We start from the raw sequence: 72089 nt of genomic DNA on the forward strand, positions 1-72089 counted from the left end.
AAAATTTTGTCTGTGCCCTCCAAGACTGGAGTCTCTGTTTCCCTCAGTCCTCTGGAAGGCCTATAATCAAATCCCACTGGCCCCGAGCGCCAGATTCCCTGGGAATCCCCAGTCCTTTGGTCAGTTCCCCAGGCTAGGAAGCCTGATGTAGGGTTCAGAACCTTCACAATAGCACAAGAACTTCTTTGATATTATTGTTCTACAGTTTATGGGTCACCCACCCAGTGGGTATGGGATTTGATTTTATCGTGATTGCGCCCTTCCTACTGTCTCACTGCAGGTTCTTCTTTGTTGTTGGACGTGGGGTATTTTTTCTTTTTTCGTGGGTTCCAGCATCCTCCTGTTGATGATTGTTCAACAACTAGTTTCAATTTTGGTGCTGTCACAGGAGTCAATGAGTGCACATCCTTCTACTCTGCCATCTTGAACCAGAAGCCCCCTTTGCCTTTTTGATTATTGTCTTAGTCTGAGTTTTCTATAGGCAAATAGAAATCAAATGGGCTACCACCTCCTCAGAAACGTCTTTTTTCATCACTGTAGCTAAGGCAGCCCACAGTCCCTCTGTTTTCCACTCTTTATAGCACATAGTAGTCCTTGAAGTTATATATTAATTTGTTCATGTATTTGCCATGTGCCTGCCTTTATAATTTGATAAGCTCTTTGAAGGCAGAGATGCTTTTTTTTTTTTTTTCTGTTTACTGCTATATATCCAGCACAGAGGAGAATTCCTGGTGTATAAGTTGCTGCTCAATAAATATTTGTTTACTGTTTGAATAGACGTATAAAGCCATGATCACCCATTTTAAGGAAACACATTTCAAGAGATGCTTTGACTAGAACTTGGAGGTTCAAACACACCTACTGACAACTGTTTGTGTATGAAAACTATTTGACTAATTTGAGACAGGTCAGTCAAGAGATTTGTGCCAAAGTTTCTTTCCCTAGAAGGATCATGTGTGAAAATCAGCATTTCGAAGGTGTCTTGTGGTTGCCACACAAAGGGGGCTCCATGTTGGAAGAAGTTTCATTTCCATTAGCAATAGAGCCTCAAAGCTGACAAAGGAAAAAAGAGGAGAAGAGGTCTTTCTCACCAGCAGGTTACTTTCATTTGCCTTTTTCAGTCTTATCAAAGGAAAGTGTCATTGAATCCAATGTCTACCTTTAAAAAGTTGATGATGTTCTACATTAGACTGATAATTTGAGCCCTAGAAGAGAAAGAAGCTAGTTGACCATGGGTTAAACCTTTTCAAATAAAGAGAGGCATCAACAAAATATGGCATGAAAGGGCTCTCAGTCATCTTTATCAATTACTCTATTCCTCCAGGGTAGTTTGGGATTATGTTTTATCTGGCCCTTTCATTTCCAGTGTTTTTAATTTGCCTTTTAAACAACAGTAAATGTCAAACCAGGACACTGAAGCAATCTGTAAAAACAAATACTTTATCTTGCTGGAAATCAGTAATAATAAATCCATCTGGCTTATCCTTAGAAGTCTTAGCCTCTGGATCTGGTCAATCATCTGAAAATCCCACGACTCTCCTTTGGAAACTTTTTTTCTAGCAAGATTCTGACTCAAAAAAAGTATATTCTCATCTTTGCAATGATTTCTCCAGTAAGTTAAAAATGTACAATAAGAAAAAAGCCCTCTTTTAGTTATAGCCAATATATATTTTGTATCAATAATACTCATTTCTTAGTTGGTGGTCTCAAGAGATGCATTAATGAATAAATCAAGAGATGGATTCCAAAACTAGTTTTAGCTGTATATATTCACTGCATCTCTCAACAAATCTTGAAACAGACTTTAAATACACACACACAAACATATATATATATCTCAGAACTATTTGGCTCAGTTGAATTAAAATGAACTGAGCTGGATATGGTGAATTTTATGGTATGTAACTCATATTTCAGTAATGATGTTTTAAAAGATGAACTGAGCTAATTAATGTCACAGATGCAATTCAGAATAACAAATAACATTATAGAGGATGACTTCGGTGTGTGAGGTGGCAAGAATTCTAGCTCCAGTAATCTCTCATTCATTCACTGACTTACTCATTTTTTTTTCATTTAAATTAGTGCCTACCTTGTATCAGGCATTGTAGAATATTCTGAGGATATAAGATGAATAGAATACAGTGTCCCATATCATAGGCATATCATTTGTCATTTTTGTGCCACAGATTTCTCTATTTCTTCAGTAAATGGACTGGATACTGTGCTTTTCTCCTTGTATGAGTCCCATTGCTGATGGAGATAGTAACAACTAGGTCAAAGAAAAGAGGCATAGATTTGAGGACATACTGAATGCATAAAAAATTGCCTTGGCACTGCTGAGCTGTAAGTGCTTACTGTCAATAAAGTATATATTTTTTAAAATTCAGGACTTTTTGAATAAAAGGTTTATGCAATCAAATCAAAGTGGATTATTTCCTCAAATCAGGCTCTTGAGTAGTTTAAGCATATTTTTTTCTATTTTCTTAATGATCCACATTTTGTCACATTGTCTGAGCCAAATAAATTCTTTCTTGGCCCTCTCTGCTTTATCAACTCAATCTCCATTTAGAAAGACACCGTTTGGTCCAACATCAATTTGGAAATGCCTCAGGGATCATCTGGCTCAAGTCCACTGACTTTCCATTGACAAGAACTCATCTGGGCAAGAGGAGCCCTTCTGAGTAAGAAAAGGGAATTTAGTAACAGTAACTTCTCATAACCTTAAAACCCAGTTTGTTAGGGTTGGCCTCCTTTAACTTTATAGATAACAAGAATTTGATGAGCTTACCACCACTCTAAGGACATCAAGCAAATCATAAAAGGCAAATAATGGCCTTCTACTCAATTTCTTATGAAGTTATGACAAACCTAGACAGCATATTAAAAAGCAGAGACATTACTTTGCCAACAAAGGTCCGTCTAGTCAAAGCTATGGTTTTTCCAGTGGTCATGTATGGATGTGAGAGTTGGACTATAAAGAAAGTTGAGAACCAAAGAATTGATGCTTTTGAACTATGGTGTTGAAGACTCTTGGGAGTCCCTTGGACTGCAAGGAGATCCAACCAGTCCATCCTAAAGGAGATCAGTCCTGAACACTCATTGGAAGAACTGATGCTGAAGCTGAAACTCCAATCCTTTGGCCACCTGATGCAAAGAACTGACTCGTTTGAAAAGACCCTGATGCTGGGAAAGATTGAAGGCAGGAGGAGAAGGGGACGATAGAGGATGAGATGGTTGGATGGCATCACTGACTCAATGGATATGAGTTTGAGTAAGCTCCGGGAGTTGGTGATGGACAGGGAAGCCTGGCGTGCTGCAATTCATGGGGTTGCAAAGAGTCGGACATGACTGAGCAACTGAACTGAACTGAACTCAATTTCTTATTCAGTACACATGAATCAAACTAAACACAGCTTGTTTATGTCTTTCATAAGAGTATTGTGTCCAGTTTGGGGTTTACAACTTAAGAGGAACATGAAGTAGGTAAAAAGTGCCCCAAAGAACATGTTTAAAGCACTAGATAGTGATACTGGGAAAAACATTTAAAGACTTATCCTGGAGGGAAAAAGGCTAGAACTCTTTCAATAAGTGAAAATATGCACAAGAAACATACCTCTGGCTGCCTAATTCCCATCTGCATTCAGAAATTATGAAGGGCAAGTTCAAATTAAATGTATGACATTCCCGTTCATGTTTTAGGATGACTGTGATCTTTTGGTCTTCTTAGCCAGATTTCCTTGTGGCTCAGACAGTGAAGAATCTGTGTGCAATGCAGGAGACCCGGGTTCGATCCCTGGATTGGAAACATCCCCTGGAGAAGGGAAAGGCTACCCACTCTAGTATTCTTGCCTGGAGGATTCCATGGACAGAGGTGCCTGGCAGGCACCATAACATCGAAAAGAGTTGGACATGACTGAGCGACTTTCACTAGCCAGATTCAACATTCATGAAGTGCAAATGGGAAGTAGATGAGTTTTGACATTGGACAGGTATGGGTGTGAAGCACTAATTTATGAAATGGTAATAAGAATATTCACATCACAGTAATATTGTGTAGAAATTATCTGTGTAAAGTTCTTGACATGGAATAGGTGCTTTTAAAGCATTAAGCTCCCTTTCCTCCTTTCTTCCACACCTGACTCCCATACCCAGACACTCCCAGTCTTGGCTGTGTGGTCTAGATCAGGGTTCCTAACCTCTGGGATCTAATACCTGATTATCTGAGGTAGAGTTGATATAATAATAATAGAAATAAAGTGCACAATAAATGTCATGCACTTGAATCATCCCCAAACTACCCCTCTGTCCCCCAGTCTCTGGAAAAAAAATGTCTTCCACAAAACTGGTCCCTGGTGCCAAAACAGTTGGGGATGGCTGGTCTAGATCATGTGAATCAGGAGATTTGTGTGACATTATTTATCATGCATCTTCCATAGAAAATATGTTTTAAAAACCCAGTTCATATTGTGTGTTGGGATTAACTTACTGGCTCCATCATTGACTACTTAACTTGTGTAAATCCTGGCTCTGCCATTTACTAGGTAACTTAGGCAAGTTTTTAACCTGTTAGTGACTTGGTTTCCTCATTTGAACAATGAAGATAATAACTACCCAGGATTAGATAAGATAATCATGTAATACACTTGACAAAGTACTTGATGCATATTAAGGGTTGGATTTTATTACTATCACTGTTACATTATTAGGTATTTGATTTGTGATGGTACATAGACAAGCTTAGACAAGCCATACTATGTGCCTTATTTTGTAATCCATGCTAATAAATTTTATTAATAGGTAATAATTCTGTGTTTGTTATATATCAGTATGTTATTCACTCAGTCGTGTCTGACTCATTACAACCCCATGGACTGTAGCCTGCCAGGCTCCTCTATCCATGGGATTTTCCAGGCAAGAATACTGGAGTAGGTTGCCATTCCCTTCTCCAGGGGATCTTCCCAACCCAAGGGTCAGACCTGGGTTTCCTACATTGCAGGTAGATTCTTTATCCTCTGACCCACCAGCAAAGTGCATAGACATCTCATAGTTATTAAGTCCATGTATCAGAGAAAGTACTGAGTCTCTGAAGAACTAAATAATTTTACCCAAGATTGGTTGGTCTCCCTCCTCCCTCCCTCTGTCTGTGTCTGTCTGTCTCACACACACACGCCCCTAGGACTCAAACTTGATGATGTCCAACTCAAAGGCCATGCATTTAATGAAACAGCGATAGTTTTATAAGCAGATGCCTATATCATAATTGCTTTTTTTAGTTCTTCCACAACAAGTCAAATCAACAAAAACATCTTCCTCTGGTTCAGTTCAGTTCAGTTGCTCTGTCGTGTCGGACTCTTTGCAACCGCATGAACCGCAGCACGCCAGGCCTCCCTGTCCATCACCAACTCCCTGAATCTACCCAAACCCATGTCCATCGAGTCGGTGATGCCATCCAACCATCTCATCCTCTGTTGTCCCCTTCTCCTCCTGCCCTCAATCTTTCCCATCATCAGGGTCTTTTCAAATGAGTCAGCTCTTTGCATCAGGTGGCCAAAGTATTGGAGTTGCAGCTTCAGCATCAGTCCTTCCAATGAACACCAAGGACTGATCTCCTTTAGGATGGACTGGTTGGATCCCCTTGCAGTCCAAGGGACTCTCAAGAGTCTTCTCCAACACCACAGTTCAAAAGCATCAATTCTTCGGTGCTCAGCTTTCTTTACAGTCCAACTCTCACATCCAACACGACTACTGGAAAAACCATAGCCTTGACTAGACGGACCTTTGTTGGCAATGTCTCTGCTTTTGAATATGCTGTCTAGGTTGGTCATAACTTTCCTTCCAAGGAGTAAGCGTCTTTTAATTTCATAGCTGCAGTCACCATCTGCAGTGATTTTGGAGCCCAGAAAAATAAAGTCTGACACTGTTTCCACTGTTTCCCCATCTATTTCCCATGAAGTGATGGGACCGGATGCCATGATCTTAGTTTTCTGAATGTTGAGCTTTAAGCCAACTTTTTCACTCTCCTCCTTCACTTTCATCAAGAGGCTCTTTAGTTCTCACTTTCTGCCATAAGGGTGGTGTCATCTGGACATCTGAGGTTATTGATATTTCTTCTGGCAATCTTGATTCCAGCTTGTGCTTCCTCTGGTGCCTGAGGATAATTCCAATTTTCTGAGATGCACAGGGTAAGAGCCAGCACAGACCTGAAAAGTCAAAGATAATTAGAATGGGGCTGGGAGGTTGATTTATGATTATCGATTGAGCCCGTAGTCTTACGTGATATGAAATGTTCCAGCACTGGGAATACAAGGGGAAACCGATAAGTGATGGCTCTTACTGCATGAAACTTTTAATCTTGGCGATGTCAGAGCTTGAACATACATAATTGCACTAATAAATACCATATAACTAGCATTTAGACAAGTGCTATGATGAAGAAAAGGTCTGAGAGTAGAGCACATATAACATCTACCTAATTTAGCCCAGAAAGTAGAAGAAGTCAGGGAGAACTTCTCAGAAGAGTAACATTTGAACTGAGACCTGGAAGGTGAGAAGGGATTTATTTTGCTCCAGTTTAGTTGACTGGGCTAGTTAGTATCCAAACCTGAATTATACATTAGACCTATGATTCTCATTTCTAGGTTTCTCTCACTGCTCTATAAATCAACAAGTTCTGACAGTTTGTTTTTGCCAACTCCATGACACTGCTTTATAAGACCATTTCTATTTAAAAAGGGAGGAAATCCCTTAGATTTGGCTCCCTGATTCACAACCTGCTTATTATCTGAGTGTCTTATTTCCATTCCTATATTTTTAAAGACATGGTGGGAGTTCATTGGTATGTCTCTAATGTGTGTCATCACAAAGCAGTGAACTGTGAAAAATACCCTAGGAATTCCCAATAAATTGTACAGGAGGCAAATGAAGGGCATCCAGCTATGAACCTGAGCAGTTCTCTTTTTTCAACTACATCCCTGGAGGTTCTTTCTAGAACAAACCTTACCAGGATTTGGTTCTACATAACTTTTGAGGAGTTTGATCAGCTCCCACCCAAGGCATTTCTCTTGGGTTTGTTCTGTGAAGTTATTTGTATCTCAGGTATATGCTCAGCCACTTTAATGCAGAATGAATTAAACACCAAAAAAGGTACCCTAAAGCATCATAACCCTCCAGACCTTAGTGTCTTTTTCTGGCTTGAGCCTGTGATACACTTCTGTGTTTTGCTCAGCAGTTACATAACCAAGTCCCAAGGGCAGAAGTTTCCTGAGGGGCAGAGTGGACTCCATTCTGAAGGAGACCCATGTGGTGGACCCAGCTGCAGCTCAGCTGCTGCTATGACAATGATGTCACCAAGCTTAGCATCTAAGCAGGATGTGCCATGGATCCTTCTTCTCCTTTCTTTTAAAAATGAAACACTGAAAAGCATTCTTTAGCCATTCTCTTGCCCTGTTTTTAAAATCTTTGAGGTTGCTTTTTTGCTCAATGAATTCTTGGCTCTGGGTTTTATCAAGTTGTTAGAAAGAATAAAAACCAATGGAAATAGTGAGAGACTTTATTTTGGGGGGCTCCAAAATCACTGCAGATGGTGACTGCAGCCATGAAATTAAAAGATGCTTGCTCACTGGAAGAAAAGCTATGACCAACCTAGACAGTATATTTAAAAGCAGAGATATTACTTTGCAACAAAGATCCATCTAGTCAAAGCTATGGTTTTTCCAGTAGTCATGTATGTATTTGAGAGTTGGACTATAAAAAAGCTGAGCACCGAAGAATTGATGCTTTTGAATTGTGGTGTTGGAGAAGACTCTTGAGAGTCCCTTGGGCTGCAAGGACATCCAACCAGTCCATCCTAAAGGAAATCAGTCTTGAATATTAATTGGAAGGACTGATGTTGAAGCTGAAACTCCAATCCTTTGGCCACCTGATGTGAAGAATTGACTCATTTGAAAAGACCCTGATGCTGGGAAAGATTGAAGGAAGGAGGAGAAGGGACAACAAAGGATGAGGGGGTTGGATGGCACTTCCGACAATGGGCATGAGTTACAGCATGCTCCGGGAGTTGGTGATGGACAGGGAAGCCTGGCATGCTGCAGTCCATGGGGTCACAAAGAGTCGGACACAACTGAGTGGCTGAACTGAACTGATGCTTAAGTAGTATAACAGAGTTCTACAAACTGGCTGGTTTAAAACAACAGAAGTTTCTTCTCTCATGGTTAAGGAGGCCAGAAGTCTGAAAGCCAGGTGTCAAGAGGATAGCTTCCTTCTGGAGGCTCTAAGTAAGTAAGTGTTAGTTGCTCAGTCGTGCCCAACTCTTTGTGACCCCATGGACTGCAGCCCACCAGGCTCCTGTGTCCATGAGATTTTCCAGGCAAGGATACTGGAGTGGGTTGCCATTTCCTTCTCCAGGGGATCTTCCCAACCCAGGGATCGAACCCGGGTCTCCTGTACTGCAGGCAGATTCTTTACCGACTGAGCTACAAGGGAAGCCCTATGGGAGGATATATATCATGCCTTTTTCCTAGTTCTGGTGACTGCTTGTAATCCTTGGTGTTCTGTGATTTGTAGACGCACCATTCCAATCTCTGCCTCCATTTTCACATGGCCTTTTATCCTGTGTGTATATGTGTGTCCAGATTTTCCTCTCCTTTCTCTTATAAAGACAGCAGTCATTGGATTTAGGACTCACCCTCATTTAGTCTAACCTCATCTTAACCTAATTACATCTTTGAGGACCCTATTTCTAAGTAAGGTGACATTCACTGATTACAGCATTTAGGACTTGGACATATCTTTTGGGAGAGGAGACAATTCAACTCAGCACAAGAGGTAAAAAACCCTGCTCTCTATTTAATTTTCCTTCCCTTTCTATACTGACTAAAGGCACAAGTGAACCATTATACAGTGCAAAATCTAGTGGTTAGTGTTTATGGAATTTTAATAAAAGCATATCCAGGAGTTGATCAGATCAGTCACTCAGTCGTGTCCGACTCTTTGCGACCCCATGAATCGCAGCACGCCAGGCCTCCCTGTCCATCACCAACTTCCGGAGTTCACTCAGACTCGTCCATCGAGTCAGTGATGCCATCCAGCCATCTCACCCTCTGTCGTCCCCTTCTCCTCTTGCCCCCAATCCCTCCCAGCATCAGAATCTTTTCCAATGAGTCAACTCTTCGCATGACGTGGCCAAAGTACTGGAGTTTCAGCTTTAGCATCATTCCTTCCAAAGAAATCCCAGGGCTGATCTCCTTCAGAATGGACTGGCTGGATCTCCTTGCAGTCCAAGGGACTCTCAAGTGTCTTCTCCAACACCACAGTTCAAAGGCATCAATTCTTCAGCGCTCAGCCTTCTTCACAGTCCAACTCTCACATCCATACATGACCACAGGAAAAACCATAGCCTTGACTAGACGAACCTTTGTTGGCAAAGTAATGTCTCTGCTTTTGAATATGCTGTCTAGGTTGGTCATAACTTTCCTTCCAAGGAGTAAGCGTCTTTTAATTTCATGGCTGCATTCACCATCTGCAGTGATTTTGGAGCCCAGAAAAATAAAGTCTGACACTGTTTCCACTGTTTCCCCATCTATTTCCCAAGAAGTGGTGGGACCAGATGCCATGATCTTCGTTTTCTGAATGTTGAGCTTTAAGCCAACTTTTTCACTCTCCACTTTCACTTTCATCAAGAGGCTTTTGAGTTCCTCTTCACTTTCTGCCATAAGGGTGGTGTCATCTGCATATCTGAGGTTATTGATATTTCTCCCAGAAATCTTGATTCCAGCTTGTGTTTCTTCCAGCCCAGTGTTTCTCATGATGTACTCTGCATATAAGTTAAATAAACAGGGTGACAATATACAGCCTTGACGAACTCCTTTTCCTATTTGGAACCAGTCTGTTGTTCCATGTCCAGTTCTAACTGTTGCTTCCTGACCTGCATACAAATTTCTCAAGAGGCAGATCAGGTGGTCTGGTATTCCCATCTCTTTCAGAATTTTCCACAGTTTATTGTGATCCACACAGTCAAAGGCTTTGGCATAGTCAATAAAGCAGAAATAGATGTTTTTCTGGAACTCTCTTGCTTTTTCCATGATCCAGCAGATGTTGGCAATTTGATCTCTGGTTCCTCTGCCTTTTCTAAAACCAGCTTGAACATCAGGAAGTTCACGGTTCACATATTGCTGAAGCCTGGCTTGGAGAATTTTGAGCATTACTTTACTAGCGTGTGAGATGAGTGCAATTGTATGGTAGTTTGAGCATTCTTTGGCATTGCCTTTCTTTGGGATTGCAATGAAAACTGACCTTTCCAGTCCTGTGGCCACTGCTGAGTTTTCCAAATTTGCTGGCAAACTGAGTGCAGCACTTTCACAGCATCATCTTTCAGGATTTGGAATCGCTCAACTGGAATTCTATCACCTCCACTAACTTTGTTCATAGTGATGCTTTCTAAGGCACACTTGACTTCACACTCCAGGATGTCTGGCTCTAGGTGAGTGATCACACCATCGTGATTATCTTGGTCATGAAGATCTTTTTTGTACAGTTCTGTGTATTCTTGCCATCTCTTCTTAATATCTTCTGCTTCTGTTAGGTCCATACCATTTCTGTCCTTTATCGAGCCCATCTTTGCATGAAATGTTCCTTTGGTATCTCTGATTTTCTTGAAGAGATCTCTAGCCTTTCCCATTCTGTTGTTTTCCTCTATTTCTTTGCATTGGTTGCTGAAGAAGGCTTTCTTATCTCTTCTTGCTAGTCTTTGGAACTCTTCATTCAGATGTTTATATCTTTCCTTTTCTCCTTTGTTTTTCGCTTCTCTTCTTTTCACAGCTATTTGTAAGGCCTCCCCAGACAGCCATTTTGCTTTTTTGCATTTCTTTTCCATGGGGATGGTCTTGATCCCTGTCTCCTGTACAGTGTCACGAACCTCATTCCATAGTTCATCAGGCACTCTATCTATCAGATCTAGGCCCTTACATCTATTTCTCACTTCTACTGTATAATCATAAGGGATTTGATTTAGGTCATACCTGAATGGTCTAGTGGTTTTCCCTACTTTATTCAATTTAAGTCTGAATTTGGCAATAAGGAGCTCATGATCTGAGCCTCAGTCAGCTCCTGGTCTTGTTTTTGCTGACTGTATAGAGCTTCTCCATCTTTGGCTGCAAAGAATATAATCAATCTGATTTTGGTGTTGACCATCTGGCGATGTCCATGTATAGAGTCTTCTCTTGTGTTGTTGGAAGAGGGTGTTTGTTATGACCAGTGCATTTTCTTGGCAAAACTCTATTAGTCTTTGCCCTGCTTCATTCTGTATTCCAAGGCCAAATTTGCCTGTTACTCCAGGTGTTTCTTGACTTCCTACTTTTGCATTCCAGTCCCCTGTAATGAGAAGGACATCTTTTTTGGGTGTTAGTTCTAAAAGGTCTTGTAGGTCTTCATAGAACCGTTCAACTTCAGCTTCTTCAGTGTTACTGGTTGGGGCATAGACTTGGATTACTGTGATATTGTATGGTTTGCCTTGGAAACGAACAGAGATCATTCTGTCGTTTTTGAGATTGCATCCAAGTACTGCATTTCGGACTCTTTTGTTGACCATGATGGCTACTCCATTTCTTCTGAGGGATTCCTGCCCACAGTAGTAGATATAATGGTCATCTGAGTTAAATTCACCCATTCCAGTCCATTTCAGTTTGCTGATTCCTAGAATGTTGACGCTCACTCTTGCCATCTCATGTTTGACCACTTCCAATTTGCCTTGATTCATGTACCTGACATTCCTGGTTCCTATGCAATATTGCTCTTTACAGCATCGGACCTTGCTTCTATCACCAGTCACATCCACAGCTGGGTATTGGGCACCTACTGACCTGGGGAGTTTCTCTTTCAGTATCCTATCATTTTGCCTTTTCATACTGTTCATGGGGTTCTCAAGGCAAGAATACTGAAGTGGTTTGCCATTCCCTTCTCCAGTGGACCACATTCTGTCAGAATGAGACAGTAGGTGTTGCAAGAGGGCATCAGAGGGCAAACACACTGAAACCATACTCACAGAAAACAAGTCAGTCTAATCACACTAGGACCACAGCCTTGTCTAACTCAATGAAACTAAGCCATGCCCGTGGGGCAACCCAAGATGGGTGGGTCATGGTGGAGAGATCTGACAGAATGTGGTCCAGGAGGTGATAGGCATGTTCTATATTTTAATTATGGTGGTGGTTTCATAGGTACACATAGCTATCAAAGCTCATTGGTACAGTTTATTGTATGTAGATTATTCCTCAATAAACTAGGTAAGAAAAACTATATCCCTGAGGCACAATACCAATTATTTTTCTTTTCTCCTTTCTTTTCTATGCTCCATCCCATCTTGTCAGTAGAAAAACATATTGGACAAATAGGTTCTCCCATTTCCATCCAAAATAGAGAAGTGGAAATCCTGGGAAAAAATAAAATTTTCAGAGGAAAAAAATCCATATTATTTAGTTACTTTCAAAATCAGAAATACTGACAAATGTTTGTACTGTGAACATTTTAATTAAAAAATATTAAAAATTATTTACATTATTATATAATTCTCCATCTTCAAAAGTAGTTCTAAAACATATGCTATGGAAAGGTTTTAAAAACTCCTTTAACCACAGCTGAACCATGTACCATGTTCAGAAAAAATTAACTTACCTTAAGACTCCAAGTGCACCTTCACCCACAAAGACAGAAGAAAGTTAAACAAAGAAGGAATGCCACTGGCACAAAAATGCATGTTCAAAAATGTTTATAAACCCAAATTAAGTTTAGTTGTCAGTTAACTTTATAATATTAATGTTATTATTAAAAGTGTCTTGAATCATTTCAAAGCCAAAAACGAAACTGATGATGGTCATCCGTTTCAGATTTGGTGTTGGAAAATTCTTTCAAATGCTAGTTGCAGGTAAACAACAATTGTTTGTTTTATGCTTTGGTCCCTAGAACTCTGCTAAGCACATCTAAACTGCAACTTAAGATTTTTATATAACCTTGCTTTTTACCTGCCTCACTAGGGGGTATCCTGAAAACAGAAGAGTTGGTATTTAGAAATACTGTATTCACACCAGTTGGAAAAATAAACAAGTAACAGGGTAGAACATTGTGTTTATGCAAACTTGCTTTTTAAAGTTGAGAGGATAAAGATGAAACACTAAAAAACATAGAAGTGAAACTGCTGGTTGCTCAGTCACGTCCAACTCTTTACAACCCCATGGACTATAGCCCACCAGGCTCCTCTGTTCATGAGATTTTTCCGGCAAGAATACCAGAATGGATAGCCATTCCTTTCTTCAAGAGATCTTCCCCACCCAGGGATCGAACCTGGGTCTCCTGCATTGCAGGCAGATTCTCTATCATCTGAGCCACCAAGCGGAGAAGGCAATGGCAACCCACTCCAGTACTCTTGCCTGGAAAATCCCATGGATGGAGGAGCCTGGTGGGCTGCAGTCCATGGGGTCGCTAAGAGTCAGACATGACTGAACGACTTCACTTCCACTTTTCACTTTCATGCAATGGAGAAGGAAATGGCAACCCACTCCAGTGTTCTTGCCTGGAGAATCCCAGGGATGGCAGAGCCTGGTGGGCTGCTGTCTATGGGGTCGCACAGAGTCGGACACGACTGAAGCGACTTAGCAGCAGTAGAAGCAGCATATACTGTCTGAAGAAATTGTCATAGATCTTGATGTTAACTAGACGAGTATGAAAACTGGGTGCCTGTTTTAAAGGCAACTGGGTGCCTTTTAAGGAGTTTTATAGGTGTTTTAAAGAGTTTAAGACTTTAAAGAGTTTTAAAAACTCTTTAAGGTTTAAACTTTAAAGGTGTTTTAAAGGCAACTGGGTGCCTGTTTTAAAGAGAGAGTTCATGGTTCCAGTTCTGGGCAATGTGAAACTGACCCCAAAAGACTGAGTCAAAAAACTGATCTGTTGGTATATAAATGTAATAGAGGGCAAAGAATTTTCTACACTCTGCTCTGAATATATAGAAACCCAAATTGTCTTTCACTTAACTTAAAAAGTGCCCTGCCTTGAAAGACCATATTGGTATTATTTAGTTGATATTGACAACACCTCTAAAACTTGGAGAGGGAGGTGAAAATCCCAGCTAGACTCTTCACTGGGTTGACTGAGTCTTTTTCTAAGAGTTTTAAACAAAGGTTTCATTAGCAAATTAGAAAGGTTTGAGTAGATCCTTTGAGTGTAAGACCAGGTGAACTCACATGAGGGATGGTCCTTCAGTATAGCTTGATTCATCAAGTAATTCAAAAATATTGATTTTGTATAGATGATAGTACACTCCCATCACTCTGCTTGTTCTCTCCAGGATGCTCTATGCTAGGCATGCTGCATACATTAGGTCCTTTACTCTTACTCAGCCTTTTGAAGTGAACATGATTTTGTAGACTGGGAAGTGAGGATGAAAGTTGTAAAGTGATGTGCTCAAGGTCACACAGCTAGATAACAAATCAACAAATTGAAATGCATCCAGAAATGGTCCCAAAGCACTTCCAAATTGAACAGCTTCTTAATCTGCAATTCTAGTCCTACAAGAGTTAGTAGTTGATGTTAGATCACATGGATCTGAGTACTAGCTCTGCCACTTAACTAGGGAGTTAGAAGCTTTTAGATCTTGTTTCCTTCATCTGTAGAACTGGGGGTTAACTATTACAGCTGTGGGTGTGTGTATCTATTGATCTGGATAGTACATGCATAATTTCACCCAAGTGCCTGCCACATAGGAATTTCCAACAACTATTATTTGTTCTTATATTGTTATAATAACAATTGATTAAAGGGTTAGGAGCAAGATGAGTAGATAATCTTGAATATAACACTAAATTTAAGTTACCAGATAATATGGACATGTTTGGTGCTTTGTGCTTTTTCCCTTTAGTGTTTGCATGAATATTTTTTCTGGATATCTCTTTTGGTATTATAATATTAAATTGTCCTTTAAGGTAGAGAGTCAAACTTATATCTTAGTCTTTTCACCTCACAGTACCAGTTAGGACTCAATCTCTCAAATACTGTTTTATCCTGTAAATCATTATATTCACTATCTAGAGAATAACTATGACACCATTTCCATCTTTTGAAAATGATCATTGTTCCTCAGTGCTGGGTTGGTATTTAACAAAGTGAGTTTTTGCTGATATTACCCATATAAGATTATCCTGCAAATCGAGATTTATTTCCACTGACATCCATCATTTGTAGTTTAAGTTCTTGGATATTATATTCATTCAGGGAAATTCTAGAATATGAATTTTAAGAAACCACTCTTGCTTCAGCTGAAAAAAAAGAAAAAAATTCTAGCTTAAAATCAAGAAGAATTTTAGGCATGGGGTAGTATGACTATTTAATTAGAATTCTTAAGGTCTGTAAAAGTTCTTCACCTGTTCTCATATATTCCATGTCATACAGATTAAAATCATGTCCTCCTTTTCATATTTCAGGAGCTTGGAGTTAGAACCTTTGACTTCTATGGGATAGTCAGATACTGTATACTGTTTACCCTAGGTACCACTAAGAATGTAGAAATGATATCAGAGGAATCACAGTCAGTTTGAGAGGCACAGGCAGGATGAAACAAAAATCAGTGATGCTGCTTAAAACTTATTGGAAGCCAATCAGATAGAAGTCTGAAATATTATATGGCAGTAAATCAGGAAGTTCAATGTGATTTGGGACTATATAAGCAGTGGGATTATATAACAAACAAGGGTAAAATAGGATGCCCTAACCTGGAATATTGGATCTCAGGACGGAAAAGAAATAAGCAACTGGAGGGTGTCCAGAGGAGATCATCTACAATGATGGTTTTAAAGCAAAATATGAACTTTATAGTGTAGCCAAACCACAAAGTCAGACCCAAGGGTCATGATAGAAATCTACAGATAGCTTGAGGGTCTAGACACCAAGGGGAAAGAGGAATCTTGGCTGGAGATAAGAAAAATTTCAAGGGATGAAGTTAAGAAAAGGGAAATCTAGGTTTAACAGAATATATTCCTTGGTAATAAGATGTATGTTTGTAGAACAGTGTCTCAAGGGAATAGAAAGACCACTGATGCATTTTCAAGGATCCCTGATAAGAGGATAGCTTGACATCAGACCAAGGTCTCTAGAACTTTCATTAGAATATTCTTGTGCCATTACCAGATGGAATAGATATATTTTTTATCATGAATTTCTAGGATAATTATAACATGATAGTGAACACACTGTTCTGCCCTTTAATAAAAGGTATCCTAAGACTTTGATTAACTTCAACTCTGAGGGAAAAAACAAAACCTAAAACAAATACAGACACTACTTTTCAACATTAAATGCCCTAATAAATGAGCAAAGTTTCAGAGACCTGATTTTTAAAGTTGTTGTTCAGTCGCTCAGTTGTGTCTCATTCTTTGTGACCCCATGGACTGCAGCATGCAAGGCTTGTATTCAAAACTATTTCTTTCTAGACTTTCAGTTATATTGCTTCTGAAGCAGGCTAATGAATTGTAAGAAAGATTCTGGGGATCAACGTAACAAAACCAGTCATTTTTTAAATTGGTAAATGAAACCCAGATCTTCCTTAATCAAGCCTGGCATAAAATGGCAGTCAATCAGAAAGGCCAATGTGAATTGGGTCTGTATAAGCAAAAGGGATTATATAACAACAGTAAAATAGGATGCCTTAACTGAGCATGAATGAAAAAGCCATGCACCACAATGACTGCAAAATAAGACTAATAGCAGTCAGATTGGAAATCTCAATACTTAAAAAAAATCATTTAAAAAACCCAAACAATCTTATAAAATCTTTCTTTCCAAAAGTGCCATTACATTTTCCCCATGTGTTTTAAAAGCACATATACTTACACCAGGTTTTTAAAAGGGAGCCAGGGCTTAATTTTATGGATATTTAAAACAATTCATTCATTGTTTCCTTATGCTGAGGCAAGCTCTAGGTTGATGAAGTCAGGACCTGTAGAAAACAAGATGATGAATGAATTGGATGCATCTGCTCTAAGCCTGAAGTGGCAATAGAAGAGTCCCTCTGCTCATTGGCTCCCCAGCATCCATGACCAAGCCTGTATGACTTTGTGCCTGGCCAGTATTCTTATTAGCCCTACATCATTGTGGCAGGGTTGCATTTTCAACCCCATGGTCATCTTTTGTGGTTAGACAAATATTTAACATATATGAATTATAAATACATTTGCCCAACCACCGGAATTGTAAGTAATCCTGTGAAGTGTGGTTTTGCTAACCATATACTCCAAATGCCAAAATCCAACAAAGCATAAGCAGTTCCATGCATGGGTATCCAAATGGCAGAGACATTGTTTTCTTTGATAGTGACAAGTTACATGATATTGTGAACTAAGGAAAGGTTAGGCAAGACCCTCCGTCTTTTCCGTCTTCTGGGATTTGTTTGAGAAGGGAAGAAAGCAAATGACAACAATCCCCTACATGTAATTTGATGTGTGCAATCAGGCAGGAAAGTCAGCAATTTTAAAGGCTATGGATCTCCACAGCACACCTAATCAACAGCCACTGGAAAGTATGCTTATGTTTCAGGGTGAGAAGAGCTGGGCGGCAGGGAGGGTGATAGGAAATTAGTTTCTCACTTTGTCTTGTGGTGGCAGATGGATCATAATGCTACAGGAGGGAACTCTCTGAGCGCAGTGGGTCCCGATGCATTTACAAAAGTGGGTACATCAGAGATCCTGGGGTCCAAATGAAGCCCTTTGTGGAAGTGTTGAATTCTTCTGTTAATTAGATTTCATGAGGTGACCCTTACTAGACAGTCAAATACCTAGGACTGTTTAACACACTTTTTAAGATGAGAAAGACATTAAATTTTCCCCTGAAAATTTTATTGAGTATAAAACAAGCTTTCCAAAATCCATGTCAGACAATTCTGATATGATACACAACAGAAGGCAAATGTTTGTGTCAAACACTTGCATTTATAAGTTCATAGTAAACTTCTGTTCTTTAATAAAAGTAACGGTAAGGGAAAGCCACCTTCCTATTTGCCTAAAATCCTCTTCATCCAGAAGGGGTAAAAGAGGGCACAAGAACACAGTTAAAGTACTCAGGCATTTCCAACGTTTTCTCTGTTCCCCTGCTGAGATGGTTGTGAGATGCGTTACAAAACATAAACGTTAGGTCAGAAACGTAGAAGCCTCGTAGAAGCAGGCGAGACTTTGAACTTTATATTCTAAGGTGCTCCCAGACTTGTTTTCAACAGGGAACATGGACATCGCCAGCGTTTTCCAGCTTCCCAGGAATGTGGCCACAGTGCTCTGCACCCAGAGGCGTCCCACAACCGAACTCTCCAAGACTGCTCGCTTTGTAAGCGCCAATCCCCGCAGCCTGTGGGCTGAAGCTGCGCGGGGCGCCTGCCGCCTGCTCGGCCCCACTAACCCCTCCTCCTCGGGTACAGTTACTGCACGACCCTTACGCGGCGAGGACCCCTCGCCACCCGCCACTTTTCTTAGTAGGTCCCCATCTCCAGCCCATTCATCGGCAGCCACTGCATTTGAACTGAATCTCTATCCTTCCTTTTTAAAAACAAAAACAGCAGTTGGGGGGTGGGGGGGGGGTGGGGGGAAGGAAGGCAGGAGATTTAACTCCAACTTCAGAGCAGCCGTCTTGGGCTGCCCATCTGACACCAGTGGGTGGGGTGCAATCTGACACTTCCTTTCCTTTCCAGAAACGTGAGTGGAGCTGGCGCCCCCTTCGATCTGGGGGAGGGGAGACCGGGGACAAGGTCCGCACTTCCGTCCTCAGGGTTTTCTCCCCAGGAGACCCGGTATCAGTGGTGAGCGGCGCTCGCTGTGCGCCGCTCCCAGGTTTGGCGCCTGGAAAACTCCACGTTTTGCTTTCTCCTACTTCTGGCTCCGCCCCAGCTCCAGACCTGGCGTCTCTCCCACCCTACCCGTCCGGGCCGCCCCCTTCGCGCTGCCTCTAGCGCGAGCGTGTGGGGACATCCCCGCGCCAGCCCTGGGCCCAAAGCTGGGTTGAGAATATTAAGAGTCCCTCTCCAGCGGGTCATGGACAGCCGGCCCTGGGGTTCTTCCCTTAGCTCCCTGGGCGCAGCCAGGAATTCTCTCCCACCGTAGCCGCTCAGCCGTTGGAAGGCCCTGGGCGCTGCGCGCTCCGTGTCCTCACTTTGTAGCGAGAAACTAGCACCTCGGGGGAGCCTGGAGCTTGGAGACACTCTTGCGCCTAGCCAGTCAGAGGAGTGGGCGCAGCAGCCAAGTGGCGGCGAGACGCGTAGCTTCAGGGGCCCGGATACGGCGACGGTGCCCTGGGGCGCAGATCGGGTGCCCAGCTCCAGCGCGGGAGGAAGTCCCTCTCACGGAGAGCGGAGAGCGAGGGACGCGCCCTGGGCGCACGCCCAGGAGGCCTCCTCCTCAGCCCTCGGGACCGTCCTTAGGGCGCGAGGAGGAGCTTGCTGGAGACTTCGAGGCTGTCCAGAGCCAGAGAGCCCGAGCGCGGCGTCTCCTGCCTCAGCTGGGAAGGGGGAGTGGCGCTGGCCGCCGGAGCTGGGAACCCAGCGAGCGCCTGACCTTCCTCTTCTTCCTTACCCTCTTCAGGACTTAGGCTCTGCGGGAAGGTTCTCGCCACCGAAGGAGTCCTCCCTCCCCACCCCTTTTCCTAGAAGGCTAGTGATGGATCTCCTGCTTCTGCCCCCACCGGGGCACTTGGAGCGCGCTGGTGGCGCGTGAGCCGGGAACTGCCCCCTACCGCCCTCGGCGATCCTGGGGCCGACGCCGCCTGGCAGCCTCTCCTGAGCCCCCTTGCTTCCTGGCCCCAAATCGCTAGCAGTTCCGAGAGCTGGAAGAGGGTGGCCCTCAGGCACAGCCCGCCGAGATGTCCGCGCAGAGCCTGCTCCACAGTGTCTTCTCCTGCTCCTCGCCGGCCTCGGGCAGCGCGGCTTCTGCCAAGGGCTTCTCCAAGAGGAAGCTGCGCCAGACCCGCAGCCTGGACCCTGCTCTGATCGGCGGCTACGGGGGCGAGGCGGGCGCAGAGGGCGGCTCGCGGGGGACCAGCGGGGGCCGCCTCTGCTCTCCGCTGTCCCTGGCCGAGGGTCTTAGCCCTCGCTCGGCGTTCTCTCCCCGGGGCCCACCTTCTCGGGCCAACCGCCTCCCGCCCCCTAGACCCCTCTGCTCATCCTTCTCCACACCCAGCACCCCGCAGGAGAAGTCGCCGTCTGGCAGCTTCCACTTTGACTATGAGGTCCCCCTGGGTCGCGGCGGACTCAAGAAGAGCATGGTGTGGGACCTGCCTTCGGTCCTAGCCGGGCCGGGCAGTGGTCGGAGCGCCATCCTCTGCTCTTCCGGGGGAGGCCCCAACGGCATCTTCGCTTCTCCCAGGAGGTGGCTCCAGCAGAGAAAGTTCCAGTCCCCACCCGACAGCCACGGCCAACCCTATGTCGTGTGGAAGTCCGAGGTAGGGTCCGGTGCCGCGTGTTCTCGTGGCCCAAGGCTGGCCACCTGGGCAGTTCTTTAATTACTTCTCGTTTACACAGCCAGAGCTCCTCTGAGGGGCTTTCCTGGTGTGGCTGTTCCTCTGTGGCTGATGAAATGGTGTCTGGAAATGGGACGTCCCTAGTGGCCACCCGCATGTGTCTTGTTAGGACTCCTTGGCTCCGCTCGGAGCAGTGGTAGGAGCTGAGGAAGAGATGCTTTCTGTGTGGCAGGTGATTTCAAAGGGTCACTTATCCCTTCACCCAATATTGATATTTTTTAGAACTCCAAATGGTCTAGTTCTAAGCTGTTTGTCAGGATTGGAGGAAATCATATTTTGAAATATTTCTGCCATGTGGTTATTTTACAGAGAATTTGGGAACATTATTCTTGAGGGTGGTGTCGGTATGTGTGTGTAGGTCTGTGTGTTTAGGAATGTAGCTACTACTAGAATTCTCTAGTTTTGATCTTTTATTCTCCCTAAAGGTTTAATATCAGAGATCTATGGTATTAAGTACTAGTTTAATCCTGGAGAAAAAAAATCTCTGCTTAAGGCTATCAAAGATTATGGAAATATGCCTCAGTTCCACTAAGGGCAACTTGTAGTTATTTCACTAGCTACATGACTCAAGAATCATTAGCAAAAAAAGGGACTCAGAGGGAGCTATTGGTACCTTTAAAAATGTTTGCTGGTTAAAAAGAATGGAGAACAGAAGTAATAGGAAACTGTGGCTGATGTGTACTTGGAAAGCTGCATGCTTTTATAGAGTAAATACTAGTTGTTTTAAAAATGAACAACTCTTGTTCAGTTCACAAACTCTATAGATTTGCCTTGGGTCTGTTTCCATAAGGGGGGATTCCATCCATTGTAATTAAATATTTTAAAGTACAGTTAGAATTACAGAAATGGAGTGTAACACCATGTAACTGCTGGAGATTTAGACCAAAGGAAGAAAACACAACCAAGAAAAACAGTTGGAAAGTAGTGTCCAACAGCATACCTTGCTCTCTTAACATGAGACAACTAACTGTGAAATTTTGGCTTTTATCAGACCTCTTTATAAAAATCAATATTTAGCAGAAATATTTGCATCACGTGTTAGTGAAATATTAGTTACTGTGTCAAAAATAACTGCTAGTGTTGGGTGGGGAGCATGGATTACAAATACTAACAAACATTGTTGACTGTCCTGCCCATTTTCTTGAGGAAGGTAGACAGTAGAGAGAAAAGTCAAATAGAAGAGGGAGAGATTCTCTTCAAACCAGAGAACTCAGCATTAGAAAGAGGGTCAAGGATCTAAATGCTGAATTTCTGTTGGTCTTTAGAGGACCCTGGATTCCTACTCTATATCAGAAGCACACATTAGCAGATTAGCCTGTAGGAGTTGAAAGAGAAAGAAATGCAAAAAGCAAGCCAAGTTCTTGGATTGGATAGTCACGGACATTCACGTTTAAACCAATTGCATCATTAAGAATGTCTCTGCTTTTCTTTGCAACTGTATGTACTTGGAATATAGTATGCAGATGCTGTTTGTCACTATTATGATCAAAAGGCAATCTACTGTGGATGATCACAACTGGTTAGAAATTTTCTTCTTATCCATTAAAATCTCATCATCAGTGGACAAGTATCTGAACTTCGGCAATACTGGGTGGCTTAAAACCGTTCTATGCAGTGTACAGGCAGTCTGCAGGCTCACCTACCATGACTTTCACCTCTTTTGTAGTGGTTAAAACTAAGTACGTAGCCATCTAACAAAAGAACAAAATTTTTTTCATAAAATGTTCGTGTGTGTGTGTGTGTGTGTGTGTGTGTGTGTGTGTGTGTATGTAATCCCTTTAGTCTTGAGGCAAACGTGGAATGATTGGTTAGAATCCTGGCATGAAAGTCCAAGGCTGATTTCGTTTGAGTCCCAGATATCCTAACTTAACCCCAGGGTCTGGAACTTAATGGCCTGGATTACCTTTCAAAGGTTTAACACCCTGGAACCCTCTCAGAAACCAAGGAAGTTCATCCTATTGAGCACTGCTTGTCCTTCTCACTTGTAAGCAAGCTGAGTCCTTTATCCTAAAAGAGAATCTTTACTAATGATGTCAAAAGTGCAGCATATGAGCACCTTCTTATGCTTCTCGTGGTCGCTCTGGCTTGGGGTTTCTCTGCCTCTGCACTATTGACAGTCGTGGCTGAGTGACTCTTCGCTCTGGACACTGTCCTGTGCATTGTAGGATGTTCAGCAGCATCCTGGGCCTCTACCCACTAGATGTCAATAGCACCCCTCCCCACCAGTATGACAGTGAAAAATGTCTGCAGACACTGCTGAATGTCTTACAGGGGTCAAAATTGCCCCAGTTGAGAACTCCAACACCAGTGAGTTGAATGTAGCCCCATAGGATGGCCATCTTGACTGCCCACAGAAGTGCTTTCAGCTGGCAGAAAGTTTCCTTTTGGGGTCTTCTTCTGATTCCAAAACCATGTAGATCCCTCTTGAGTCTTGCCTGCAGATTCCATGGGTCTCTTATAGTTTATTCAACTTTCAGTTTTTCTTCCATTGAATCCATGGGCAAACATGAGAATTCACCTTCATTCAGATGTAGCCAGTAATGGATCACATCCATCTCTATTTAGTTCTTTGAACATATTCTCTGGGTTTTTTTTTTTTTTTTCTAATTTTATTTTATTTTTAAACTTTACATAATTGTATTAGTTTTGCCAAATATCAAAATGAATCCGCCACAGGTATACATGTGTTCCCCATCCCGAACCCTCCACCCTCCTCCCTCCCCATACCATCCCTCTGGGCCGTCCCAGTGCACCAGCCCCAAGCATCCAGCATCGTGCATCGAACCTGGACTGGCAACTCGTTTCCTACATGATATTTTACATGTTTCATTGCCATTCTCCCAAATCTTCCCACCCTCTCCCTCTCCCACCGAGTCCATAAGACTGTTCTATACATCAGTGTCTCTTTTGCTGTCTCGTACACCGGGTTATTGTTACCATCTTTCTAAATTCCATATATATGCGTTAGTATACTGTATTTATGTTTTTCCTTCTGGCTTACTTCACTCTGTATAATAGGCTCCAGTTTCATCCACCTCATTAGAACTGATTCAAATGTATTCTTTTTAATGGCTGAGTAATACTCCATTGTGTATATGTACCACAGCTTTCTTATCCATTCATCTGCTGATGGGCATCTAGGTTGCTTCCATGTCTTGGCTATTATAAACAGTGCTGCGATGAACATTGGGGTACACGTGTCTCTTTCCCTTCTGGTTTCCTCAGTGTGTATGCCCAGCAGTGGGGTTGCTGGATCATAAGGCAGTTCTATTTCCAGTTTTTTAAGGAATCTCCACACTGTTCTCCATAGTGGCTGTACTAGTTTGCATTCCCACCAACAGTGTAAGAGGGTTCCCTTTTCTCCACACCCTCTCCAGCATTTATTATTTGTAGACTTTTGGATCGCAGCCATTCTGACTGGTGTGAAATGGTACCTCATAGTGGTTTTGATTTGCATTTCTCTGATAATGAGTGATGTTGAGCATCTTTTCATGTGTTTGTTAGCCATCTGTATGTCTTCTTTGGAGAAATGTCTATTTAGTTCTTTGGCCCATTTTTTGATTGGGTCGTTTATTTTTCTGGAGTTGAGCTGTAGGAGTTGCTTGTATATTTTTGAGATTAGTTGTTTGTCGGTTGCTTCATTTGCTATTATTTTCTCCCATTCTGAAGGCTGTCTTTTCACCTTGCTAATAGTTTCCTTTGATGTGCAGAAGCTTTTAAGGTTAATTAGGTCCCATTTGTTTATTTTTGCTTTTATTTCCAATATTCTGGGAGGTGGGTCATAGAGGATCCTGCTGTGATGTATGTCGGAGAGTGTTTTGCCTATGTTCTCCTCTAGGAGTTTTATAGTTTCTGGTCTTACGTTTAGATCTTTAATCCATTTTGAGTTTATTTTTGTGTATGGTGTTAGAAAGTGGTCCAGTTTCATTCTTTTACAAGTGGTTGACCAGATTTCCCAGCACCACTTGTTAAAGAGATTGTCTTTAATCCATTGTATATTCTTGCCTCCTTTGTCAAAGATAAGGTGTCCATATGTGCGTGGATTTATCTCTGGGCTTTCTATTTTATTCCATTGATCAATATTTCTGTCTTTGTGCCAGTACCATACTGTCTTGATAACTGTGGCTTTGTAGTAGAGCCTGAAGTCAGGTAGGTTGATTCCTCCAGTTCCATTCTTCTTTCTCAAGATCGCTTTGGCTATTCGAGGTTTTTTGTATTTCCATACAAATTGTGAAATTATTTGTTCTAGCTCTGTGAAGAATACTGTTGGTAGCTTGATAGGGATTGCGTTGAATCTATAAATTGCTTTGGGTAGTATACTCATTTTCACTATATTGATTCTCTGGTTTTAAACTAAATTTTTCAAACAATGGTTCCTGCTCCCAAGACTCTCCTAAATGCCTGTAGCTCTATGCCTTCTGCTCATTCAGAGCTCACAAATGGCAATTTTATGGCTTAAAACGAGGAGGTGTTAGACAAAGTCAGCTACAACTCAGTATTTCCTTACTATGTGTTTTAGGATTGCTCTAACAAAATCTGAATCATGGACATGTTGGGTAGAATATCTATTAAGTAGAAAAAGGGAGAAGAGACAGGGATAAATACATGGTGATACAGTTGGTGCACACTTCTCAGCTTTGTTCTTAGCAGCCAGGTTCTGTCCTTTACTCTGATCATAAACAAGGGAGTAAGGTCTCATTCTAACCCTGGGGTTCTAATTATTCTGGATCAGAGCTGAGCTGACATAGAGTTCGCCAGCCTCTATCCATGAATTCTTTTTTCTTCATTCACACCACAAGAACTTCTTGAGCACAAGCATTTCTCTATGTACCTGGAATGAAGAGAGGCTAAATTATGGTGTCACCCATTAAAGAGCTCACAGTCTAAGGAGGAGCGTGGATGACTCAACCAATAGCTGCAGTGCAGAAGGGTCAGCACAGTGAGGGACTGGGGAATGTGATTCACAGTGCTTTGGGGAGGTTTAGAAAACTTCACTGTGCAGAAAACACTTGAACTTGTTCTTCAAGGGTGATTGCCACTTATCAGAAGAAGAAGGGAAGTGATTCCTTGATGAAACAGAAAGGAATGGACCTGCAAAGGCACAGGGGTGTTGGTGATGTGAGTTTCCAACAAAGAGGACTTAGAAGAGCTTAAGTGCAATAGTTTGTTTGGAGGAGGAGGTTAAGATATCTGAAATTTAATATATGTAGCAACCACATGGTTTTTAGTATAACAACCCAATGAAACCAGAAGTGAGACACATACTTGGAGGCATGCTGTGCTGCTTAGTCGCTCAGTCGTGTCTGACTATTTGTGATCTGGTGGACTGTAGCTCACCAGGCACCTCTGTCCATGGAGATTCTTCAGGTAGGAATACTGGAGTGGGTTGCCATGCCCTCCTCCAGGGCATAATAACTATCTATGGGCTTGGATAAAAATGGCAGAAAGGCCAAAGCACATTGCCCATCTTCCAGGACACCCTTTGGGATCAAATCTGCAGGGAAGTGAAGGGATGTTTTTGAAGTTAGAAGTTTGGTGTGCCTGGAGCATAGGCTATATCTCACTGTATGTTGGACACTAGCATTCAATAGGTTGGGTAGGAGTTTGGACTCTGCGTTTCAAAGAACAGTAGTTCTCAACCTGGAGGCATCTTTGTTCCCAGGGGACATTTAGCAATGTCTGAAGACAGAATTGATGCTTTTGAACCGTGGTGTTGGAGAAGACTCTTGAGAGTCCCTTGGACTGCAAAGAGAGCCAACCAGTCCATCCTAAAGGAGATCAGTCCTGGGTGTTCTTTGGAAGGAATGATGCTAAAGCTGAAACTCCAGTACTTTGACCACCTCATGTGAAGAGTTGACTCATTGGAAAAGACTGATGCTGGGAGGGATTGGGAGCAGGAGGAGAAGGGGACGACAGAGGATGAGATGGATGGATGGCATCACTGACTCGATGGACATGAGTTTGGGTGAACTCCGGAAGTTGGTGATGGACAGGGAGGCCTGGCGTGCTGCAATTCATGGGGTCGCAAAGAGTCAGACACGACTGAGTGACTGAACTGAACTGAACTGAACTGAAGACAGTTTTGGTTGTCATAACTGGGGGTGGTGATGTATTAACTTCATTTTGTGGCCATAATAAATTACCCCAAATGTATGGGTTAGAGCAATACAAATTTCTTATCTTATACTTGTAGAGGTCAAAAGTCTGAAATAGGTCCCCTTCGACTAAAGTCAAGATGTTGGCAGGGCCACGTTCCTTCTGAAGGCTCTAGGATCCTTTTGCTTTACTTTTCCAGTGTCCCCATTCCCCCATCTTTAATGCCAGCTGTGTTCTAGTTTTTTCTTCCTCAGACACTCTTAAGGATGCTTGCGATTACATAGGGCTCACCTGGATAATCCAAGGTAATCTCATTGCTTTAAGGTCAGTTGATTAGTAACCTTTAATTCTATCTGCAGCCTTAATTCCCACTTGCCACGTACACTAACATATTTACCCATTCCAGAGAGTAGGACGTAGATATCTTTGGTGGGACATTCTTCTGCCTACTAGGAGGGAAGGTGCTAGTTGCATCTAGCTGGGAAGAATCCAGGGCTGCTGCTAAACACTCGACAGTGCACAGGACACCACCCACAACAGAGAATTATCTCGGTTAACTCAAAGTCAAGAGTGCCCAGGCTGAGAAACCCTGTGGTGGAGAATGGGGTAATTGGTAATTTTTAAGCATGGGTGTGTAAGATGATTCAATATGTGTTTTAGAGAGATCACTCTAGTGTTTGTGGGGGGCATGCATCAATAGAATGAAACAAGCAGAAGGACAGATACTCACAGGAGATAAGCATGGGGTGACCATGCCAAGCATCCTACAGACAAATGGGAGTTGGCATAGAAACATAGCACTTCCGTATTTCTTACTTTTCCACTTTACCAAATTGTTTTCTTGCACTATTGAGCTACATTGAATATTTTTGTCTCAATAAACCAGTGGTTTTCAACCAGAAGGTAAGTTTGCAGCCTGGACGTATCTGGCAGTTGTTCAGTCATATCTAAAACTCTTTGCGATCCCATGGACTGCAGCACGCTAGGCTTCCCTGGCCTTAAGTATCTCTCAGAGTTTGCTCAAACTCATGTCCATTGAATCCATGATGCCATCCAACCATCTCATCCTTTGTTGTCCCCTTATCCTCCTCCCTCAATCTTTCCCAGCATCGGGGTCTTTTCCAGTGAGTTGGCTCTTCACGTCAGTGGCCAAAGAATTGGAGCTTCAGCTTCAGCATCAGTCCTTCCAATGAATATTCAGGGTTAATTTCCTTTAGGATTAACTGGTTTGATCTCCTTGCAGTCCAAGGGACTCTCAAGACTCTTCTCCAACACCACAGTTCAAAAGCATCAATTCTTTGGCACCCAGCCTTCTTTATGATATATAACTACATGGCAATGCCTGTTGACATTTTTGATTGCCAGTGCTGAGGCTGGGAACGTGTGTTACTAGCATGATGGGTAGAGACCTGGGATGCTGCTAATCATTCTACACTACACAGAAGAGACTGCCGCAACAAATCATTCTCCTGCTCCAGTTTTCAATAGCCCCGAGATTGAGAAACCTTATATAATGTACTACTTTATACAAGAAACGGAATTCTCAGTTTTGCTTTCTGGTACCATTTTCTCTCATGTTTCTGGCTTTACTCTGTCATTTCTTCTTCTTTCCTGGTATATGTCAACCATGGCTTTGAATTGGGAAAAATACAATTTTAAAAGGTAATGAAGATAGGGAAAAAATATGGGGTATCTAAACATATGTGTAAGAAAGAATTGAATTGTAAATATGTAATGATGAAAAGTGGTATTAAAAGTTAAAACATGGGCAGAGAGGAATATTGTGATTAAAAATAGAGGCTCACCCATGCCGAAAGAGGAAGTAATTAGAGTAAGGCAGCTTCAAACAGGAAATTGACAAAGGGCATTTTACAAGGAATTATGTCTGAAATCTGTTGGTCTCTGGATGGGAGGTGTGCGCGAGAAACCCGACGGCCCCCCTTCACACACCCCGGCCCACCACGATTACTCCCACACCCACATGCAACCCCCACAAGTAGGGAGGGGACATGGGGCATGCACCCTGCCAAAAAGTCAGTTCCTTATGGCAGGTGGTAAGGACAACCACAGACGAGGCAGCACCTGGCCCCCACCAAGAGGGGGGAAACAGGCACGCCTCTCTTACCATCTGGACTGCTCCGCGCCCCCCCCGCCCCCGACCCCCGCCGCCACTTCCAAGAGAGCCACACACAGGACACACATCCCTTGGACCGCAAGGAGATCCAACCAGTCAATCCTAAAGGAAATCAGTCCTGAATATTCACTGGAAGGACTGATGCTGAAGCTGAAGCTCCAATACTTTGGCCAACTGATGGGAAGAACTGACTCATTGGAAAAGACCCTGATGCTGGGTAAGATTGAAGGCAGGAGCAGAAGGGGACAGCAGAGGATGAGATACTTGAATGGCATCACCGACTCAATGGCATGAGTTTGTGATGTCTGGGAAGCTCTGGGAGTTTGTGATGGACAGAGGAGCCTGGTGTGCTACAATCCATGGAGTTGCAAAGAGTTGGATATGACTGAGAGACTGAATTGAACTGAACTGATGTCTTAAATCAGCATAATGCCCTAAGAATTTATAACTTGGGAAAATATTCACTTTTCATGTGCTTTCTCTTGGATTATTTCTCTGCTAGAATTCATTTCATTTCTAAGGCAATTTTTAACTTGAATAGAGGATAATATTAAGACAAGTTCTTCTGAGATTGAACTGAACTTTCACCGGGATTTTGGAATGTGACGATTGGCAAGAGCATATTTTAGACTCTGAAAGGATCTTAGGTAGTATCTAGTTGCAGCCTCCTTACTTTCCAGTTAAAGACAGGGATTGAAAGAGTTAAGTTCAAACCCAGACAAGTTGAGGGCAGAACCACCCTGAAATCCTCCTTGACTCTCAATACGAACTGCAAAACTTCTGGAAAAAGTAAGCACTCATGAAAATCTAGAACTCTGGCAATCCTTTTTTTCTAGCCCCATTACTTAATGAAACAATTTACTCAAAGTTGCCCAAATCCCATGACTTTCTGAGACCTCATTTGGCTGAACTTCTGGGCAGAAGTGACAGCACTGTTCTGCCCATCCCCACTACTCCTCTAGGCCACTGCTCCCCCTCGTCTCCTCCCCAGTGCGCACAGAAGAGTCCCAGTTCCCTCCCTGCCGCCTGATTCTCAGTCTGTAATGTCTCTTCCTGCTCTTCTGTTTCTGTGCTTGTCATCCACACATCCTCACAGTCCTGTGTTTTTCCTTCAGATCATTCTGCCTCGATGATCTCATTCACTTTTGTGACTTCAGCCATTATCCCTCTTGGGGACACTCATAGTTCTGTGTGCTTGAGCATCTAACATCTATTCCAGTTTCTTGCAAGACATTGCTCACGGTGCCCACTGGACTCTTCCTGGTCTACATGTCTGAAGTGGAACAAATCAATCCCCTTTTCTCTGAGCACACTTCATTTTCCGTATTCCTTATTCTTGGTTGGTGTCACCATTCTTAGGCCAGTTTAGTTTTACCAGGCCAGAAATGTCTTCAGTTTTCCCCCTCTTTTTTTTTCCCTCCTGTCGTCTCCAATAAGTTATCAAATCCTGTTGTGTTTATTTCTCATTTGCTCCATGCTTGAAAGGATTTGAAGAGGAATGTATCCAAGTTCTTACATCTCTCTCCAGCTGTTCCTTCTCATTGCCGCTGCCTAGTTTGGGTCCTCATTTTCTGTGACCTCCTGCTTGGTCACCCTGCCTTCAGTTTTCCCCTCTTCCCATCTGGCTTATGGGCCTTCTATTCCAAAGAAACAATTGTAATCACATTAACTGCCTGAGTAAAAACCTTTGCTGGGACTCAGTGTGTACAGAATGAAATCCAAACTGCTTAGCCAGTCATTTCAAAGCCTTTTACACTATAATCTTAGCTGACCTCCTCCCCTTTCCCTAGGAATTTTCATCCAACAAAAGCAAACTAGCCACTTAGCCAGGTCATCATTAAATTGTTTGTCAAGTGCCAGCTGTGCCCTAAACATTGGAAGTTGTGGAATAAACAGGCATGGACCTACAAGGTGCTTACCCCTTTGTGAAAGCAATCATTCCCAATAAATAAATTGCTGCACTTCCTCAGAATGCGATGGCATTATGACAGGAGGACTGTGGTGGACACAATAATGCCCGCCCCCAGGATGTCCATGTCCTAATTCCTAGAACCCATGGATATGTTACCTTATATGGCAAAAGAGACTTTGCAGATGCGATTAAGTTAAGTATCTTGAGATGGGGGAATGATACTGGCTTATCTGGGTGAGTCTAATGTAATCACAAGGATCCTTATAAGAAGGAGACAGGAAGGTCAGAGTTAGAGAAGATATGAGGACAGAATCAGCCAGAGAGACACAGACAGACAGATGTAGAAAGAGACAGAGACAGACAGACAGACACATATACTGATTTCAAAGATGCTACACTACTGGCTTTGAAAATGGAGAGGGAAGCCATGACCCAAAGAATGCAGCAGCCTCTAGAAGCTGGAAAAGGCAAGGGAACAGATTGTCCTTAGAGTCTACAGAATGACAGTGGCTCTGCCAACATCCTTCTAGCCTGGTGAGACTTCTGATCTCCAGAACTATAAGAGAATAAATAAGTGTTGTTTTAAGCCATGACGTTTGTGATGATTTGTTACAGCAGCCATAGGAAGCTGATACAAGTACTAAGGAGGTCTGGGATGTCTCACCTGAAACCAGTAGATAAGGAGGCCTTTGCTAAACAAAAAAGAAGGGAAAAGATAGAATGGTATGTAATTAAGAGGGTCATAATATGCTTCAAGAACTTAGATAAATCCAACTGAAAGCACCTAGAGGAGTAGGAAGATGGAGAAGCATGAGTTTGGCTGGGCCTTGAGCTTCATGATACAGCTCAGGATTTTATGATTTAATTTAAAGGTCTCTGCAGGGATTTTTTTTTTCCTTTCCTCATTCTGCTTTTGATTGCCTGGTCCCATATCTGAGAAAAGTCCATCATACTTTATGACTTAACCAGATGTCACCTCCAAAGAAATACGTTCTGACTATCATACATGTCATGACAAATTCATGATTTACACAAATGTGAGCTCAGCTTTCCATAGCTAGATTGTAATTTTTTTAAGCCTGCATAGGGAACAGTGTTTCATATCAGAATCTATTCAATGACTGAGGGAATCTGTGTTCTGACAGTGATTCTTCAAATCCTGAGACACACCTTTGAGGCATGATGTCTTAGTCTAAATTTTACTGCATCCTCTTTGGGCCATTGCTTATGATAAAGAGACTGAGATTATAACTGCAACTATGTTCCAATGTGGCAAAACTGGAAAGGAATATGTGGAAATGGAATTAGGTACTGTGTTAGCTAGTAAAGAATGAGGTTTTCATTGGCTATTAGGGAAATACACATCAAAACCACAATGATATACTAATTCATATGGCAATATAGTCATATGGCTATAATAAAAGAGATAATATCAAGTGTTGACAAGGATGTGGAGAAATTGAAACTCTCATACACTGCTGGTGAGAATGTAAAATGGTGCACCAGCTTTGAAAATACTTTGGCAGTTTCTCAAAAAGTTAAACATTGACCGTATTACTCAGCAATTCTACCTTTAGATATCTACTCAAGAGAACTGAAAATACATGTACACAAAGATTGTAAGTGAATGTTCATAGCAGCATTGTTCATCATGGCCAAAATGGTGGAAACAATCAAATGTCTATCAACAGATGAATGGCAAACAAAACATGGTGTATTTATGCAATGCAAGATTATTTAGCAATAAGAAGGCCTGGAGTACTAATATTTGCTACAACATAGATAAACCTTGAAAACATTACACTAAGTAAAAAAAGCTAGTTAAAGGACCATATATTGTGTGATTCTATTCATATGAAATGTCTAGATTAGGCAAATCTCTAGAGACAGAGAATAGGTTAATGGTTGCCAGAAGCTGGCAGTAGGGAGTGATGAGAAGTGACTGCTAATGGATACCTGGTTCCTTTTTGGAGGGATGAAAACATTCTGGACCTTGATAGAGGTGATGTTTGCACAGCCTGAGGCATATACTACAAACCTTTGAATTGTACACTTTAAAAGGGTAAATTTTATGGTATGCAAACTTTAATATCAATTTAAAAAAGAATACTGTTGATGACTTTTAGAGAAAATATATCAATATTGTTGCTACATCATCTTTTCAGTAAAACATAAACGTGAATGAAGAGAGTTATGTAGCAGGCCCAAGCCTAATATGTATTAAATACTGTCCTTGAGGATGCAACGAGGAGGTAGTAACAGCTCTAACAGATTCAATGGAGGAGTCAACAGCCAGCCTGGGATTTTCTGAGACTGGTTACTGTGGAAATTCTGTGTCCTGATTAGTATGCTTTGGAAGCAAGTGCAGAGAAGCTATTAAAAAGATTGTTTTTCAGAATAGGCAGAGACTTTAAAATGTACTTAGAATCTTGAAAAATTGCCTGGCCATATCACACTAGAGCTATTGAATAGCCACAGATTTTTAGCAGCCATTAGAACTAAAAGCAAATTGACAAAATACAACACGTCTTGTGCCGATGGACCCAAGAGGAGAAGGCTGAATTGGAAATGAATTGAGTTGGGTGACCCCATGGATCAAGATAAATAACATGGTTTTCCTTCGGTATACCTGGACACTTGTGGAAACAGGTGAATTAACTACTACTCATAGGAGCTGAAGGGCTTCCCAGGTGGCTCAGTGGTAAAAGAATATACCTGCCAATGTAGAAGATGCAGGAGACGCCACTTTGATCCCTGGGTCAGGAAAATCCTCTATAGGAGGAAATGGCATCCCATTCCAGTATTCTTGCCTGGAGAATCCCATGGACAGAAGAGCCTGGTGGGCTAGTCTGTGGGGTCACAAAGAGTCAGACACGACTGAGCAACTGAGCATGCATGCACAGAAGCTGAGGTGTGAATAAGCATCAGATCAATTCTCAGCTTGCATTGTCAATAATTTCTTTTCTCGGGGGTTGAGAAACAGTTAGGCAAGCTGAGACCCAAAGGTGGATGGGGAATGGGAAAGATAAACCTTAGGTGACAGTAGCCACATTGCCTCTGGGTTTATTCTAACAAGGTTTCTGCTATAGTTAATAATTTGGTTTATGGAAATCCTGAACCAGGCCACCAGGTTTTCTGGCTTTTGAGCAAAGTAGCATTGTGCTCGTAATGGAACTTCCAATTGATTCTTTGCCCACTTATTTCAGTTGTTTGCTTCAGATTGTTGGTGTTGTTTAGTTGCTGAGTCATGTCCTACTCTTTTTGTGACCCCATGGATTGTAGCCCTCCAGGCTCTTCTGTTCATGGGATTTCCTGGATAAGAACACTGGGGTGGGTTGCCATTTCCTTCTCTGGGGGATCTTCCCAACCCAGGGATTAAACCCGCATCTCCTGCATTGGCAGGCAGATTCTTTATCACTGAGCCAGCAGCATAGGTGATGATAATAATAAGTGAAATAACAATTATTAATAGTGTTTGTAGAATGCTCAGCAGCTTTTTTTTTTACTATTATTACAACAACTCTGTGGGGTGATAGAGTCAACCTTCGTTTTGCAGATAAGGACACTGAGACTCCAATTAAGAGGCAGCCAGACTTAGTTGGAGAAGAAATGAAGTGAATGGGTTAGAGCTGGACTCTGATCTAGACCACCTGGATTCAAATCTCAGCTGTGCTCTGTGACCTTGAACAAATTACAAAGCATCTTTCTGCCTCAGTTTCATCGTCTGTCAGATGGGGATAATTAAAGTGCCTACCTCAAAGAGTTTTTGTGAGGACCTCATGATCTGATTACTTGGAAAGTGCCCAGCACATAGGAAGTAATAAAAGATGGTTAGTAGAGCAAGGTTACATAAATTGGAGGATGTGTCCAGGTCACACAGCTAGGAAGCAACAAAAGTAGGACTTGAATTAGAGTATTAGTTGAAAATATTTATTCTGCACCTACAGTGTGTTCCAGGAACCTTACTCTTTCCACCAAGGCACTCAAAGAGGGCTTAGGTGATCAAATGAATGAATAGACCTGACTGAGTTGGACAACAGCAAAAGGTAATTGAAAATTTATCTTCAAGTTGTTAAGTAAGGTATACTTTTCATGATAGGCATTGGAGGCTGTCACCCCAGGGATTTGGACTAGTGACTTGGAACACAGGAATTTGCTGGACTTGCATTGTGGATTTGGTGTAACACAAGATATGCCAACAAGCCAGGGGGGAACCTTCATTCCCACACACTAGTCCCAGTAACTTCATTGCATCAGACACTTTTTGGAGAATACTTAGCATGTTGGAAACTGGATAGCTCCCAGTTTAGTCCCGGTTCTCTAGCTGGCAAATGCCATGTACTTTCTCACTTGAAGCCTGGTGTTCTCACTTCCTCATGCTACCACTACCATGTGAGCTCAAGCTGACTATTGTTCATGGCTAATCTCATCAACATCTTCCCAGGGTAACAAGGCAGCATCACTAAGTTGAAACAATACCATCTATACTCAGATGCTTTTTTTGCTCAAAATCTAACCGTAACTCCCATTAACATTTCTAGACTGACTTTGGCATTCTATGAACAAAATAAAATGTTGGGATGGAAGAGCCCTTAAAGGTTTTCTGTCCAGTCGAGACATCCCTGTGATGCTTAAATCCTATCTACAACATCTCCAGTTTATGCCCAGCACTGGCCCTGCCCCAACGGAGACCTTCAGAGTTCTGCCTTTTGATTATCATAGACACGGTTGATTCTTCCTGGAATTGTGTTCAAAACAAGCCTCCCTAGGACTTTTATCATGCTACAAATGAATTCTGCCTCTCCCCTCATACAGATTATCACAAATATTGCATTATTGTTGTCAGTAAGGAAGTATAGGTTCGCTTATGAAAGCATCTGTTTATGAAAGCATCTGTTATGAAAGCTTATGAGAGCTTCTGAGCATCAACACAAAGTTTGGTCATATTTTCTCTTTGACAGAGAAAAATCATGGATATATAAAACCAAAATTGAAGAATTGTTTACATGAAAATTAAATTATTGACCTGAAGGTATCTGTCAAATTACTTAGAGAAATCCAGGATTAGAGCTTTTTGTCTCTAGGTTCTTGCTACTAACCCAGTGAGTCAGGTTTCTTCCTTTGATGATTTATAAGACAACTCAAAGACAGGTACAAGTTTCATATTGTATCACAGAGGGTAGCTCTGGGTCTTTCAGCAAGCCCCCAAAGAGGCATGTTGAATCTGGTTTCTAATGGAAATATATTGTCAAAAAATGGTGTGGTCAGAACGTGTTTGTCAAAATGCCAATAAAATAAACATGAAAGGCGATATGGAAATAGTAAGCAGCCTTGAATGTCATGGAGTGTGATATGAGTCCCAGGCTAACTTCAGAAGCTCAGAGTCATGAACTCAGCAGATATATTGTTGCTCTGCTGCAATGACAACATTTTAATCTTTTAATTTATGATTAAATTGGAAATAAATTGCTTTTGCACTGAGGGTGCCCTTTTGAAGATTAGTAAAAAGTGCTATGCAAACGATCAGATATTTAGGTTCTTGTTCAGGGTTCTTATAACTGAAAAAGGTTATTCAGAGTGACAAGATATTTTTTAGAAAGTGAAATAGTTTATTTCTCTTTGCAATATTATTCAGAGTTTCATTTTTTTCCCCAGGGGAGAGGGATGGAAGCTAGATGCAGAAGAATCAATATGTCACAATTGTCTAGTTTGTCTTTCCTCATCTAGAAATATCCCTTTTGTAGGAAATGTTTAAATAATGCTATGTATCTTACTGATCCCATAAGGTATCATTTCTAATTTATATAAAGATATGGAAGATATAACTTATGTAAATGTTCACTGGAATCTAAAATCATTTTAAAAAGTAAAGTTATTTTTTAAAAGTTCAAAGTAAGAAGTTTTACTTTCAGAGTTCAGAGTAAGAAAGTTGAATGGTCAAGAAGAAAATTAACTTAGCATACTTACAAAGATTCCTTTTTAGTTATTAATTAAATGTTTCTATGCAATATTTTGGGCTTCATTCATAGCTCAGTCAGTAAAGAATCTGCCTGCAGTGCAGGAGACCCAGGTTCAATTCCTGGGTGGGGAAGATCCCCTGGAGAAGGAAATAGCAACCCACTCCAGTATTCTTGCCTGGAGAATCCCATGGACAGAGGAGCTTGGCAGGCTACAGACCATGGGGTTGCAAGAGTCAGACATGGCTGAGCAAATAAACCACCACCACCATGCAATATTTTTAGACTTCCCTGGTAACTCAGCTGGTAAAAATCTGCTGGCAATGCAGGAGACCCCAGCTTGATCCCTGGGTTGGGAAGATTCCCTGGAGGAGGGTATGGCAACCCACTCCAGTATTCTTGCCTGGAGAATCCCCATGGACAGAGGAGCCTGGCTGGCTGCAGTCCATGAAGTCACAAGGAGTCGGACACGACTGAGCAACTAAGCACAGCACAGCACATGCAAACTTTTTACAGGGCAGAAAAATTAATTTTTTTATCTTATTTGGAATGACTTCTGCAGAGTTTTAGACCACAATCTATTAGTGTAATTTTTCTGACTGTATGTCTATTCATACAGCTTTTAAGTTCATGATAACACCTTGCTTTAGAAATAAAAATGATTGGTTGGATGTTGCCATATATAATTGGAACATGGATAAATCATTTTCATAAAAATCAAAACTTTTAAAACTTCATGAAAAAATTGTGGGAAGGGCACAAGTTCTGTGTCTTAGTTTGAGTTCCACCAAAGAAAGGACCTGGGTGAATGTTGTTTCTTTGGGAGGTGATCCCGGGAAGCAGGAATGATGAAGAAAAAATGAAATGCCATTATAAATTTGTGCCATAAAATTCACATCTGTGGACAAAGGAATGACCACGATTCCAGCAGGACCACTGGAAAGCTTGCAGAATGCCTCTCAGAATCATCTACCTGTGTTTCTGTTATCTATTTAGGTATAACAAACAATCCCCCAACTTAGTGGCATGACTCTGTGGGTCAGGAATTAAATGATCACAGCTCAGCTGGGCAGTTCTGCTCCACATGGCATCAGCTGAACTCACTCATTTGGCTGCTTTTAGCTGGTGTCTGGGATGCCTGGAAAGTTCAGGATGTCTACACTTATATGTCTGGTGCATTGGTGATCCTCCATGTGGCCCCTCTCCCCGAGAGGATAGCTAGGGCTTCCTCACTGCATGGTAATATCATGGTATTTGGTCAGCATGAGTCACAGGGCCCGCCCAGATTCAAGGGCAAGGGAAGTAGATTCCACCTGTTGATGGGAGAAGCAAAAATCACTTGTGGCCTTCTTGGATCTGTTTCAAGCTAAAATATGGGGAGATGGAGAATGTCTCCACTGGTTTCTTTTCTTTCTTTAAAAAGTCTTTACTGAATTGGTTACAATATTGCTTCTGTTTTACATTTTGACTTTTTGGCTGCAAGGTATGAGGGGACTTAGCGCTCTGACCAGGGATCAAACTCATATCCCTCTGCACTGGAATGCAAAGTCTTAACCACTGGACTGCCAGGAGAGTCATTCCATTGGTTTCTATCCTGAATTGGTTGGACCTTGTAACCTCTTGCACACGACCTAGAGATGGGACAAAGGTCAGTGTGAGCTTGAACAGAACTAACTTCCCAGCACAATCCTAGCCAAATTCAAAAATTTTAGCACAGGCTCATGGGGAGCAGCAAGTAGAATGTCAACCACAATCTTATTTAACTGAAGGACAGTATAATCATAGATTTCGGAGGTGTGTAAACCTGGGGTCAAACCCCAGAGCCACTATTTACAAGGTACAAATTTCAGTTGCTTCACCTTTAAAGGGAATACAACTGTATTCTCTTTGTAGGAGGTTGTGAAATCAATTGGTGAATGCACTTAGGCCCCATGGGCCATGAGGTGTCATACAGCTATGTCTATTGTTAATTACTCCATCTGCTTCATTCCTAAATGCTGTTATAGGCAGTGAACATGGATCTTATAATGCTTTCAGAGGAAAAAAGGCAACAATACTATTTTTGGCTTTTTAAACTCTTAAGAAAATATGCAGTACCCGAGGCAACTATGTTACAGTGCAGTTTTTCCTCTACATATTAGGTTTTAAGATTTGTGTACAGTAATTAAGATTGTATAAAAAAGTGCTGTTTATTTCCTGTCAACTCTCATATACATACACCCATGAGTAAATGGCAAAATAAGCCCTTTCTTATGCATAGTTGGGACAAAGAAGTTAAGACTATACATCCAATCCTGTAGTAGTCGTTCTTTAGGTAAGAGTTGTTATATTGATTTTGGAGAAGGCAATGGCACCCCACTCCAGTACTCTTGCCTGGAAAATCCCATGGAAGGAGGAGCCTGGAAGGCTGCAGTCCATGGGGTCGCTGAGGGTCAGACATGACTGAGTGACTTCACTTTGACTTTTCACTTTCATGCATTGGAGAAGGAAATGGCAACCCACTTCAGTATTCTTGCCTGGAGAATCCCAGGGACGGGGGAGCCTGGTGGGCTGCCGTCTATGGGGTCACACAGAGTCAGACACGACTGAAGTGACTTAGCAATAGCAATAGCAATTATATTGATTTATATGCTGCCCTTAGGGAATTTCCACATAGTCTTTAGTTGGCAGTAGCTGCAGCTGTGATACCCCTTACCCTCAACTGGTTATTAAAGTATCATTGTGCAAAGCTACTTGTTCTTAGAACTTACTCCATTGAGATCCTTCCAATTGACTGGATGTTAATAAAACTATAAGCAAGGTGAAAATACAGCCTTCAGAATGGGAGAAGATAATAGCAAACGAAGCAACTGACAATGAATTATCTCAAAAATATACAAGCAACTCCTGCAGCTCAATTCCAGAAAAATAAATGACCGAATCAAAAAATGGGCCAAAGAACTAAATAGACATTTCTCCAAAGAAGACATGCAGGTGGCTAACAAACACATGAAAAGATGCTCGACATCACTCATTATCAGAAAAATGCAAATCAAAACCACAATGAGGTACCATTTTACACCAGTCAGAATGGCTGCTATCCAAAAGTCTACAAGCAATAAATGCTGGAGAGGGTGTGGAGAAAAGGGCACCCTCTTACACTGTTGGTGGGAATGCAAACTAGTACAGCCACTATGGAGAACAGTGTGGAGGTTCCTTAAAAAACTGGAAATAGAACTGCCATACGACCCAGCAATCCCGCTGCTGGGCATACACACCAAGGAAACCAGAATTGAAAGAGACACATGTACCCCAATGTTCATCACAGCACTGTTTATAATAGCCAGGACATGGAGGCAACCTAGATGTCCATCAGCAGACGACTGGATAAGAAAGCTGTGGTACATATACACAATGGAATATTACTCAGCTATTAAAAAGAATGCATTTGAATCAGTTCTTTTTTTTTTAATTTTATTTTATTTTTAAACTTGAATCAGTTCTAATGAGGTGGATGAAACTGGAGCCTATTATACAGAGTGAAGTAAGCCAGAAAGAAAAACACCAATACAGTATACGAACGCATATATATGGAATTTAGAAAGATGGTAACAATAACCCTGTATGCGAGACAGCAGAAGAGACACAGATGTATAGAACAGTCTTTTGGACTCTGTGGGAAAGGGCGAAGGTGGGATGATTTGGGAGAATGGCATTGAAACATGTATATTATCATATGTGAAAAGAATCGCCAGTCCAGGTCCGATGCATGAGACAGGGTGCTTGGGGCTGGTGCAGTGGGATGACTCAGAGAGATGGGATGGGGAGGGAGGGGGGAGGGGGGTTCAGGATAGGGAACACATGTACACCTATGGCTGATTCTTGTCAATGTATGACAAAACCAATACAATATTGTAATTAGTCTCCAATTAAAATAAATAAATTTATATTAAAAAAACCACAGAGGAACACAAACAAGTATCTTGGGTTAGAACAGGCTTTCTAAAGCTTAGAGGCATGAGGTGGCAAATGAAGAAATTTAATTTTTGTTATCATTAGTTGATAATCGATATCAGCTACTGGAGTATTATCAATCATTCTTACCAATCAACTCATTCACCAAACATTCAGCACATCTCAAGTGTTGAACTCTGGCTTTATCAAAATGATAATTGTTAACAACTAATATTTTTGAATGCTTGCCTTGAGCTCGTTATCCTACTACATGCTTTAAAAAGGCAGTGGCAGTGGGAAGGTGACCACAGTGGTAACCACTCTAGGCCAAGGCCCAGAGTGCTCCCAGGAAGTGGCTTACAGAGACATCAAAGTGATTGGCAGTGGCTCATTTTGGGGTCGTGTACCAGGCATGGCTGGCAGACACCAGGGAACTGGTGGCCATCAGGAAGTTTCTCCAGGACAAGAGGTTCAAGAACTGAGAGCTGCAGATTATGTGTAAGCTAGATCACTGCAATATTGCAATGCTGAGATGCTTTTTGTATTTCAAAAGGGAGAATAAAGGTGTTATTCAGTTGCTAAGTCATGTCTGACTGTTTGCGACCCCATGGACTGCCTGGAAGCATGCCAGGCTTCCCTGGCCTTCACTATCTCCTGGAGTTTGTTCAAACTCATGTCCATTGATTCAGTGATGCCATCCAACCATCTCATCCTCTGTCACCCCCTTCTCCTCCTGCCCTCAGTCTTTCCCAGCTTCAAGATCTTTTCCAGTGAGTTGGCTCTTCACCACAGGTGACCAAAGTACTGGAGCTTCAGCATCAGTCCTTCCAATGAATATTCAGAATTGATTTCTTTTAGGATTGACTAGTTTGATCTACTTGCTGCCCAAGGGACTCTCAAGTCTCTTCTCCACCAGCACAGTTTGAAAGCATCAATTCTTGGTCACTCAGCCTTCTTTATGGTCCAACTCTCACATCTGTACATGACTACTGGGAAAACCATTGTTGTTCAGTCACTCAGTCATGTCCAACTCTTTGTGACCCCATGGATTACAGCACACCAGGCTTCCCTGTCCTTCACTGTCTCCCAGAGTTTGCTCAAATTCATGTCCATTGAATCAGTGATGCCATCCATAGCTTTGACTGTACAGACCTTTGTTGGCAAAGTGATCTCTGCTTTTTAATATGCTATCTAGCTTTCTCATAGCTTTTCTTCCAAGGAGCGAGCATCTTTTAATTTCTTGGCTACAGTCACCATCTTCAGTGATTTTGGAGCCCAAGAAAATTAAGTCTGTCACTGCTTCCCTGGTGGCTCAGATGGTAAAGCATCTGCCTGCAATGCGGGATATCCGGGTTCAATCCCTGGGCTGGGAAGATCTCCTGGAGAAGGATATGGCAACCCACTCCAGGACACTTGCCTGGAAAATTCCATGGACGGAGGAGCCTGGTGGGCTACAGTCCATGGGGTTGCAAAGAGTCGGACATGACTGAGCAACTTCACTGTTTCCCCATGTTTTCCATGAAGAAAGATGAGCTTTACCTAAATCTGGTGCTGGGATATGTGCCTGAGACAGTGTACCAGGTGGTCTGCCACTTTACCAAGGCCAAGTTGACCATTGCTATCATCTATGTCAAGGTATACATGTACCAGCTCTTCCAGAGCTTGGGCTACCTCCATGCTCAGGGTGTGTGTCACCCATACATTAAGCCCCAGAACATGCTGGTGGACCCTGTCACCCCTGTCCTCCAGCTCTGTGATTTTGGCACTGCAAAGCGGTTGGTCTGAGGGGAGCCCAATGTCTCGTACATCTGTTCTCAATACTACCGGGCCCCAGAGCTGATCTTCAGAGCCACTGAAAGTGAAAGTCGCTCAGTCATGTCCAAGTCTTTGAGACCCCATGGACTATATAGTCCATGGAATTCTTCAGGCCAGAATACTGGAGTGGGTAGCCTTTCCCTTCTCCAGGGGATCTTCCCAACCCAGGGATCGAACACAGGTCTCCTGCATTGCAGGCGGATTCTTTACCAGATGAGCCACAAGGGAAGCTCCTTCATTAATGTGTATGTGGTCAGCTGGTTGCCTACTGCCTGAGCTCCTCCTAGGCTAGCCCATCTTCCCTGGGGACAGTGGGGTAGACCAGCCGGTAGAGATCATCAAGGTGCTGGGAACACCAACCTGGGAAGAGATTTGAGAGATGAATCCCAACTACAAAGAGTTCCAGTTCCCCCAGATTAGAGCTCACCCCTCGACAAAGGTATTCAAATCGAATGGCCCCTGAGGCCATTGCACTCCACTCTAGCCTGCTCACACTGGAAGCTTGTGCCCAAAGCTTCTTTGATTATCTTCAATGTCCTGGAACCCAGCTCCCCAGTAACCGCTTCTCCTTTCTTCAATTTCAGTCCTGTCCTTTCTTCAAATTCAGTCCTGGCCAACTCACTGTCCAACCATCTGTCAAAACTGTTCTCATCTCTTCTCACTTGAGGACCCCAACAGGCACTCCCTTCCTCACCCCATCCCCACAAACTTTAACTCACGCTCAGACCGGCCTGGACTTAGCAGTTGACCAATGCCACAGCTCTTCTCACCAACTCTTCCTGAGGGTGCCACCAACTACCCCTTCCATCTGGGAACCCCCAGGGGGCTGGGAATGGGGGCCATGGCCCACCAAGCTCCTGCCCTGACTGGGCCCCTGGACTGGGGGCAGAGGTAATAATGAGTCCCTCTCCCCACTGCCAGGAGGGAATAGAAGGAAGGACAGAGGATGAGGGGTGGGCATGAGGACTTTCTACCCCTCAGCCCCCTCCCCTCCCCTAGGTCTCCACCTCCTTCAACCTCCCTGCCCTCCTGTGTCCCTTGTGAATAGAAGCAGAGCAGTGCCTTTCCTCTTCCCTTCCCTGGCCCCTGGGTGTGAATAGATTGTTCTTTTTTTCCTTAAAACATCAATTCACACCATCCAACCTGGACCCTTCCCTTCCTACAGCTGTGTTCCCCCTCTTGTCCTCTGCCCCTAAGGCCTCCTCCCTCCTCTCCCCACCCTGGAGGGCAGAGGCAGTGGGGGAGCTTCTCATGTCTTAGTTTTCACATTAAGATTACCTGTGTACGGACCTCCATTCGATAAATTTTGGCATTTAAAAAAAAAAAAAAAAAAAAAGCAATGGATCACTAAATCCTCAAAATAATCCTAGGAGGTTTGAAGCCAATAAATGGCAAAGGGTGGATTTAAATCCGCTCTGAGAATTTCACCCAGAAAAGAAAATAACATGTGGTCCTTGATCTGAATGTTCTCAATCTAGAGGGACATGTAATAACAATAATAATGGCTAACAATTATTGAGTGCTTACTTGAGTCAAACTCTTTTAGAATTACTTTATTTGCATGACTTCATTGAGTTCTCATATCAACTGTGTGAGATGTTTTTATTAGCCCAATTATCTAGACAAGGAAGTTTAGACACAGGATTAAGTAATTTGCTCTAAGTTACACAGCTGGTAGGAGATTGGGTCAGGATTTGAATCCAGATAGCCTGTTTTTCCGGAGAAGGCAATGGCACCCTACTCCAGTACTCTTGCCTGGAAAATCCCATGAATGGAGGAGCCTGGAAGGCTGCAGTCCATGGGGTTGCTGAGGGTCAGACACGACTGAGCGACTTCACTTTCACTTTTCACTTTCATGCATTGGAGAAGGAAATGGCAACCCACTCCACTGTTCTTGCCTGGAGAATCCCAGGGACGGGGGAGCCTGGTGGGCTTCCGTCTCTGGGGTCGCACAGAGTCAGACACGACTGAAGTGACTTGGTAGCAGCAGCAGCAACAGCAGCCTGTTTTTAGATCTCTGACTTATAACTGGCACATCATATAGGCTATTGGAGAAGGCAATGGCACCCCACTCCAGTACTCTTGCCTGGAAAATCCCATGGACGGAGGAGCCTGGTGGGCTGCAGTCCATGGGGTCGCAAAGAGTTGGACATGACTGAGCGACTTCACTTTCATTTTCCACTTTCATGCATTGAAGAAGGAAATGGCAACCCACTCTTGTGTTCTTGCCTGGAGAATCCCAGGGACAGGGAAGCTTGGTGGGTTGCCGTCTATGGGGTCGCACAGAGTCAGACACGACTGAAGCGACTTAGCAGCAGCAGCAGCAGCAGCATATAGACTATATTCAGAACCTTATCACATGAGATAAAAGAGAGGTTTCTAGATGATGCTCTAAGAATGGATAAGAGGGAAAGTCAAACTCTGCCTGAGGAAGCCAGAGGAGATGATATTTCAGGTCATTCTTCAAATAAGGAATAAGATGATATTTGAGGTCAGTCTTCACATAAGGAATGTGTCTGGCAACAGGGATGGGGAGGAAGGCAAGTAGAAGAAACAGAATGAGCAAAGGTATGAAAGAATTAGTAAGCAGGGCATCGTCCAGAAACTAAAAATCGTATGATATGGTTGGAAGGTAGGTCATGAATTCTTAAATTGTTTTGCATATGAATTAATATTTAACCCAAGCAGCCTTTAAGATTGAAAAAAAAAAAAAAAAAAAAGCAGGACAAACAATAAATACACACTGTCTTTTTAACTTTTAATTTTGAAAAATTTTTTTGGCCCGACCTCCACCTCGTGTCTTGTGGGATCTTAGTTCCCCTACTAGGGGAACTAACTTGAACCCTGGCAGTGAAAGCATTGAGTCCTAACCACTGGACCACCAAGGAATTCCTGAAATAATTTTAGATTTACAGGAGAGTAGCACAGATACTCAGAGAAGGTGATGACACCCCACTCCAGTACTCTTGCCTGGAGAATCCCAGGGACGGGGGAGCCTGGTGGGCTGCCGTCTATGGGGTCTCACAGAGTTGGACACGACTGAATCGACTTAGCAGCAGCAGCACAGATAGTACAGAGGGCTCCCAGATACCTTTATCCAGCTTCCCCTAACATTAATTTCATATATAACCATGGTGCATTTATGAAAACTAAGAAATACACCTTGGTGACAGGCTTGTTACCAAAATAATCTTGGAAATGCCAACTGAGGTACTTTTAAGAGAAATACAGAACTTACTTGGATTTCACCGTTTTCTTTTGTTAACTAAAATTATTTCACATTTGTTTGGTTAAAGAAATAGAGTTAAAATATTAATGAGGTCATTTTTATTTTAAATAATTTTTAATTGGAGTACAGTTGATTTACAATGTTATGTTAGTTTCTGCTATACAGCAAAGTGAATCAGTTATACATATATATCCACTCATTTTTAGATTCTTTTCACATATAGATCATTACAGAGCACTGAATAGAGTTCCCCGTGCTATACAGTAGATTCTTACTAGTCATCTTTTATACTCATATATAGTAGTATGTATCTGTCAATCTAATGGGTTCATATTTTTCACCAGTAAAAGTGGCAAAGGTAAAAATGTTCAGTTCTCAAAGTTAGCAAGTTGGCAAAAAAACCCAAACTTATAAATTGGTATCAAACTTCATAGAGTTATTTGGCAATACCTGCTAAAATATTATCAGTGCGTGTACTTATTAAAAAAATCTTTTTTACTTAAATTTTTTCACTTTTTAGTGTGTTAGTCACTGAGTTGTGTCCGACTCTTTTCAACCCCATGGACTATAACCCGCCAGGCTTCTCTGTCTGTGAAATTCTCCGGGCAAGAATACTGGAGTGGGTAGCCATTCCCTTCTCCAGGGGATCTCTTTCCAACCCAGGGATTGAACCTGGGTCTCCTGCATTGTAGGCAGATTCTTTACCATCTGAACCACCATTAGAGTACAGTTAATTTACAATGTGTTGTTTTCAGGTGTACAGCATAGTGATTCAGTTATACATATATATATATATATATATATGTATATATATATTCTTTCTTTTTCAGATTCATTCTTTCAGATTTTGCAATAGGTTAATACAGAATATTGAGTAGAGTTCCTTGTGATATACAGCAGGCCCTTGTTGGTTATCTCTTTTACATATATTAATAGTAGTGTGGATTTCACTGTTTTTCACATTTATGTTCTTTTTCAGTTCCAATTGCAAGATCCCATTTAGTTAGCATGACTTAGTTTCTTCCAAGAAGTCTTTCATGATCTTTCCACATTAAAAAAGTGCCAGCCAGGTATTTTGTAGAATGTTCCTCAATTTTGGTTTGTCTGATGTTTTCTGATGATTCAAGTGTGGGAAGAACACATGCAACATGATTTGAACACCAAGGGTCACTGTTCATCTACATTAGTAAAATATAATGTGTCTGTTAACTGATACTTTTTAACTAATCAACGACATGCTCCTGTCCTGCCTGTATGGTAGCATGGTCATATGGTTCCAATACTGAGGGTATAGACTGTGGCTAAGGGGCTAAAGAAAGCCACATCCTAACAGTGACAGCACTAGCAACCAACGTATATGATTGGCCCTTCAACCATATGCTTTCTCTCTAATCTGGATTTTCCCATCCTTCTTCTCCATCACATCAGAGACTCTCTCATAGGGTACTGCTTTGTCTGCCTTTATTGCCTCCCTGGGCCATCAGCAGCATTTCTTTGGGTGCTGTGTTTGTTGGCGTGTGAGATTGGGAGAAATCCAAGATCAAAATGCTCTTTGCCATTCCCCTATCAGAGGGGGTTGGAAGAGCTGAGCTTTGAATAAATATTCATTTACATCAGCAGCATTCCTCTGTGCTTGTCCAGTGCTTACTTCTCTCTTGTTAACAGTGCTAGAATAAACACATAATTCTACCAAAATATTAGCAGTGTGTGCTGTTTTCTTTCACTTGCCAAGATTGTTTTATAATAAATACCATTAGAAAAAAATACCATTGGCCAACGTCCTCAGCAATTACATTAATATCTCCAAAGAGCAAAGTATGAATTTGCGAGGTGCTTTGCAGAGAAAAATGGAATACACCTTTATACTGCATTCCTTGAATAGATTGATCTTGTTACGCTTCAGCTTGATTTTAACTTAAAATATTTCTCTTGGTTAACAAAAGTTGATATCATTATTTTCTATGATACTGACTAATTAAGTATCTTTTACAAGGTAAATCTAACATAAGGTTTCTTTAAAACTGAGCAATACTAAAACAGATGTTTGTAATGTGCTTTCCTGGTAGAAATTTGTAGATTAAATTGGATATTCATGTTTGTCAAATAAAATTTCACTCAAATGGAAGAAATGGGTTTTCTCATGATTTTGTCCACTTGTTAATATTATGTCTTAGTTTCAGCTCTCACTTCTGTCCTTTAGAGATGCAAATTATTGTTTCCCTCCTTGGTTGAATTCTAGTCCCATATTTCCTTTTGCCTATAGGATAGTTCTCCTTATAGGTTCCATCTCACTTCAAACTCTAAATGTTCAAATAATTAGTGATCTTTTCTCCCTGAAAAGGAACAGTAACTAAATGAATAAACATATCACAACCAGCTTTTTCTCTAAACTTTCCTGTTTTCTTCCATGATAAACCATTTTTGTAGCCTTAGAACCTTGAAAATATTTTTGACTGTTCCTTCTCATTTATATTCTGTATTCATGTGGCCCCATATAAGGGAAGACTTATCCCTCTTTCTACACGGTGGTCATATTTATCTTTTTCTCTCTGTCCATCCTGGCACTGACCCTCATGTGTCATGCTAGTCCTTCTAACTAGCTTCCTGAATGAGATTTTTCTCATTTCAATTCATACTTTCTTCTTCCTTAAGCACTAATATCATCATTTGATTTCCTGTTATATAGTCCCTGTTACAAGTAAGACAATATATCAAAAAATGTTTTTAAAAAGACAAAATATGTCATATAGACTCTTCCTATAGTTGTCACCCATTGTCAATAGTTTGTACCTTTTGGTTGCTGAGGAGTAAATTTCATGGTATAGATATACCATAGTTTATCTATTAAGCTGGGAAATAGTATTTGGCTGGTTTCCAGTTTGGGGTGATTATGACTAGACCTGCTATAAACATCTGTGTAAAGATTTCTGTGTGAACAGGAGTTTTCATTTCTCCAGGGTAAATTCCAGGATGGGAATTGCTGAATCATATGGTGAATATGTGTTTAACTTTATGAGAAACTGTCAAACTATCTACCAGGATGGTTGTACCATTTTGTATTCCTACCAGCAGTGTGTGAGAGTTCTAGATTTCCTGCATCCTTGTCAGCATTTGGTGGTGTTGGTTGATTCCATTTTTATCCATTCTAATATGGGTACATGTGGTATCTCACCATGGTTTTGATTTGCGTTTCTCTAAGCATGAACAATGTTTAACATTTTTTAATGTGTTTATTGGCCCTTCTTATATCCACTTCAGTGAAGTATCTGTTCAAGTCCTTTGCCTATTTTTAATATTTTTATAAGGTAAAATGCTCCCTAGGTTTCTCTAGGTAAGAGCATAATGAGAGCATCCATTTTCTCACACCAGTGGAAGCAGAAACTTCTAGCTTTGGAAGGCTACAGTGTCAGAAAGGTTGAGTTTCTGGTGACAGTGGCATCTGTCTGGTGATAGTGTGGCTGCTACAAGGTTGAGATTTTGGAGGTAACATAAACTATAGCATCTGGAGTTGGAGGAGGATCAAGTGCAGTTTAATTATTAGGTCAGCTCTATGCTGTTCCCAAAGAAAGGCAATGCCAAAGAATGCTCAAACTACTGCACAATTGCACTCATCTCACATGCTAGTAAAGTAATGCTCAAAATTCTCCAAGCCAGGCTTCAGCAATATGTGAACCGTGAACTTCCTGATGTTCAAGCTGGTTTTAGAAAAGGCAGAGGAACCAGAGATCAAATTGCCAACATCTGCTGGATCATGGAAAAAGCAAGAGAGTTCCAGAAAAACATCTATTTCTGCTTTATTGACTATGCCAAAGCCTTTGACTGTGTGGATCACAATAAACTGTGGAAAATTCTGAAAGAGATGGGAATACCAAACCACCTAATCTGCCTCTTGAGAAATTTGTATGCAGGTCAGGAAGCAACAGTTAGAACTGGACATGGAACAACAGACTGGTTCCAAATAGGAAAAGGAGTTCGTCAAGGCTGTATATTGTCACCCTGTTTATTCAACTTATATGCAGAGTACATCATGAGAAACACTGGACTGGAAGAAACACAAGCTGGAATCAAGATTTCTGGGAGAAATATCAATAACCTCAGATATGCAGATGACACCACCCTTATGGCAGAAAGTGAAGAGGAACTCAAAAGCCTCTTGATGAAAGTGAAAGTGGAGAGTGAAAAAGTTGGCTTAAAGCTCAACATTCAGAAAACGAAGATCATGGCATCCGGTCCCACCACTTCATGGGAAATAGATGGGGAAACAGTGGAAACAGTGTCAGACTTTATTTTTCTGGGCTCCAAAATCACTACAGATGGTGACTGCAGCCATGAAATTAAAAGATGCTTACTCCTTGGAAGGAAAGTTATGACCAACCTAGATAGCATACTCAAAAGCAGAGACATTACTTTGCCAACAAAGGTTCGTCTAGTCAAGGCTATGGTTTTTCCTGTGGTCACGTATGGATGTGAGAGTTGGACTGTGAAGAAGGCTGAGTGCCTAAGAATTGATGCTCTTGAACTGTGGTGTTGGAGAAGACTCTTGAGAGTCCCTTGGACTGCAAGGAGATCCAGCCAGTCCATTCTGAAGGAGATCAGCCCTGGGATTTCTTTGGAAGGAATGATGCTAAAGCTGAAACTCCAGTACTTTGGCCACCTCATGCGAAGAGTTGACTCATTGGAAAAGACTCTGATGCTGGGAGGGATTGGGGGCAGGAGGAGAAGGGGACGACAGAGGATGAGATGGCTGGATGGCATCACTGACTCGATGGACATGAGTCTGAGTGAACTCCGGGAGTTGGTGAGGGACAGGGAGGCCTGGCGTGCTGCGATTCATGGGGTCGCAAAGAGTCGGACACGACTGAGTGACTGATCTGATCTGATGCTGTTCTGAAAACCTTTTGGAAATTGTTCTGGAAAACTTGGTTCTGAGCCTCTCCATGATCCTCAGGTGCCCCATATCTTTTCAACTCCATGTCTGATGAGCTGGAGTCAGCTTCTCAGAACTTAGACAAAAATTATATACTGCACCAGTTATCTATGGTTAGAATAAACTGTTTAACAAACAACCACAAAACTTGGCTTTGTGTACCATGGAACAATTATTTTTGTACCTTCTGTAGGTTAATGGATTAGTTCTGTTAATGTGGGCAGAACTTGGTTGATCTCTGCTGTGCTGCTTATGCATATGTGGTTATGTAGCATATTGGCAAAAGAGACTTCATCTCTGGTCCACATTGTCTCTCATTCTCCAGCAGACTCTCATGGCAGAGACAGGGCTGTAAGACAGGGAGAAGATGCTCCAAAGTCTCTTGAGGCATAGCCTGCAAACTGTATACCATCACTTCTGCTGTCTACTATTGTTCGAGCCACAAGGCCAACCCAAATTCAAAGAATAGGGACATAGACTCTGCCTATTAATGGAAATTTCATGCCACATTGCAAGGCCCAATTCAGTAATCAATGCACTCTATATATAAGTGACTTGGAATTTTGAAGTGAGTGTGTATAAAAAGATAATTCAGAAGGAAATACATCAAAATATTAAATTATAATCTCTCCAGATGAATTGAAATCTCCTTTTTGAATTTTTGTGTTTTCACTCATCTCAAGCATGTATTACTTGTATAAGTTAAGCAATAATTATAAAAAAATTTTATAGAAGTATAGTTGCTATATAATGTGTTAGTTTCAGGTATACAGCAAAGTGATTCAGTTATACATATATGTGTATATATAGATATCTTCTTTTTCAGTTTCTTTTCTATTATAGGTTATTATAAGATATTGAATATAGTTCCCTGTGTTAAACAGTATGTCCTTGCTTTTTAAAATGTATTTAAAGTGAAGTGAAAGTCGCTCAGTCATGTCCAACTCTTTGCGATCCCATGGACTACACAGTCCATTGAATTCTCCAGGCCAGAATACTATAGTAGTAAAGGTCTGCATAGTCAAATCTATGGTTTTTCCAGTAGTTATATATGGATGTGAGAGTTGGACCATAAGGAAGGCTGAGTGCTGAAGAATTGATGCTTTCAAAATGTGGTGCTGGAGAAGACTCTTGGAGTCCCTTGGACTGCAAGGAAATCAAACCAGTCCATCCTAAAGGAAATCAACCCCGAATATTCATTAAAAGGACTGATGTTGAAACTGAAGCATCAGTACCTTCTTTGGCAACCTGATGTGAAGAGCTGACTCATTGGAAAAGACCCTAATGCTGGGAAAGATTGATGGCAGAAGGAGAAGAGAGTGACAGAGGATAAGATGATTGGATAGCATCACCGACTCAATGGACATGAGTTTGAGCAAACTCGGGGAGATAGTGAAGGACAGGGAAGCCTGGTGTGCTGCAGTCCATGGGGATGCAAAGAGTTGGACATGACTTAGTGACTGAAGAGCAGCAGCAACCTGTTGTAAAAGTGTGTTGGGCTTCCCAGATGGCCCTAGTGGTAAAGAACCCACATGCCAGTGTGGGAGAAATAAGAGATAAGTTCCTGGGTTGGAAAGATCCCCTGGAGGAGGGTGTGGCAACCCACTTCAGTATTCTTGCCTAGAGAATCCTCATGGACAGAAGAGCCTGGCAGGTTACAGTCCATAGGGTTGCAGAGAGTCAAGCATGGCTGAAGCAACTTAGCACGCACAAGAGCATAAAAGACAGGGTGGTTACTTCTCTCTCTGATGAAGGTGCTAACATTTCTTCCCAAATAGCAAGAACTGTAAATCGTAGCCCTCTGGGGGGTAAACTTGTTTAGATTTTTTTTTTTTTTTTGTATAAAATTTTAAATACACCATTTTTGCATGGGAACCTCTACTTTTAAACCAAATGTTAAGTGTTTTTGTACTTATTTTTCACAATAGCTGTCAAGAAGTAAGCATATAGAAGGAGAGACATTTTCCTCTTAGCTCTTAAGCTTGGGAGACTGGAGTCACGTGAGAAGGAACTCTGTGGTGTGGACTGTTCTGTTTGACTGTTGGATGGATGGCTGGATGATGGATCTGTGCTTGAGGTAATGGGTAAGAAAACTGATTTTCTTTCTCAGTGCTTTTGGAAAGTCTCAAATTGTTCTTCACAAAAAATGTAGGGAGGTTCTACAGGAGAACCCCTTTATTAAGGAGATTTCAGTTATAGCCTTTAGTTTTTTTAAAAAAAGCTTTATTGAGATTTAATTCATACATGACACAATTCACTGATTTAAAATGTAGAATCCATTTGTTTCTCATATAGGCCCAGAATTGTGAAAACATCAATTTTCGAACATCATCACCCCAAGAAGAAATTCTGTATTCATTAAGCAATCACTCCCTATTCTTCCTTGTCCCCAGCCCCTGGAAACCACTAATCTGCTTTCTCTTTCTGTCTCTTTGGATTTGCCTATTCTGGGCGTCTCATGTAAATACAATCATACAATATGTAGCATTTCATCTCTGGCTTCTTTTACTTAGCATAATTTTTTCAAGGTTCGTGTATCAGGACTTCATTTCGTTTTGTTACTGAATAGTATTCCAACGTGCGAATATTCCAATGTGAGAGCACATGTGGCTTATCTGTTCATCAGTTGATGGACATTTGGGTTGTTCCTGCTTTTGGCTCTTATGGATAATGCTGCGATGGATTCTCTTTTACAAGTCTTTGTGTGTGGACATACATTATCAATTCTTTTGGGTGTATACCTAGGAGTGGCATTTTGGTGTACACTAAGGTTTAAAGAAATTCACTGCTTAGGCTCATTTGGAAAATATGACAATAGATAGTGCTGGAAAGGTAGTGTTTTTTTGCCTAACCAAGGTGTGATTCTAAGGCATGTTATATGTAAATATCTGAGGAGAGTTTCCAAAAAGCAGCTCTACAGATGCTTCTGAGAAACAAGACCAAAGTTGGAATAAGTGCTCGGCATCTTTAGGTGAGTATTTGAAGCAAATGTGCAAATTCTGCTGCTTGTTTCCAAGATATACCACATATATAAGAAATTAAATCTTATATTTAATATTGAATGTAAGGTATATTGCACATAGTTGTTATTACCATACATACATGATGAATTGAAAAAGATGAAATGGCTCCATGCCATGGACTGAAAATGCGTAAAAGAAAGGGTAACGTTATAAACTATCCATTCTGTCAAGAACTATGGGAAAGATATGGATGTTTGTTATTTTTTAAAATGGTATTTTTCTATTGGGAGAAGAGCATAATGAGAAAAAAAGATGAGAAAGCAAGTGATGTTGTCAAGCTTTTGCCAGAATGATATGATTGATAATTACCTGCAGCTGAGCAGAAACCACGTGGGCATGCTTAGAATTTGCTTAAGCAGTTTCTAGGCTTTCTCCCTGTGGGCTGTTGAAATTCTTCAGCCTAAGAGCATTTATTTGAACAAGGAGAATATTGCCTTGTTCTGACTATAGAGTCTATTCAAGCATGCAGAATGCATGTTTTGCTGAAATGCTCCAAAGACAGGTTGTGGAAATATTTATAATGTACACATCAGTTTATTCATATAATTTAAATGCATGCTTTTGTAATTTTAATTTTTCTCTAAAGTTTTTCAGTGTCTATAAGACCAAATTTATTGCATCATCCATTACATGTGGTGTGACCTTCTTCAGGCTGAAAGTGCCCATTCAGCATATCACAACTAAAAGGTTCTCCTCCTTCTTAAATGCCGAGGCTTTGAGCTACTTACCATAATTGTCGGTGTGCCAAATCCCAGGCTTTGCGCCACTGTTGCTGAAGAATAAGATAAACGACTTTGGAAGAGGTTTTCTCCCAACTGGGCAATCTTCTCAGAACCACAAATGTCCCCTTCTTCCATGCAAGGGAATAGGTTGGACTCTCCCCTCTCTCTGTGAGTATAGTTTCAGCAAGTCCTTGTCATTGCTGTTAATTCAGAGGTGCTGCCAACTTGAAGGATATGGTGAATGTGAAACAAGGGGGCTCCCCCCAATTCTTCTTTAGGCATAATATGATTGCTATGCCTTGATCCTTTATGAAACCAGATAGTTAGGTGACTGTTTATCCTAGGGACAAGTCTTTTCCCTATACCCTCTTCCATTTACCAGCCAAGAAAAGAATTGATCCCTCAGTCCATCCACCAGCAAGTATTTGTCAAATACCCATGCCTCTGTCATTGTTCAAAGCCTTGTAATATATTAAAAAAAAAAACCAAAAAAAACTGCCTCAGCCTTCATACAGATTACCATTCTGGTTGGATAGGACACAGGAAAAGTTACAGAATGGCATAGAAATATTAAACTGGAGTAAAGCTGTATTGGAATACCTGCTAATTCCATCTAAATTGAGAGGACGGAGAATTTGGAATGATTAGAAGTGATTAACAAAGACCTCATAGAAGGTGGGGGACCTTGAACTGGCTCTGGAAGAAGATAGACTGTCAATATATGAAGTGGAGACTCTTCCAGGCTTCTGAGGTTGGGGAAGAAATATGAGCAACGGCTCAGAGAGAGAAGCAGCCTGAACAGCAGCTCCGAGGAAGCAGCGGTCCCTGCATGCGTGAGATTATGACTGGAGTTTCAGTACAGGATAAAGCAGCAAAGAAAGCTGGTTTATAAGCACCTGAGCAAACCGTTTACTTTCTTGATGTTTCCTTGTTGGTCTCATCACATGTTTTCAATAGAAGATTCTTCAAAGGACAAGGACAGTTGTGGTCCTCTGAAAGACTGAAAAACTTTTTTTCAGGGACAGCTGAAAAACTTTTTCACTGTTTCATGTATATATTCAATTTGAAAAATGCCATGAAGCAAACAAAAGCAGAGTTAGGATGAACACCCAGTTCCAAGTACAAGTTTCCGTCTTCAATTCAATGAAAAGATTAGTCCTTTTAGGTTTTTGTTTGCTCAGATGGGAAGTAAAATCTAGACATGGACCTAGAAGATAATGCAGATGACAGGTTTGTTTTCTTGAGTGATGGATGTGGAATAACAGCTCACCTGATGAGAGAGCAGTGAGGATGAATTAGAATGCATGCTCGGTTTTCCAGGGCATTGCTTTTGTCTCCTTTACATTTTATTGGATTTTAAAATTATGGGATCAGAAGCTTATCAAAAACACTGCTGTAAGAGAACACATTGAATACAATTAACAACAGCATTCAGTCCTCTGTTAACATCAGCAGTCATCCAAACGTGTATTTTTTCCTAGCATAAAATCATAGCTGTAGGGCTGACCTTCTGCTTATTAAAAATCACTTAAAGTCTTAATATAAATTGGCTTAAACCTAAAAGGAAGCTTAAACAAGCATAATTAAAGTTCACATCTACTTTTAAAACTCGATGGGATTTGGGAGTTGGTGCTGTAGCAGGTTGGTGATGATCTGTCAGTATTTCCCTCCTCCCTTTTCTCTCTTGTTCTTACTCTTACTATACACACTCTCTAAAATATATGACAAAAGTAAAATCCTGTGAAAATTTATTTTGAAGCCACAGTATCATACAGGTGTCTAATTCAGAGGGAATATCTTTAAAATAATTTACAGTATTTTTGTAATCTGTACCAATGTCCCTTTTTAATTTCAGTCTTATGTTTCTGCCCCCTTCCACTCCTCTGCTGCCTTGGCAGTTTTTCCCCTTTCACATTTCTTAGATTCTGGGTTTTCAGTCCTGATTTTTGGCATTCAGAAATCCCTTCAGATGAGACTTTCAATTCATGCTTCCTAAAACCTCTAATTTTCAGGTTAGCTAAATTATAAACTTTCCCATTTACAAGTGTGGCATTCCTCTGCAGCCTAACATTTGTCTAAAAATAGAATTCATTATCCATTAGATCGTATTCATTCTAATATACCAAATTAGTGTTTTAACCTTTGTTCTTACTAGCTAATAACATTTTCAATTTAAAAATGTAAGTCTTTTAGTCTGGAGCTACATATGATTTTTCTTTCATCTGTTGAAAATGATTATTTTCTTCCTTTGGGTTGGAAATTAAAACTTGAATTTAATATTAGGAGAGTAGTAATTTGGCCCTATTTTCTCTGTCTGCCAACTGACTCCTTGTTCAGTGGACAGATACCAGGAAGAGTTATTGTTACAACTGAAAACAAGTGGAGATTTTAATGAAGGGTATAGAGTGAATTTTAGATGACAATTTTCACTTAAAATATCTAAACAGTTCAGTCAAATTAGTTGTGTGGTTGTGCAGACAATTCATTTAAATGTCTGAAATTCGGTTATTTGCACACAGAACCCGAACATTATTTCAACCTTTAGTTTTGAATGTATGCCAACTTGCCAGCAACTTTTGAAGATTTAGTTCTGGCAGATTTACCTCAGACCACTGATTTTGCATTGCTTCTGTCAGTATTTTTCAGTGTTACGCTTGCTCTTTTTTGACTTTATCATTTTCTTCAGTCCAACTGTAAACATTATTCAGAATTTATTTTATGTTGGAGTAGATAGTCTTAGATACCAATTGCCTAATAAAGGCTCTCTTTCCCACTTTTTGTTTCTTCTCATGGTATTGTTTATATTTTGCCTTCAATAGTTGCCCCACCACTGTTTGAAAACCTTGCACTAATTGTTGTCCCTATCTGCCCAGTCCTCTGATTTGCTTCCTTATGGGAATTCAGAATAAGTTTTGTCCTGACTTCGTTGAAAACTGTCATTCTTGTAGCTCTGGCCATATTGTTTTGTCAGGAACGACAACCTTCTTTGTATTATGAACATTATTTCTCATTTTTATTTCTCTGTAAGGAGGGATTAACCACTATTTATTATCTGAATGTTGATGGAACTACTCAAAAACTAACTTCAGAGAGTCTTAAAAGAATCATTTTAACTTAAGCCACCCAACCACTAATAATTAGGGAAAATTAAAAATGCCAATAAAAACATTATCAAAATTTTCATTTTTTATAGCTAATACTTCAGAGGAAGGAGTAAAAACAATTATAGAAAAGTTTAATTAGGTTTGGGAAGAACTTGGGGGACAGAAACATATTTAAACTTAGTGAAGTGACTTTTTGAGTCTTTCACAGAGAGACATTTGAATGAAAACTCTGCTTATCATCAGAAGTTAGTTTTTCTTTTTCCTCTATTGGTGTAACAGGGTTTTTTCTCAAATAGGAGCTGAAATAATTAGCCTAGTGATTTTTGCTTCCACACATTATTAGGGGAATAATCCTGATGGAGTGAAAGTGAAAGCAAAATTTAGAATAATTTTTTTTTTAAGGTTGGAATTGTTAGGATTTTATTTTGTGGTCCCAGAAGAGTCTTGGATGGTGGCAGGATTTTGTATCAAATATTATCATTGTTCTCTTTTGTTATATTTTAATGAAATTGCCTGCCCTAAACATCAACTTGACTGTTTCAACTCTTATGTTTGAGGTGTGCTGCTGGCATAATCAGACCACAATAAAACCCATGATGTACTGAGTAATGAATGCTATGCAATAAGCACTTTTTAAAAGTGACTTTTCTTCTTCAGAAAAATCTCTATCTTGCTAACTGTTGATTGCATATTGATTAATCAATTATTTTTCCCTCTTGCATCAAATTTTTCTGCTTAAATTTACAGCTTATAAGTGTGTTAATAAGGCACAGCCTTGAAGCAATATTTTAATTATAAAGTAGTTCAGTTTTGGTATTATAGAGCCTTTCATGCAGATATTTTTATCAAATTGATCATAGCATAAAATTTTCTATAACATAGAAACTGGAAAATTCCAGTTTATAACTGACTGAAGTTATTGTTAAATTTGGCCTGACCAAAATTTGGATTTCGTATTCCATGGTTACCAGTGAACTCTCTGTAACAAGCTGTGATTTTCTTGTGATGGCAAGAATGCTGAGTGATTGTGATTTTTTTCCTGGTGTCAGCCATTCACATGATTTAGGGCTTCCAATTTTACATTATGTACAGAAATGATGATGCTCAACTGGGGTTTGATTTGCTGAGCATGGAGATAGCAGCCCCTTCCCCAAATCTCAGTTGATTTCATACCAGCAAGTCTTTTAATTCTGTGAGCCTTAGACTTAGTTCTAAGGATAAACCTGGGGAAAAAAAGCCTTATCTCAATCCCTGTCCTGCAGAATCCTGGAAAATTTCCATAATCTTCTTCCTTAAGCCATTGGGGATCTTTGTTCACTACAAACTCTAGATGTGCCTGTTACCATGAGGCTTTAGGAATTTTTCTGATATCTCTTCTAGTATCCTGATAACTGTAAAGAAGGAGAAAAAAGGGGGGAAAAGACTATGCAAAAAAAGAAGACTCTTATTTACAGTCCATTCCTCTAGTTGGCTCTCTTTCTGCATTGACAGTAAAAAGTTAAAACAAATTGCCATTTTATGTTGAATTCACATTGAATAATAAATGAACAAATAATCTGAATGAACAAATGATCTCTTGCTGGTGCTAGTAAAAATTACTATCTGTTGAGCTGATTGACCAATTTAGTGAACGTGAATGCCTGCTACTTAGAGTATTTTTGCTTAGGGTGTTCATATAATTTATTGTAAAAATTAGGACACTTTGATGTGCAATGTTGTACAACTATCACCACTATTTTCAAAACTCCTCATCATCCCCAATGGAAACTCGGAACTCATTAAACACTCATTTCCCCTCCCCTACCAGTCCCTGGTAAAAACAGAGGTATTTTTCCTGTCTTTATGAATTTGTCTATTCTATATTCATATAAATGGAATCATGTGATATTTGTCCTTTTGTGTCTGTATTATAATTTTGTGTCTGTATTATTATTTGTGTCTGTGTTATTTCAAGATTGTACATGTTGTAGCAGGTATCAGAATTTCTTTTTTATGGCTTATAATATTTCTTATATATTTATATATTATTTTATTATATATAATAATGAGACAGGATGCTCAGGGCTGGTGCACTGAGATGACCCAGAGGGATGGAATGGGGAGGGAAGTGGGAGGGGGGGTTCAGGATGGGGAACACATGTACAGCCATGGTGGATTCATGTCAGTGTATGGCAAAACCACTACAATATTGTAAAGTAATTAGCCTCCAATTAAAATAAATACATTTATATTTAAAAAAAAGATTGTACATGTTGTAGCAGGTATCAGAATTTCCTTTTTATGGCTTATAATATTTCTTATATATTTATATATTATTTTATTATATATAATAATATATCATATATTATTTTATATATGTAATGGAGTATAATAATATTAATATATGTGGTAATATTCCATTATATATATATATATTGTTTATCCATTCGTCTGTTGATGGACACTTTTGTTGCTTTTTTCCTTTTGGCTACTGTGAATGGCGCTGCAATGAACACTGGTGTACAAATAAAAAGAATTAGGACACTTTGGAGTGTGAAAAGGTGCACTATCAATAATTATACCAGAGTACCAGCTCCAGTGTTCTTGCCTGGAGAGTCCCAGGGACGGGGGAGCCTGGTGGGCTTCCGTCTATGGGGTCACACAGAGTCGGACACGACTGAAGTGACTTAGCAGCAGCTGCAGCAACAAGCATAACATAAAACTACTGATCAAACCTCACCTGAAATGTCTTGTTCTTCTCCCTTCCACCTGCATTCAAGTGGTACCCACTTTAGAAGGGCCAGATCAACTCTCTTCCAAGAAGGATCTTTGGAGTACTTGGCCTTCCTTTTTCTGAATTACTGAGGCATCAGTGGCCCAAGCATGTCAGAAATTAGAATGTTTTATGTCCCTAGGAAAGAATTATGTGCTGTCTTTTGATGTGTGTTTGCTCTCTCTTACCATTTAGAATGTACCCTTCTTGAGTGCAGAGACTGTGTCTCCCTGAAGCACTGACAAACACTGCAGCGCCCAAAGTCAGGAGAGAAGAAATTCTTGTTGAGAAGTTGATTATAAATAATGCTATGGTAAATATCCTCACATATCCATCTTTAACTCCACATCTTATTATTCTAGTAAGAAGCATTGCCAAAAGAGGAATCAGTCATTCAAAGGTTATGAATAATGTTAAGGATTTAGGAATATTGCAGAGTTACTTTCTGGAAAGGTTAGGCCATTAAACATGCCTCTGAGTATTTCACGTGCCAACTTTGAATAGTTAAAAAAAAATTAGCCAACCTGAGAAATAGTATCATTTTGTTATTTTAATTTCTATTTATCTCATTTTATTTTCACATAACTATTAGTTGGTTAAAGCTTACTCAACATTTAAATGAAAATAATGTGCTGTGTATATAGCTTAAACCACCAAATGTAAAAATAAATATATAAATATGAGGAAGTTTGTAAGTGCACATCTATAAAGTGTCCCTTATGTGCTTTATGAATATTATTTGATCCTCTTGGCAACTCTAAGTATGAAAGTGAAAGTGTTAGTTGCTTAGTCATGTCTGACTCTTTGCGACCCCCTGAACTATATAGCCTGTCAGGCTCCTCTGTCCATGGGATTCTCCTGGCCAGAATACTGGAGTGGGTTGCCATTCCCTTCTTCAGGGGATCTTCCCGACCCAGGGATCGAACCTGGGTCTCCTGCACTACAGGCAGATTCTTTACCACCTGAGCCATCAGGGATAGGTGCTACTATAATCCTCATTTTATTGAAAATAGGCAATGAGCAACTTGCTGAGGGCAGCACAGTTAAAGAAAGCATGTTTTAAACTATGCCTAGCGATTTAGCAGCAAGCAGCAGCAGCAGCGATTCAGTTGTCTTAGCTCAGGCTACTACAACAAAATACCGTAGACTAGGTAGCTGAACGCGTGTATGTGTGTTTGTGCTCAGTCATATCTGACTCTTGTGACCTCGTGGATTGTAGCCCGCCAGGTTCCTCTGTCCATGGAATTTTCCAGGCAAGAGTACTGATAGCAGAACAACAGACATTTAATTCTCTCAGTTCTGGAGGTTGGGAAATCCAAGATTAAGGTGCAGGCAGATTTGGCTCCTGGTGAGAACTCTCTTCTTGGCTTGCAGATAGCTGCCTCTCCCTTTGTCTTCACGTGGTGGAGAAAGAAAACTCTGGTCTTTTCCTGTTCTTATAAGGATACTAATCCCATTATGGGGGCCCCCATCCTCATAATCTCACCTAAACTTGATTGCTTCCCTAAGGCCTCACTTACAAATACCATCACACTGGGGGTTGTGGTTTCACCATATGAATTTGGGGGAGACACAAACATTCAGTCCATAGCAACAATGTATCAAAAGGATGAACTGAATCCTCCTCAATACCGCTTCCATGTATTTGTGAAAACTGGAAGAGTTTTTAATTTGACAGTTGAGCTGCAGTTCCTGCTAAGTCTTAATGTATCAAACAGAATTAGAGAAATTGTATTTAGTTCTTTATACTGTGATCATTTATGCAGAATCTGTGGGAGTTAGATTTAGGTCAATTAAAAACACAATGTTCTAAGGGAAAATAAAGAAGATAAATAATCTAATTTAGAGGGTTATTGTTCAAACCAAATTGCTTTGCAAGTGATAATAGTTAACCTGTGATTGGGGCATTTCAATTCTCTGCCTCAAAGGCAGATTTTAATAAGAAAATAATAATCCCACAGGTTTTATACCAGCAGGATAGGAAATTGCTATGTGTTATATTAGGAAATGAAATATGCCTTTCCAATGGTTATCACCCTAAAACACACTTTAAAAATTGATTAAGCAAAACCTGACAGAAGTTGTTTACTCTTACTTTTATTTTCTTAACTTGATGTTTTTGCTAGAATACATATATGTTAGCTAATCTGTGGCCAGCAGCAAGTGTCTGCATGGCCAGCAGCAAGTGTCTGCATGTTTTAACTATTCCCAAACTTCATTAATTGAGTAGCTTGAAAATAGTGCTTCATTTCTAGTTAATATTAATAATTTAACCTTTAACATTGGATCATCAGGAGAATATCAATGTCATATTTAAAGTAAATACTCTTGATGCATTAAAGGACTCCAGTCAGGTATTAGAAAGTAAAACTGTTTTCTCTAGACCAGTAATCAGTAAACTATAGTTCATGGGCCAGATTCAGCCTTGCATGCGATTTTTTTCTCATAACCCAGAAGAATTATTTTGTGACACGTGAAAATTACATGAAATTCAAATGTCAGTGTCCATAAGTAAAGTTTTATTGGAACAGACACACTCATTTATTTGTGTATTGTCTCTGGGTGCTGTTGTGCTATCACACCAGAATCAAGTAGTTATGGCAGAGACTCTACCCCCATGAAAGCCTAAAATAGTTACTATTTGATCATTTGTAGAAAATGTTTGCTGACTCCTGCTCTAGACTTCTGTGCATCTCTTTGCCCATACTTTGTTATCTTTTAAAACAACACTAGAACACACACAACATGGGGAATCATGCAATGTGAAAAGTTAATTTTACCTTTTTAGGGAAGAGGTGATTACAGTTTATCTTGATGAATTTTTTATTTAATGATATAATACTGCAGCACAGACAGCTTAAGATCTTTTACCTATGCATATTTAAAATGATCATAGATTTCCAGGGGCCAGAATTATCTGAAGTATTATTTCTGTTCCCTCTATGTGAGTGACATGTCTTTTAGCACAAAGGTCAATAACTCTCTTCATTTTATCTGTTTTCAGCATTTTAAAAATACAGTACCAGGTAGTTCAATGGACTCTTTCATTGTTATTTCATTTAATCTTCTCAAGAGCCCAAATAAATCTTGCATATCAATTTTAGTGATGAGGAAACGGGCCCCCAAAGATGATGTTTTTTGTTTAAGGTTGCATAGCTAATCAAAGATCGCTCCAGAATCTATAGCTTAATTCACCTAATAGCAAAGCTTCACCCAAAGTATTTTGTCTTATTGCTAAAGGAAGAATGTGATTAACATGAGTCAGAAATCTTTCCCCAACTCATTTTTTTCTACCCCATACTCTTCTTCCACTCATCCAAATAGAAAACAATATCTGTGCATTCATCCATCTTTCCATCCATCAAATATCAAATGTTTATTGAGTACCTAGTCCATGCCAATCATCATACTAACTGCACTAGGCATTAAGCATACAGTTGTGAGCACAAGAGACGTGGTCAGTGTCCTCATAGAGGTTGCAGTCCTTTTTCATCTACGAGAACCACATGGAAGATGAGCTTTATTTGCCCACAGATCTCCGGCCCAGGCACCCCCATCACATGTGGAGTTGCATGTGTACATAGTTCACCACCTGCCCTTTCAGGTGTCACTTGAATTGGACTTCTTGAATATCTTGCTTTTTTTAATGAATAGTCTAAATAGTGGAATGAAGATGTTATAATTTAATTTTAAATTGGAGGATGAAAAATATGTCAGACATTAGCTTTTTTAAAAAAAATAAGTGTAACACTTTACTTAAGTATTTGCCTCAGAGCTACTGAATTCTACTAACCACCATGTATATCTTTGGTTATACGTTTTTCTTGATCCTGTTCCAAAAGATATTCACCTGTTACTTGTTTTGAGAGAACAGAAGCCAGCAGGGGGTAATTAAAAGACTTGACCTCTAGGCTAAACAGACATTAGGCACTGGTTGGGGAAGCCTCAGATTCTCTTCAAAGAACTTTTCTGGTGAAACTTGGAAGTGCCGTATGGCTGCTGGGAGAAGTTTTGTTTTGGTAGTAGTTACTGGTTAGGCTCTGTAAATTTTCCTTTCAGACGTTTGGCTGGTTCTCAAACACTGCCTTTAAGAATTGTATTTTGTAAGTTAAGAGCAGAAGCTATTATTAGCTGTGTGTTTGTGGTTGAAACATGAGGTCAGATTTGGCAGAGAACTCTTCAGGGTGTGTGAAGAGGAACCTCAACCCAGCATCTTGCTGCCACTTGGTGCCTTGAGGAGTAGCTTATTCTTGGGCCCAGAAATAATGACTTTGCCTTCCAATTTGCGGGATTATGTGCTTTAATAATGAAATGCTGCCTTTGGGAGTTAAGGAGTGACTTGTAGCATTTTTCCCCCAGAATTCAATGTTCTCCAGAGGAGAATGTCTAATTAGTTCAGTGACCATGTTGGTCTTACTCATTATTGTACCCCCAGCTCCAAGTTCAGTGCTTGGCATAAATAATAAATATTTGTTAAGTGAATGAATGAATTAAAAATGATGATAAAGAGAAGGTTTAGAAAGATTAAGGACATAGGTTAAATGGAAGAATACATGTTTTTAGTCAGAGCTCATTTGTGGGTTAAGCATTTCCAAAAGATGGCAGATACCCCAAGGTGAGGTGACCTTGGAGTAAATATGGAGTTTTCTGGACCAGTGGAAATTGAGAAACCGTGACATTATGGGTTGCACAGATGCTGAAATCATTAAAGGTAATGGCAGGGAAGAAGGTGAAGAGAGAGTAAAGTAGCCAAGTGCCCTCCTTTTGTAGTTCTCTTGGGATGAATTGACTAATTTTGTATAGATGTAGAAATATATGTAAGACCTACAAGACCCACTCTCCAACTTGTATGCATTCATGTGCATGCATACGTGCAAACCCACAACATGCACACACACGGAGTAGTGTCTGAAGCATCCGAGATGATCACATGACAATAATAATAGTTAAACGCTCATTGTAGGCAAATGACCAAAATTAGCCATGGTTGGGAACTATGGAATGATTAGTACACATAATTATTTTCCACTGATAGCAAAACAGAAAATATTTATACACATCTGAAATTTTTAAACAGGGAGAAAACAATTCTAGTTTGCCAAACTGTCTTTATATCCATTTTGTTGAAAATGCTCCGTATTAGGGAAGAAGAGTTCATCTGTTCACTGCCTGCTTGCTTTGGTTTTGTTGGTACTTTCAGGGGAGCTTTGGAGGAAGTGGTTATCATTATTCCAGTTCACAGTTGTACCTAAATTTCATATGACTAGAATTTCTTTATGCTCTGATAATCAGCTTGCTGTAGAGTACCACAGAAGGAAACAGTCTTGCTGCTGTTTGAAAGTGAAAGTCACTCAGTCGAGTCCGACTCTTTGTGATCCCATGGACTGTAGCCTGCCAGGCTCCTCTGTCCACAGGAATTCTTCAGGCAAGAATACTGAAGTGGGTGGCCATGCCCTCCTCCAGGGGATCTGCCCAACCCAGGGATCGAACACAGGTCTCCCACATTGCAGGAAGATTCTTTCCCAGCTGAGGCACCAGGGAAGCCGTGCTGCTGTTTGCATAGATGCAAAATATACAAGGAATATAGCTATTTTAAAAGGAAGCTTTTGTAAAAATAAACTCATAAGGCTTTCAATAAGGAATCCTTCAAATCCTCAATTGTAGACAATAATGCAGTTCTTTTTTTTACAGGTTCATTTATATCTTTAGTAAATCAGAAGATGATGTTAGAGGACAGTTGCTCTTCCATTGTAACAGTAGTATAATTTCACTGTAGCTTTCAAATAATTGTCTGTGAAATAGTTTTGTGATTTCTCTTTCAGAAGTTTAGCCATGACAGCAAAATCATAAATATTTCCCCCTATGTCAAACATTTTAGGTGGCAGTTGGATCCACCTAGTACATTTTGTTTCCCTCTAAAATCTCAAATATTACACAAGCCAGTTCTTTTCAAAAGTTGTGGCTTAATAAACAATTGGATAGCAAAGGGATTTATTGCAAAGAAAATGGTTCATCTTTGTCTCATTTTTTCTCAGATTTAAAGTGACATTCAGCACACTTTTATATCACATTGTAAATGAAAGTTTGATAGCTCAGTTGGTAAAGAATCTGCCTGAGTGCAGGAGACCCTGGTTCGATTCCTGGGGTGGGAAGATTGGCTGGAGAAGGGATAGGCTACCCACTCCAGTATTCTTGGGCTTCCCTTGTGACTCAGCTGGTAAAGAATCCACCAGCAATGTGGGAGACCTGGGTTCCATCCCTGGGTTGGGAAGATCCTATGGAGAAGGCAAAGGCTACCCACTCCAGTATTCTGGCCTGGAGAATCCCATGGACTGTATAGCAAAGAGTCAGACACAACTGAGCAACTTTCACTTCACTTTAATGAAAGTTTACCTATGGCTCTAAAAATAAGAAAAAGAGAAAGTGAGTTGACTGGAAAAATAATCTTTAGAATTTGAATTTTGTGGAAATAGTAGCTTTGTTCTAAATGGGGCATGCTCCCCAAGGGCTTGGAGGTTGCAAATGCCAGTCTCTGCACTCCACAGGGAAAATGATTTCTATAATAACAATCATCATTTAATGAGGGATTATTACTTATCAGACTATGTACTGGGTGAATTCAATCAATAATTACATTTTGTCCTCCCATTATTAATCTTGTGTAAATTCTGTTAAACCTCCCTTTACGCATGAGAAAACTGAGGCCCAAAGATTAGATAATATATTCAATGTCATGAATCAATAAGGGCAGAGCCAATGTTTGCAGCCAAGTTTGTGTTCCTAATCACTTTGACCTAATTATGCTGTAGCTGCACTGTGACATTTGTTACTACTGAGGGAAACATGATAATAAAGACAATTTATTTGTAACCTGTATGTTTATGTATTTATGACTAACCTCAGCATTTTTATGTTCTAAAAAACTCTGTAAGTGGTATGATTTTTAGGTATCATTCTGCAACATATTTTCTTTGCACATCATAATTTTAATTATTCTTGTTAACTTTTATATGGTATTCTACTAAATACTTCATGTGTATAATATCAATTCTTTTATCTTTTTCTATTGATGAACAGCATTTTCTTCAAAATTTTCTTGGGTGTTCTTAGACCCTTCTTCTTTTATATAAATTTTATGATAAACTTTTGAAGTTCGAAACAATCATGTTGAAATTTTGTTTGGAATTTATATATTAATTTAGGAAAATTGACATATATGATATTGAATCTTATCATAAAATGGTGTACTTCTTCATTTGTGTGAGTGTGCATGCTCAGTCATGTCCAGCTGTTTGTGACTCTGTGGGCTGTAGCCTGCCAGGCTTCTCTGTCCCTGGAATTCTCCAGGCAAAAATACTGGAGTGGGTTGCCATTTCCTTCTCCAGGGGATCCTCCTGACCCAGGGATTGAACCTGAGTCTCCTGGGCAGCAGCATGTGGATTCTTTACCACTGTACCACTTCTTCACTTAGTAAATTGATATTCTCTTTTCTTAGCATTTAAAAATTTTCTAAACATACCTTATGCTAATTTTATTACATGTATTCCTAGGAGCCTTATAGTTATAGCCTTATTGACATTTTGTATGATGTATTTTCTTCCTAATTTGGTTATTCCTGGTATATGGTAAGACCACTGATTATTGTGTGTTGAACTTGATTCAGCAACCTTATTGAATTCTCCATTTGTCCTAATAATTTGTCTATAAATTCTTCAGGCTTTCTATGAAAGATCATCGTATCATCACCAGAGTTTGACTAAAGTAAGCACTTAATAATTGTTAGCCATTATTATTGTTATTACATGTCCCTCTAGATTGAGAACATTCAGATCAAGGACCACATGTTATTTTCTTTTCTGGGTGAAATTCTCAGAGCGGATTTAAATCCTCTTTTAAAATAATGTATGAGTGATGATTTTTATGGATTTTTTTCCTGTAATATAATGTGGTATATTATTAGCTTTATTTTACTTTGAACCATCCTTGCATTATTGATATACATGCTAGATTTTGAAAATTCTTTCAGACTTTGACATCTATTTTTATTGTCAGGTAGTTCTACAATTTTAATTATTCATACAAACTTATTCATATAAAATTATTCATCCCTATCAAACTGGTATAAAAAGCATTCTGGGTTCATTCAGAGAATTGGTCAATTTTCCCCATTTTCTGAAGCTGTTTGAACAAACTACAAAACTGTCTGGGCCTGATTGACATTTTCAGGGGCATACTTCTAATTGTCAATTAAATTTCTTTAATGGTTATCTATTCTGTTTTGTGTCTTTTTGAACAATTTTCACAATTTTAAAATTTTTTTTAAATTATCCATTTTATCCACATTTAAAAATTCATTTCATGATGTTCATATTATTCTTTCATGATTTAGAAGCTTTACTGTACTTGTATTATTAATTATTAAGTTCTGTATGATCAATTATTATTTGTATTAATTATAAGTATATTATTAATATTGTGTATATGTGTATTTTCTCTTAGTATATCTTAAGATTTTCTATTTTATTAGTTATTTTTAGTAAAAAACTAACTTTCAGTTTTACATATCTTTATTATATCTTATTTCCTATTTCATCAGTATCTACTTTTCTCTTATAGTCTATTTTTCGTGTGTTTTATTTATTCTTGAAATGCATTGAGAATATATCATAGGTCAGGCACCATTGATATATTTGGCATACAATTAGTACAAAACTTTGGCGGTTAATAGAAATAACTGTTCCTGATTTAGCTGATCCAGCCTTCTTTTTAGAATCCCTAATAAGAGGTTCTAGATCTCTAATAAATGTCTAAAGTTGGAGACCCTCAAACCATATACCCTGATACTTTTTTTTTAATTAATTTATTTTTTATTGAAGGATAATTGTTTTACAGAATTCTGCTGTTTTCTGTCAAACCTCAACATGAATCAGCCATAGGTATGCATATATCCCCTCCCTTTAGAAACTCCCTCCCCTTTCCCTGCCCATCCCACCCCTCTAGGTTGATACAGAGCCCCTGTTTGAGTTTCCTGAGCCATACATACAGCAAATTCCCAAATTCCCGTTGGCTGTCTATTTTACATATGGTAATGTAAGTTTCCATGTTACTCTCTCCTTAAATGGTCTTTCACAAGTCTTAATTTTTTTCTCTTTCCTCTGGTTTCTGGGCAAACTACTTGCTACCAAAATATAATTTACTAATTTACTTTTCAGCTATTTCAGGTCTAAAGATTATCCCATCTTTTGAGTTTTTAATTTTAAAAACTATATATTTTTCCAATTTTCAGTTGATTTCTTTTTACAGTTACGTTTTCTTCTTCCCTTCTGCTTGATTTTATGTCATAATTTCTTCTATTTTTGCAGATGTGATTTCATCTGTTATTTTCCTGAACATTTTAAACATACTTCTTTTAAAGAGGATGGGATGATTTGAGAGAATAGCATTGAAACATGTATATTACCATATGTGAAATAGATCACCAGTCCAAGTTCAATGCATGAAATAGGGCACTCAAAGCCAGTGGGCTGGGACAATGCTGAGGGATGGGATGGGGAGGGAGGTGGGAGGGGGGTTCAGGATGGGGGACACATGTACACCCATGGCTGATTCATGTCAACGTATGGCAAAAATCACTACAGTGTTGTAAAGTAATTAGCCTCCAATTAAATAAATTAATTCATTTTTTAAAAAAAGAAAAAATAAAGTATTTTTAAAGCTATTTTATAAAATTAATTTTGTCAGAGTGAACTAACATTCTGAATATTTATACTATTGGCTGTCTTTTTCAGTGTTATATTTCTTCACATGTTTTATAATTTTGGTTTATAGGCTAATTTTGAGTGGGATGTTTTGTTTGTATTTTTCTGGCTCTCTCTTACTCATTTGTTCTTGTTCTTTCATTCTCTTTCCTCTCTCTCTCTCTCGTTAATGGGATCTCATTGTGTCTGGCATTTTTCAGTTGACTTCTACCTGGGTCCCCAGAACACAAACACATTAATATGCTGATTTGGAGTTCCTGTCCCATAGTGAGATTTGAAATAATACAGAGCCAGTCCCCAGCCAGTAGCAGCTTGGTTCGGATCTTGGTCTAGGCAGACTGTGTTGATGCCGCTTGCTTCCATAGGTCTTCAGCTACTTATAATCCAGGATTTCTCAATATGAAAACTGTTGACGTTTTGGTCCAGATGGTTCTTTGCTGTGAGGGACTGTCTTGTGCATTATAGGATGTTTACCAGCATCCTTTGCCCATACTCACTAAATACTCATTAGAAGGACTTCTTTCTAGTTACAACAACAAACATGTCTCCACACATTGACAGAAGTTCTTTGGGGAACAAAGTAACATCTTCCTCCTTGATAACCAGTGGTATAACCTCTAAGCCATGGGATCAATTAGCAATAATTGACTCAACTTCTTTTAACAAGCAGAGTGTTCTAGCTTTACATCTAGAATATGACCCATGTTTAGTGCTTCATATTAAATAGAGGACTTTAAGTCCCCCACTCTAAAAGAAATTTCTGCCCCTGCCCCTTTCAGGGCCTAGCATCCAGCAGGCTGTGACTTCATGCTCACTGCTACTGGTTCCTGAGGATGTATATCGTAGTTTGTATTTTGCTGTTGTCTTTTGGTATTTTCCTTTTATATTTTACTTTCACAATTATCTATATGAAACAGAGGGGACACATTACAACCTAAATTTAAAATTGTTTCTTACCCACAAGTCACGTACGCATGGTCAGTCGCTTCAGTCATGTGCAACTCTTTGAGACCCCGTGGACCGTAGCCCGCCAGGCTCCTCTGTCCATGGGATTCTCCAGGCAAAAATAACTGGAGTGGGTTGCCATGCCCTCCTCCAGGGGATTTTCCCCACTCAGGGTTTGAATCTGAGTCTCCTGCGGCTTTTGCATTGCAGGCAGATTCTTTACCTCTGAGCTACAGGAAAACCCAACAGTCAGAAAGAAAGTCATAGAAGAAAGTTTTACAAAAAATGTTTAAAGTTTTTTCTTTGAACTTGAGTTTTTTTTTCCTGTTTGTTCAATTTCTTTAGATACTTTTTTTATTACCTCCCTGCCCCAGCTTGATTATGATCTTTTTCTTCTTTTTTAAAATTTATAACAAAAGCCACTATAAACCTGTTTTGTTTGTAGCCAAATTGTGTATTTAGAGTATTGATCAGACTAAATAAAACCTCTAGATATTTTTTAATGACTTGTGCAGACATGTCTCTATGGCTTTATATATTATCTCTTTGGGACAGAGAATAGGCATTGCATGTTGCAAATCAAGAAAATGAGATTATCCTGCAAAGTAAGGAGTAAAGGAAAGTGCTGCCTGTAGTTATAATGCAGAAGGACATTGAAGTCTGTGAGAGAGAAGAGGGCAGCAGGAGATTTAGACCTTGCTGGAAAATCTTCAGGAATGAAGCAAAATGTAGCCAAGTTGGAACCTACTCAGGCCCTGTCCCTCCATGTTAAAGTTAGTTAAGTCAAGTCCAGTATCTATTTATAGTTAAGCCTTGGTTTTTATTTAATGATGTTGGACAAGGATAGGAGAGTGGGGGAGGGGACTGCTAGGAGGAAGGGAGGAGGCAAAGCTGCTGAAACTGATATGCTGATCTGTTGTTTGGATCCAGCCCTTCATCACACATAGATTTCTAGCCAAACATAATGAAAATTAGTTTTATTAGAGGGCAGTAATCCATGTCAACATTTTCACTACAAGCTGAGTGAAGACATCAAGTCCCTAAAGACTGAATAAACTGTAGAACAAATCATGCTGCTCTTTTTCATTGAGTCACCAGACGTGCATTGTCACGGATCCCACCTAAGGTTTAAATGCCTTTATAAATTATGCTTTTATATGTTAACAAAATGAAGTTAATAAGACAATCCTGCATTAATGTTTAAACATAGATTGTTTTCGAGCTGTAAAGAGCCTTAGAGACAGACA

The 72089-nt window shown here is 40.4% G+C and overlaps 1 protein-coding gene across 1 annotated transcript; it reads left to right on the forward strand.

Moving 5' to 3' along the window:
- Positions 1 to 19878: 19878 nt before the first annotated feature.
- Positions 19879 to 45124, forward strand: ARHGAP6 (Rho GTPase activating protein 6; the record flags this gene model as incomplete). The annotated part of the gene is given in 3 exon segments (NM_001191354.1): positions 19879 to 20457; positions 36991 to 37008; positions 45091 to 45124. Coding segments are annotated over 2 exon segments (597 nt in total), but the record flags the coding sequence as incomplete, so codon positions are not given.
- Between the last annotated feature and the right edge of the window lie 26965 nt (positions 45125 to 72089).

This window comes from Bos taurus, chromosome X (genome assembly GCF_002263795.3).
Source record: "Bos taurus isolate L1 Dominette 01449 registration number 42190680 breed Hereford chromosome X, ARS-UCD2.0, whole genome shotgun sequence".
Classification (NCBI taxonomy): Eukaryota; Metazoa; Chordata; class Mammalia; order Artiodactyla; family Bovidae; genus Bos; species Bos taurus.